At 33.3% G+C, this 51,760-nt stretch overlaps 4 protein-coding genes across 15 annotated transcripts; 3 read left to right on the top strand and 1 right to left on the bottom strand.

Moving 5' to 3' along the window:
- The first annotated feature begins 3,217 nt into the window (after window positions 1–3,217).
- LOC129320398 (putative inactive glutathione hydrolase 4) lies at window positions 3,218–7,409 on the top strand. Of its 3 annotated transcripts, none has more exons than XM_054965827.1 (7): window positions 3,218–3,526; window positions 3,604–4,064; window positions 4,664–5,179; window positions 5,268–5,503; window positions 5,874–6,138; window positions 6,328–6,465; window positions 6,674–7,409. In XM_054965827.1, the coding sequence occupies exons 1-7, from the start codon at window positions 3,514–3,516 to the stop codon at window positions 6,911–6,913; spliced, it is 1,869 nt and encodes a 622-aa protein (XP_054821802.1). In that variant the 5' UTR covers window positions 3,218–3,513; the 3' UTR covers window positions 6,914–7,409. The 3 variants fall into 3 exon arrangements, with proteins under 3 accessions (XP_054821802.1, XP_054821803.1, XP_054821804.1); XM_054965828.1 differs by having other exon boundaries at window positions 3,219–3,526; window positions 3,703–4,064; XM_054965829.1 differs by lacking the exons at window positions 3,218–3,526; window positions 3,604–4,064 and having other exon boundaries at window positions 5,020–5,159.
- A 4,757-nt stretch (window positions 7,410–12,166) lies between these two features.
- On the top strand, window positions 12,167–16,534 carry LOC129319895 (alanine--glyoxylate aminotransferase 2 homolog 1, mitochondrial). Its single transcript, XM_054964992.1, has 9 exons — window positions 12,167–12,526; window positions 13,577–13,807; window positions 14,106–14,276; window positions 14,655–14,798; window positions 14,893–15,072; window positions 15,325–15,550; window positions 15,789–15,902; window positions 16,024–16,110; window positions 16,207–16,534. Exons 1-9 carry the CDS (start codon window positions 12,269–12,271, stop codon window positions 16,248–16,250), a joined length of 1,455 nt encoding a protein of 484 aa, XP_054820967.1. The 5' UTR covers window positions 12,167–12,268; the 3' UTR covers window positions 16,251–16,534.
- A 655-nt stretch (window positions 16,535–17,189) lies between these two features.
- LOC129319896 (transcription factor TGA4) lies at window positions 17,190–22,734 on the bottom strand. 10 transcript variants are annotated; one of them, XM_054964994.1, is made up of 10 exons: window positions 22,602–22,620; window positions 22,353–22,476; window positions 20,756–20,976; window positions 20,588–20,662; window positions 20,158–20,217; window positions 19,994–20,071; window positions 19,828–19,906; window positions 19,311–19,582; window positions 18,092–18,319; window positions 17,190–17,698 (listed from the first exon to the last, which is right to left on the bottom strand). In XM_054964994.1, the coding sequence occupies exons 3-10, from the start codon at window positions 20,912–20,914 to the stop codon at window positions 17,543–17,545; spliced, it is 1,107 nt and encodes a 368-aa protein (XP_054820969.1). In that variant the 5' UTR covers window positions 20,915–20,976; window positions 22,353–22,476; window positions 22,602–22,620; the 3' UTR covers window positions 17,190–17,542. The 10 variants fall into 10 exon arrangements, with proteins under 10 accessions (XP_054820969.1, XP_054820972.1, XP_054820973.1 ...); XM_054964997.1 differs by having other exon boundaries at window positions 20,756–20,979; window positions 22,602–22,619; XM_054964998.1 differs by having other exon boundaries at window positions 20,756–20,924; window positions 22,353–22,727.
- A 24,340-nt stretch (window positions 22,735–47,074) lies between these two features.
- LOC129321087 (uncharacterized) lies at window positions 47,075–47,907 on the top strand. Its single transcript, XM_054966822.1, has one exon. It carries the CDS (start codon window positions 47,163–47,165, stop codon window positions 47,385–47,387), a length of 225 nt encoding a protein of 74 aa, XP_054822797.1. The 5' UTR covers window positions 47,075–47,162; the 3' UTR covers window positions 47,388–47,907.
- Window positions 47,908–51,760: the final 3,853 nt, after the last annotated feature.

The raw sequence follows: 51,760 nt of genomic DNA on the forward strand, positions 1-51,760 counted from the left end.
AAAAGACATTAATTATAAAAATATTCAACCAAATCTAACCACTCAAAAGTCTAACAATAATAAAATACTATATTTTTGGACTTAGCATGCTTTATCTCTAATTTTTTATTTTTTGACTTCAATTTCACTTTTTTTATTATCTTTTTTCTGAACTCAGAGCTCTGAAAAATTAAAAATAAAAAAAAATAAAAAACGACGTCATTTTGGGGTAAAAATCTGAAAAAATATTAACCCGGTTAACCCAGTCAAACCCACCGGGTTGAACCAGGGTTGACCGGGTTACACCGGTTTACTCCCTCACCAAGTTAAGAGCAAACCCAGACCGGACAGAGGACCGGTTCACCGATTTTCGGGTTGACTAGGCCGGTCCGGCCCGGTCTTCAATATCATGCTTTTAACCGTTCTCTTAGCTCTTCACTTTGCCACATTCACATGAAAGAAGAAGAGCCTATCCTCATCCGGAAGGCTAGATCGTTGAGTAATTATAAGCGTTGCTCTAATATTTGCTGACAATATAAAGCAAGAACATGACGTGAAATGAAATGTAAAATTAGGGCTGCAGAATTGTTATCATGAAATAAAAAAAATGACAGTTTGTCAAGGTCAGGATGGAAGGTTAGTGTGCCAAGTGCCAATTCCCTCCATCATAAAGGTTTCGAATGTTGGCGTGGACGTGCAGGTTACAAAATAGTTGGGGGTTGACAATTGCAGGCAGCCCTTTCATATCGAAGAAGAAAGTTACATTACATGGTTCGGTTCGTGAGGGAAATCTTTCAATGGCCCGTACAAGCATGAGACCTTCTTTTATAAGCCCGAAAGGCGAAACTGGGCTCGATTCCAATTGTTTTTTTAAGCATAGGTGATCTAGGTTTCTGGTCACTTCAATTTTTCATAGATTTTACCTTATTTTGAAGAGAAATTTTAGACTACAAAATTGCTTTTTGTTTAATTTCATTTGAATCTATATAAAATCTTTTTGGAACATTATATGAAGTTTTTTATATTCGTTATAACTTTTTTTACATTTAAAGCGTATTAAGTGTAAAATTGATAATATAGTATGACAATTATTGGATGTAGTATTATTAGAAAATCATAAGTATTCTTCTAGTTTTTAATTGAAGAACTTGAAAGTAAAATAATATAAAAATAATTATCATTTTATTTTAAAAAAATCATCGTTAAATTTAATCATTTTATTTTATCCTTTTCAATTTAAATATATACATTTTAAACCTCTCTGAAGCTTTGATTGAAACAAAAATGTCAAAATAAAACAAGAATGTAAGATATTCTGAAAAATGTATGATCATGTAACGTTGAAATATGAAAAATGTCCTTTCCCTATTTTCCTTATAAATGTTAAATGGCGTGGATTTAAAAATTAACCTATTTTGTTTATAATTTTTTTAATATCCATTGAAAAACTTTGAAAACGCACAGATCAGATTGCAGAGAGAGTCATGATCTCGATCTTAAATTTTGCTTACCTCAAGCTTCTTCTTCTTCTTCTTTTTAACCTACCCAAGTCAATCATTTACCTCGAGCCAATCAAGATACTCATCTTTCTTTCTTTCTTTGGCTTTTGGGAAAAGTTGGCGTTTTTCTTCGGGAAAATGATAAGTCACGGTTGCATATGCCCATTAATTATAATTAGAAATTATAAATTATTAAAATTTTAATAGTAAACTATAATCCTTACTTAAAATTAGTATATGAGTTTAAAATTAATAAAAAGCATTACTGAATTTATTATGGAGTGTCATTAATCTTGACTGGAAAAATATATATAGGGACCTAGAACATAAAAAAAAAATGTAGAGATCTATAACAAAATTCAAACAAAGTGCAATGATTTAAAATTATATTTTCTCATTTTAGTTGAAAAAATCAAAAACTACACTTGATAATGGGTTATTTTTTAATATGAAGCTAAAATTTATTTGTAAAACTTTTCAAATATACTAATGAATGCATGACAATTACTTGAAAATTTATCAAAATTACCTTTTGAACATAAAATCAATCACTTGTGAATTTTTATGTTTGTTAATATATAAGCAAATCACTTAAAAAATCAATAAAAGATAATATTAAAATTTATATTATAGGTTTGGGTTATTGTGAGTCTCAATTAAAAAACTCAATATTTCAAATATTACGGGTTGGAACTATTAAAACTAAGTTCCAATTCATAATAGTAATTTTAGTAATATTTTTTTAATTTTAAACTCATATGCTTTTAATTTTAAATAAAACTTATAATTTATTATTGATATTTCAATAATTTAAGATCTCTTATTTAATTAATAATTTTATGGGTTCCTTCCTCTTTTTCTTTTTATTTTGTTTTGTAATTTGCATGCTTTCAGGTTAATCTTAACTTGCCTTGCGTTTTCCGCTTGAGAAAAAAACCTTTCCCATTCATTCAGGCTCGAAGGGGAAAGTTGTCTCTTCCATGTTTCTTGATATGAGTTGTCTCTTTCATGTAGCTTTCGTGGTTTATGAAGCGTGTGTTTAGTTTTTAATTTATTAAAAATTTATTTATAAAAGTTTATGTGATAAAAACTAATTTAATAAAAATTAGCTACTTTAACAAAATTTATGTTTTGATACTTTTTTTAAAAATTAATTTAATAAATTAAAAATTATTTAAATTAATAATGATTCGTATTTTTGAAATGTATTTTTAAATATGTAATAATAAAAAAACATTAATTCACGATAATTGATAATTTGTGATATATAAATATAATATGCTAAAAATGTTTAAAAAATATAAAAGAATTTAAAATAATATAAAAGTTAATATGTTAAATAATAAAAATAAAAAATATATAATTTAATGTTATAAAAAATAAAAACATAATAAGGGCATCATAATTATTTATAAAAGTAGGTATAGCCAAACTTTCATTTATAATTTTAAATTCACCTAAAAATAGAGTTGGCAAATTCACATTTAATCTGATGCCAACTCACGTTTAAAAAGTTATTTTATTTACTTAAAAATTATGCCAACAAGATTTAAAATTTCAAAAATTGAAGAGTAAATTTCAAATATCCAATCTTGGATATCCAAGCGCACCCGAACACGACGGTGGCTATCACTTACCATTAGCCATTTAGAATCTTGGGGGGTAAAACGACGGTAGCTTTTTATGTTTATGCAGCAAAGCTAATTAGCTCGCCGCACCTGACTAATTGTCTAATCACTAATGCGTAGGTTTCCATAGTCCATAGTGTGAGTCTGGGTAAAGTACTGAAGTCGACAAGTTTGCAGTATACTTTTTTCTTCTCCATTTTCCGTCTCTCGTGCCTTTTTTGTCAAAAGAAGAGACAAATAGATTAAAAATTCTGTGTATAATAGGATAATAGATAGATTGCCGTCGAATAAGTTCTATCCACCTACTCACTGAGAAAGAAGAGCTATCGACTACCGAGGCAGAGAATAAGCTGAACATTACGGAGAAAACAATGTAGCATCGTGGCTCGGGTTCAGTTTTATACGGAATGGAAGGTCCAGGTATGTCTCCTCCTACGCGAAGTATATTTGCTCTAAATCGAGAAATCTTGTAACCTTCTACTATTTTATATTCGTAGGATGTTTAGTTCCAAAAGGAATAGAGAATTTAAGAGAAGACTGGGGAAGACTTGTTTGCCCCGATATTATCAGCATTAATTTTCGTTATCATGTATCAGTTGGATATGCAGTTGTATTGCTATGGGCTGCCATTGCCAGGGGATTCCTGCTTATTTCAAATTTGGCTTCTGCTTCGAGTCTGAATGCTACGACTGGGCAGAAAAAGCTGAGACAGGAGGTAATCGACGTGTATCATGGCGCTGTTGCGACGGACGATCGTCGATGTTCGAGAATCGGATCGGACGTTCTGCGTGAAGGAGGGCATGCCGTCGATGCTGCCGTCGCCGCTGCTCTTTGTTTGGGGGTTGTGAGTCCAGCGTCGAGTGGCCTTGGTGGTGGAGCCTTCCTGCTGCTCAGGTTAGTTAATGGCCAAGCAGAAGCCTTAGACATGCGAGAAACTGCTCCTTCTCTTGCTTCTCAGGTAAGCTCTCTCAATTTTTATTTTTATTTTTTGTTTTTCTGTGGTATAAAAAGCTCTCTCATCCTTCAAGTTTAGTTTCAAACCCCATCCTTTCTTGTAAAATGACCCAATATCAGTGTTTTCTTTTTTTAATTTTTTTAAAAAATCTTTCTGCTCTTAATATTTGCTTCCCTGATACCTATATAATGTCATTTTACTATCTTTTTTTTCTTTTCCTACATGTCATTTTACTATGTAGTATCTAAGAAGGACAAAATTAAAACAAAATCACACTTCCAATTTTACAATCGGGCCATCTTTTGAAAACCAGAAAGACCCTGCAAATTACATCATCGCATGTGTTCACAAGCTTCCAAGGTTTCAACTTTTCACCGGGAAAAGTGCCAATCAAAAGATCATAAAATTGAATTGATCCTTATCGTAGGATAATCAATTGAACCAAGAGTTCTTAAAATGCAATCCAACTGCAGCGTCACTGGACAGGTTTCGTTAAGTGAACCGCATAGAGCACTGTGTAAATCTTAGACTGATCTTGAAATCTCATAATTGGTATAGCAAATCCTTCAAAATGATTCTTCCGTAATCTTTCATTTTTTTAGAATATGTATGCTGGCAATACTACTCTGAAGGGGAGAGGTGCGCTCTCTGTGGCAGTTCCCGGACAACTTGCTGGCCTTTACAAAGTGTGGAAACGACATGGGAAGCTGCCATGGAAGAGGCTTGTGCAGCCAGCAGAGGCTCTTGCTCGTCGAGGGTTTAAGATATCACCGTACCTTCGCATGCAAATGGTTCGAACGGAATCATACATATTGGATGACCCAGGACTTCGTGCTATTTTTACATCTAAAGGAAAACTCTTGCGGATAGGTGACATATGCCATAATGAAAAACTAGCAGAAACATTAAGAACAATATCCGAATCTGGTCCGCGAGCCTTCTATAACGGAAGGATCGGCCTTAATTTAGTCAGAGATGTAAAGAAGGCTGGGGGCATTTTGACCATGAGAGACTTGAAAACATACAGTGTTAAACAGAAAGAACCTTTATCTGCGGACGTTCTTGGATTAAAGGTCCTTGGCATGCCTCCTCCCTCAGGTGGCCCTCCAACGATACTTGTATGTATATCTTCTTTGCATTGCTAGCGACCATCATGATTTTCATAACTTTGCTAATGATTTACTCATATCTCATGTACTGCAACAGATGCTGAACATTCTAGCTCAATATGAAGCCCCTTCTGGTTTTTTAGGCCCCCTAGGGATCCATCGAGAAATTGAAGCTATGAAACATGTATTTGCCGTGAGAATGAATCTTGGTGATCCGGATTTTGTAAATATAACTGCAGTTCTTTTAGACATGCTTTCTCCCAGGTTTGCTAAGGAGTTGAAGAAAGACATCGACGACAATAGAACTTTTGGTCCCGGTCATTATGGTGGAAGGTAAGCTGCGAGATTGACGAGAGATAACTTGCTACAAGATATGATGCTAAACTGTCTATGTTTCTCCACAATGCTTTAGATGCTATGGTTAATCATGAAAATTCTCGACATACTGTGTCTTTTGTTGCACATACTAATCTAAATGAGTAAATTATTCTCAACTTTTGGGGTAGATGCTTAGGAAACATGCTGCAAAACCATTTATCAATCAATCATGACCATGCAGAACAGTCAATATTTTTATTTCTGCGTTTTGGAGGGCCAATAGAAATACCACCAGCAGGGAATCTCAACTATGCCGTGCTTCTTCTTCTTCGTGTTTTTCCTCTTTTGTTGACAAAGCTGTGTTATTTTTCATTTCCTCCTAAAGGTGGAATCAGGTTAAAGATCATGGTACCAGTCATGTAAGCATCATAGATCAGGAGCGAAATGCTGTTTCTATGACTGTCACCATAAATGCTTATTTTGGAGCAGGAATGCTTTCACCAAGTACAGGAATAGTGTTGAACAATGAGATGGATGATTTCTCCATGCCTGCAAATGTTTCGAACAATGTTCCACCACCAGCTCCTGCCAATTTCATTGTGCCAGGAAAACGACCCTTATCGTCCATGTCTCCAACCATTGTCCTCAAGGTATCCTTTTTGCTAAAATTTTTCATCCTTCATTTGAGCTGTCATGTTCCATTTTGTAAAGAAACTGATTTTTCATGTCGAAGACAACCAACTAGTTGGCTTCACCAGGAGAGAATTGATGTAAAGTAAGGTAGCACGCAACGGTATTTGTATTATTCCTTCCAATCATACCTGTCTATGCCCATACAGGATGGGAAGCTGAAAGCTGTACTAGGTGCCAGTGGAGGAGGTATGATCATTGCTGGAACCGCAGAAGTTCTTTTGAATCATTTTGTAAGAGGACTGGATCCTTTTCATTCTGTAATTTCTCCAAGGGTATATCATCAGGTACTGTCAAAGCTCTTTTTTCCCCCATTCTAGCGCAGATTGATTAGAGTTGCTACATATAATGAATAGTAGTCGAATGATACTGTACAACAAAGCTCCTTCACCTTCGCAGATTGCTTATTTGTCTCGAATTTTACAGTTCTTTGTGATCACTGTTTCTGGCAACCAAGTTATTACTGGAGAAACTAATTTTGTGTCATCTGGGCAGTTGATACCTAACGTGGTTAATTATGAGAACTGGACAACAGTGAGCGGTGACCACATAGAACTTTCTGGTGACATAAGGGCAGCCCTCAAGAAGAGGGGCCATGTCCTACAAGACCTTCCAGGAGGGACTATTTGCCAGTTTATTGTTCAAGACACTGAAAGGTACAAAAAAGATGATGATATTGGGAAGTTAGTGGCAGTGAGCGACCCAAGAAAGGGTGGTTTTCCTGCAGGCTTTTAGAAAATTTCATTGAGATCGATCCCTGTTCAACTTTTGTATTCTCTGTTGGTGCAATTGTGAGCTAGCAATAAGAGTCCTCATTCCTTCTAGGAATCGAGAAAATGCCACGTTGCCCCTTGCATGAAAGATGGGGTAAAGGTACCCTTGTATTTCGAAAAAGCGATTCAGATTCAGTGCAAGTTTTGTGCGGACATGTGACTGTATGTTCACTCCTTCTGAGAATATTAATTTCCCAATCCCCACTTCATAGATGCGGATAGACCCCTGCATCTTTCTTTATGCTGACTCAACAATTACCCACGGATCGTCTGATCTGTAGATGTTAACCATGTGATTATGAGGACAATATTCACTTGGAATGTGGTTCTTTATGCCGTAGAGGTTCATTAGCATGTGTTTGATTCACTTTCTTAGTCACTTTGCTTCGTGGACTACAGTAGTGAAAGCTGTATCACTTGTGAGTATGATCTAATTAAAATGGCTTGTGACTTGTTCATTTGTGGGATTCATTGTCGCAAAATGGTAGAAATATAATTATAATCTAACTACACTGATACAATTATCAGACAGAAAAATTCTGATATTTCCTATCAAGAACTAGGTTTCTTCATCGCTGATCAACATGGAATCTAAGCAGAACACGCAAGGGCCAAAATCAGAAGGAACAGCTAAGGAAGAACGCAAGCAAACATTCCATCTATGTTGGTGGATGGAATGAGAAAAGAGAATGACATAAAGATACAGAATGAAAGAGAGAAAAACAATTATGCATGACAGTTCAATGAAGAGAGGCATAGTAATGGAAGAATATTGGTGGAATGCATGAAGGAAATAAGAGGTCAAGCTAAATCCAATCCATCCCGCTACGAGATGAGATCCACGATGTAAATCATTCATGATTCGTCAGAACATGGGCCCGAGTTGATCAGAAGGGTCCACCATGTATTGTCATCATGTCTCGTTATAATTCCAGTAAAAGAACAAAATTATTTAAAAAGTTATCTCGTAGAAACATCAAAAAGCTAAGGTAAAAACAATTACATGAGTGCTTGAGAAATTATTTTTTTAACATATCTATGACTAAATCATTAAATTTCATTTTCAAAGCATGACTTTAAAGGGACAAAAATAATTTCATGGTACTCATCCACATTTCTTTATTTTAAACTACTGGATGTTTTTAGGCAATGATTTTTTTAAGTATTTTTACTCTTTTGTATTTATAAATTTTTAATAGTAGATGGGATAGTTCCACCAACTGTAGAGATTATCTATCTCTAGATGCTAAGAGTAAATGATGGATATCTTTTAATTAAATTTCTACAAACATAAAGGTTGGGATATGAATTTTTAATGACTTACTTAAATAATAAGAACCTCTATGGCCCATTTGATAGCAAGGAATTGAGGGAAGGGAGTGGAAATGGAAGTAAAACCCATACATTATTGTGTTTGGTATGCATGAACTGAGTTCTCTGAGAAAGTAAGTTCTATTAAATGATTAAATTTGATGGAATTGAGTTCATCAGGAAGACCCATGAAACTGAGTTCCTACCTCATTTCCTCGGTCATTTTATCATCTTTACCCTCAACCTCTCTCTTGCCATGTTCCAGCTTTTGATGAATGACCCACTCCTCCCTCTTCTCCTGAGCAACGACGATGCCCACCTCTGCTGCTAGTTCGACACCCACAACACTTAAAACCTCCATCACCGAGCTCGATCTCTCCTATTTCAATACTGCCAGTCTGTTCTCCAATCCCATTCCCTACAGCCTCAAGCACTTACATCGCATCTGCGCAAATACAATATTAAATAAAATTAGTGGAGGCATGAATCTTGGTCGAAGAGGGACGCCATGGAGGAGGAGTGCATTTGTGCTATTTTCCTATAGATACTATTGTTGAAGATCTCATATATTTGTAAATCTAGTTATTGCTCTAAGGGTATATATATGGGTGTGTAAGATTTCAGGGTGAAGGGCCCAGAATGGTGAGGGTTTAACAAATGAAAAGGAAGTTGAAAGCTTTGCTGCCACTATTCTAGTACATAAAGCAAACATTATCAATGGTGGAAGCTTTGGTGTCCATGATGATGCTTGTTGTGGGAGACGGAGTGGCTCTGTTGAGAATGAGCGGTGGTGATGCTTGCTTTGCTTCGATCAATTTTTTATTTTCTTTCTTAGTATGTTGGTCATTTTAAAATATAAATATATTTATTGAATAAAATTTATATTTTACTTTTATGTGTACATCAAATATATTTTTTTATCTCACATTTACTTTTACTTCCATTTCCATCAAAAGCCCTTCCCTATCATCAAATGAGGCATTACTATTCACACGCACATATCTTATGAAAATAGTATATTGTTAACTTTTTTAAAAGATGTTTGAAAAATTATTTTTAAAGGAACAAAAATTTTCAGTTATAATGTACGGGATCACTTATTAAATTTTGAAGAGACAAAAATAAAAAACCATTAAATATTGTTATATATAACACTTTATAAATGGGATAAGAAAGTATCCTAAAAAAAGAAATATTAAGATTGGAGAGAGAGTAAATGATAGGACTGTGTAAAAGTTTTTCAGTCTAGTTCAGTTCGGTTTAACTCGAGACAAATTCAGTCCTGTCTAGTCCAGATAAAATTTGGTCTTTCAAGATCAAAAAGATCAAACTCTTTCTTCAGATTAAACTAGATAAGAGACCGAGTATCTGGACTATTTAGTTCGATCTTATAAACTTATTTAATATTATAATTAATTTGTTAATTATTATTATAGTAAGTTAATTTATAATAATAATTAGTAATTTTTTTGTGTTTTATACTTGTGAAGTCATAAATATTGAGCAAAATTTTAACATTGACCAATCTCAATTTTCTCCTTTTTGCTGATGAAATTTGATGTTGAATTGCATAATTGACTTTAGATGTGGTGAAGGTTGTTTAATATTGTTAAAAGTTATTTAATTTGAATCATTTGTGTTGTAACTGGAATACCTTTTCTTATTATTAAAGATTGTTGTGGATTTATAATTGTTGTTATTGTGATAAATTTTATATGACTACAAGTAATTCTATCATGTTAGTTGAGTTTATTATGTTAAAATAAATTACTACCTTTCATAGATGAAAAAGAAAAAAAATAAAGTGAGATATTGGATAAGGTTAAGACTAGTCTCCTAGTTCTATTGGACCAGTTCAGTTTCGTTTGGTTTCATGTTATACTAGAACTAGATTAGATCATAGATTGTTGAATTCAATCCTTTTCAGAAGAAGGACTGGATTTTAGGTTAGGCTGAACTTCTGTTAGGTCAATCCTTTGTGCAACCATAGTAAATGATAAGATGAAGAAAATACATACCAATAAATATTAGTAAAACTAAGAAAAGAAGAATATATCGGGAAAAAAGTAATGCAAGGGGAAGATACGAGAGGAAAATGGGATAGGTTCTGAGAGAAACTATCCAAAATAAACTAGAATTTCATAAAAATGATACAATGATAATTCTTCTTTTGGCTGGGAAATATAATGATGGTTCAAACAATTGATTTTACATTGTACCTCCTCAATAATTTGAGATAAGATCATAAGATTATGTATATCAGTACACCTCAACAACAACACATCACAAAAGTTATTTTTTCAAGATAAAAATCTAAATTTTTAAAAATACTTTTTGTTTAACATAATTTTAAATTCACAATTATTTTAATTATTTCTTCACTTAAAAGATAATATCAAAAAACATTATTAATGAAATATTAGTTTTGTCAAATTATTTATGTCTTGGAAAAGCAAAATACTTTAAAATTGTCTGACAATTTAAAATAGAGAGAATAGGATTTCACTTTTAAGTTTTGACATTTCAAAAGTTTTGATTTATTAATTAAAAGTTTTATTATAATAATTAATTTTTATTAAATTAACTTTTTTAATACAAATTAAATTGACTTTTAGTATATCTACTTTTGATGAATAGATTTTTTTTATTGCCTAAAATAGGTCTACAGTCAATAATTGAGATTAATTTTTCTAAATGCTATCTGAAGTCTTCTCCTTAGTAATGGACTCATGTAAACTACCAAGATAAACCCAAGCCCAAAAACTTACCAAAATGAACCAAATAAGAGCGGCTGGATGACAGAGTGCCTGTTTGGTTATGCTTCAAAATCGAGTTTTTAGGGTACAATCGATCATTACAAGGAAATTACCCAAACACCATAAAATGGAATAATCGATTAATGAAGTAATAATCGCTTTCACAATTAAGCTGAATTCATTAGCTTCTATCTGATGTACTTTACCGTTAAGAATAATAAATAATTGTCAGTGAATTGCACCTACCAAATGTTACCCTCAGTCGGTCAGTCCATTTACGTTTCTCTTTAAGCTGTCCCATATTAGCCTGTATCTCGGTCTGCCTCGCGAGCACAAACGAATCCTGGTATCCTCTCTCTGCCATCGTCCTCGCACCGCCGAGCTTCTCACCGTCTGCCGTCTCCAACTACAGCTAGTGGAAGCGAAAGCGGCTGAGGAAGAAGGAGCCATATCGGATCTGCAAGAAGGGGAGGAGGAGGAGGAGGAAGAGGGACGAATGGGGAGAGGGAAGGAGGAGGAAACAAGCCTACCTTGCTTCTCCTGAAGGCAAGAGGCACAGATCCCACCGTGGGGTTGTTTTTGTAAGATGGTTGCTGCATTACATTCCTATCGCCCATGTCGTCCTCGCCAGTGCCAACTCTCGCTCCACCTCCTTTGATTCCTTCCACGCGGATCATTCTTGTATGTGTTTGTTTCCACAGTTCTTCCCCCACAAGCACAGGCCACAGGTGCAGAGAAGAGAGATAGAGAGGGAAGGAGTGAAATGGCGTTGGAATTGGAAGAAGTGAGAGGCAGACCATGAGGAGGGGAGAGGCGAGGGAGGAGAGTGTATTAAAAAGAGTGAAAGAGACAAGGGATTTAAATATTAATATAATTTAAAATTTTTAATTAATTTGATATGTACTTTAAATAATAAATTTCACTACTTAAATAAAATTTAACAAATTCAATAATATTATATATAAATTTATTAATAATTTAATTTTAAAAAGTAATATTTTTTAATAATTTATACAGTTAAAATTAATTCTATAAAAAAAGTATTCAAATAATTATAATTAATTATATTTAACTGAGATTCATACGGAACAAAGTGGATTCAGTAAAACTTGCTTTTAAGCAACGCTCAAAAGTTAAACACAAAGTACAAACACCCACGTACAGGTTTGTGAGCAGCGAGCACTGTCGTCCAGCAATTTACTTCTGTCCTCTTACAGAACCTCTGATCCAAGAGTCTGATCGGTAGGGCCATGGCTCTGCAAGGGCTACTGAAAAAAGGCTCCGCAAAATACAAGTCCAGGTTTGACCTTTCTCTCTGCAGTGCTTTCTCTAGAGTTCCTTCTTCTCCTTTCACTACTTCCGCCACTGCTACCCATGATGCTCGCCTACCTCTGCTTCCACCATTTGATTATCAGCCTCAGCCATACAAAGGACCATTGGCCGATGAAGTTTTCGTTAAACGCAAGAAGTTCCTCGGTCCATCCTTATTCCACTACTACCAGAAACCTGTAAGTCTCCAAAACAAATCAAACCCTGTCCATTGTTTTTCTTCTTGTGCTGAAAATCCAATAATTTGCAATAAAAAGTATTCTTATTGTTCTGCTCTGCATTTGTGTGTGTATGCATTTCGTTGGGATCTTTTTCACTCATCATTTTCTCTCTCCTTTTTGGGTAGATTCACTCATCATTTTCTGATTCCTTTTGCTGATCTGCGTGCGTATCGATAGTCTAATCTTCGTTTCATCATGTACATCAGTTTTTCACTAACACGACTTTTGTTCTTGATTTAAACCACACGTCGTTTGTTTAGATATCTCTTCTCAAATTTATCTGCTCGAGTAGTTGTTCGAGTAACTGTACGTCTCGTATTGATGAAAGTTGATGCTTTGAATTTTCAAGTGAAATGCTAGTCTGATAACATGTAATTGATAACTTCTGGAACCGCAAATGAATCTGGACTTGTTCGGGAAGTTTTTAAAATTTGGGCGCAACCGTGCAGTGAATGGGCTAAGAGCAAAGTAGTTTAACTCATTCCAGCAAAACATTTACCTTATTCTCTTTTTCGTTAAGCGAGGGGTTTTGCTGTCTGTTTTCTTATATATATTACCATTGGGTTTATTAGCCTGGCTTCAGAGAGACAATCAAAACGAGGTGATATGTGGAGCAATGTCAATATCTGGTCTGATGTGCTTGCATACGCTTTGGCCGTACAACTTCTCAGTAACTTTTTGTTATTCAATGCATTTCTTTGAAAAACTTCCAGTGAATCCCGTTTCTGCAATGATCAATTCTGCTTCTACCACCCTGAATTCTTTATTGGTTTTGATGGGATCTAATCTACTGATCCAGAAATAGTTTCCTCCAATTTTGCTGTGTGTGGTTCGTTATGACCAGAACTGTTATTATATCTTGTCACTGCTATTAAGATATGTATGGTCCAGGTCCCTCTACATATCAAGTGTATATATAATGTGTGACCTTTCAGATTTAGTAATGCTTCTTTCCTTGTTTTTCCATAAGCTCTGTATATCTAATTCAACCTTTAATTGTACTAACAGCTCAACATAGTGGAGGGCAAAATGCAATATCTATTTGATGAGAGTGGCAGGCGTTATCTCGACGCTTTTGCTGGAATAGTTACTGTTTCTTGTGGGCATTGCCATCCTGAAGTTTTGAATGCTATTGTGAAGCAGAGCAAACTCCTGCAGCATGCTACAACTATATATCTACACCATGCGATAGCTGATTTTGCCGAGGCATTGGCATCAAAAATGCCTGGAAACCTTAAGGTCAACTTTGTCATCATTAGTTGTGTTGAATTACAGATTGTAACACCAGTATGATTTCAAAATGTCCAACCATTTTGAAATGTCTCTGATGCTTTCAAATAGCAACAATTTCTCCATATCATTATTTTGCTTTATTTTTCCATGGCATCTAGTTAGATTTTAATGGATGAAATGAAGGGATGAAGAGGAGTCTTTCTGCTAAGGCAGTGATTGCTGAAACGATTTTCAATATTTTTAGTTTTCTTGATTATATTGACATGTAGAATGTAAGTATCAAATAAAGAAATTTGAATTTCAGGTTGTTTATTTTGTAAATTCTGGTTCAGAAGCAAATGAATTAGCAATGTTGATGGCCCGTTTATACACTGGTAATCTTGGTATGATTTCTTTGAGGAATGCATATCATGGAGGCAGTTCTGGCACAATTGGGCTGACTGCTCTGAACACATGGAAATATCCAATACCAGAGGTATGTCTATATAATAGGTCAGATGATCTTTATTGGTTGATTAATCGTACATGACCCTGTCAACTTTCATTCTGAACTATCAGCTGCATGCAAATACCACTAAACATGGCAATATAACTTTAATTCTTTTTCCTGAGTTTACCCTGTCAAGTTCAAGAATCAAAGTTACAACTTGATTATCAAAATTATCAATCTTGAATTTCTATCTTCTTTTTGTTTATTTGGTTTCTATGAAAAAACAGACCAATAGTGGAAAGAAATTTACTAGGATGGCGTGCTAGTTTAGTTGAGAAATTTACCATTGTGAACGCAGTATTCATCTTTATATTAAAGAAGTGGTATGCCTGTTATTCTTATCAAGGTTTTTGACATTTTAAGGGTGAAATTCATCATGTCATGAACCCAGATCCATATCATGGAGTCTTTGGCTCGGATGCTAGTTGTTATGCCAAAGAAGTACAGGATCACATTGACTATGGAACTTCAGGAAAGATTGCTGGGTTTATAGCTGAAACAATACAGGTTCGAATAATTTACCACATCTAGTGCTCAAATTAATATTCAAGGATGTTCTTGGTCTGGTTTTTTCTATTTACATTTTCTCCACAACTTATAGGGAGTTGGAGGAGCAGTTGAACTGGTTCCTGGGTACTTGAAACTAGTATATGACATTATCCACAAGGCCGGTGGTGTCTGCATTGCTGATGAAGTGCAGACTGGATTTGGACGAACAGGGAGCCATTATTGGGGATTTGAGACTCAAGGTGTCATTCCTGATATTGTTACCATGGCAAAGGTCTAGACCATCATCTCGTTATTTACTAAATCATGGAAATCTAGCTCCACTTGAATTGCAACATCATTTGTCCGTCATGATATTAATATTTTTAATTAGCATTATTTAATGTTTTTCATTTTATTGTTCTGGCTATTTTGTTTTATGTTCTGTTTATGCTTTTTTTTTTTTCAATAAATTGATTTTGACAAACAAAGTACCTTACGTGCATCTTGCTCAGTCACTATTGTTTCTCTTGTTTACATGTATCAGGGTATCGGCAATGGTTTGCCATTAGGAGCCGTAGTTACTACTCCAGAAATTGCAAGTGTGATGGCCCAAAAGATTCAATTTAATACTTTTGGTGGCAACCCCGTATGTTCTGCTGGTGGGCTTGCAGTGCTTCAGGTTCTTGATAAGGAAAAGCGTCAATCCCATTGTGATGCTGTTGGTTCTCACTTGCTTGAGCGTTTGAGGTCTCTTATGCGTAGATATGAAAGTATGAAATCTTGAATTTAGCATCCCCGAAATATTTGTATTACTGTTTTGGACTCTACTTTTCTTTATGCTTGGTTGAATAGAGGCATTAGTTGCTGGAGCTTAGCTCATGATCTGCTCTCTGGGAGTCAGTTTGCATCTGCATTTTATGTGCTGGACACGTGACTATTTCTCATTTTACTGTAATTATACTGTTTCATATTCTTTCATATTCTCATAATTATTATATTTGGCGGCAGTCATTGGAGATGTGAGGGGAAGAGGTTTAATGGTGGGGATAGAACTTGTTACTGATCGAAAAGAGAAGACACCTGCAAAGGCCGAAACTGCAGTTTTATTTGAAAAACTCAGAGGTACCAAATTATAATGGCCTGCTCAAAATATTTGTTATATATACGTCTGTGTGAGTGTGTGTAAAGCGTTCCCGAAATGTTGTCTAAACATGCTAACCTGGTTGCTTCTGAAATTGTGAAGAGCTTGGTGTTTTAGTTGGCAAAGGAGGACTGCACGGAAATGTTTTTAGGATTAAGCCACCGATGTGTTTCACCAAAGATGACGCAGGTTTTGTTCCTTCTGTGCTATCTTAACTAGGCTCTTGGTTGAAGTCTTCTGAGTGAAGAATGTTGTTTCATTCACCGGTTTCTTTATGTTATGCAGATTTTGTTGTGGATGCCTTGGACTATGCTCTTTCAAAGCTGTGAGAATCTGCTAGGAGCTGAGATGACTAGGGATCCTATGAACTCGTGGATTACTGGGCCAGGTTGCTATGCTAGAAGAACAGTTGCCCAGTCCATGTGTTTAACTCATCCCTTTGAATAACAATGCAATGCCCAACCCCTTACAAAGTGGATTTCTTTCTCATATAATGTTGATTGTTGACTGGTGTCATGAATTGGATTTCATTTCGGGGTTATGGCGTTCAACTCGAAAATCATGTAGAGAGAGACAGATTTGCTTGTGTAGACTAAGTGGCTGTTTCTCCGAATTGGGACCTGGATCGTCTCCAGTCAACTATATGACTGCCCCAGGTGCAGTGATGCAGTTAGTTGATTTTAACCACATTTTTTTCACGAAAAAGGAAAAAAAGAAAATAAAAGAATAAACCAGCACTTAAAGGTCAAAACCATTAAAAACCATCTAATTAATAGTAATACTCTAACTGCCAGCAGGGGAGAAACAAGGATGGAGATTTTTTCTAAACTTGGACGGAGACTTGATATCAATGAATGGTGGACCAGCAAATTCTTGTGTTTAATATCTGCATTATATAGTTAATCTTTAATCGATTTTTTAAAATGAATTACTCATCCTTCCGTTTAATTATGATCAGATCAGAACAAAATAGGAGCCATTGATGAATTCCACATGAAGGACAAGTTAAAATCGACTAATTATTCCAGTTCTCATTCTTTTTGAATGGGGGGGATGTCACACGTACTCAAATTTTATTCAGAAAAATATTTTTCACCGAGTGAGCGAGCTCTGTATGTCTGTCTTTTGTAAGGTAAAATGCACAGTACATCAGTTAGCACTTGCCTGACGGCCTCTTCATGCTCATACATGAGCGCCTATCGGGGAAAGAAGAAACATGAAAGAGAAACATGTGCATTTTAAGATAGTTAATGTCAACGACCGTAAGATAGGATCATGGGAATCGGAATTTATAGATTTATTCTGAACGCAAATCACATCTTTATACACATTTACTTTTGCATTGCCAATTTTCCATGAAAACTCATCACATAATCTAGATGTTTCATCTAGACAGCATCACCTAGCTTCCAACTTAAATTTATTCACATACTCCTATTTATATAACGATCATATTTACAACTTCCCCAAAACGCTAGGGTAGCTAGAAAAATTGGGGGCGCCCTGCACCATGCCTGGCACATTCTTTCACGGTCTTGGAGAAGACACTTTTTTAGTTGTATGAGTCAATGGCCAACCTCGTCTGTGTTTCACATCACAAGTTTGTTCTGTGTTTGCGAGACTAAGCAGGTGGTTCGGAAGGACGATTAGCCCAGAGAGAGCTCAAAGCTCGCAAGCGTTGGAAGTATTCCCCTAAAGCAAGCAAGCATCGAGCTGCCTGACGAATTGTAAGGATTCGAAGAATTTGTTGCAAGGTTTCCTGCCGAAGATGATCAGCCTGTTCCATATAAGGCTTAGATTAATTTTGCTAAAAGCCTAGACACAGCTTTTCTAGAATCAAAATGCACTTAGAAGTAATTATGGTATTTGTCTGCGTGCGCTGTGCAATGGAATAAAAACACCAGTAAACTTGATCACCCAACTTCTATAGCTGCCTTCCTAGTTCCGAGATCGTTCTTCCTAAATGTAAAGTCATAAAATGACTGCTCTGTTTGAAGAAAAAATTCCACGTAAGTTTAAGCCGAGAGGCCTAAACTGAAGGGTGAGTAGATGTGAGACTACTTGGAAAAGGACAGTTTTCTTGGCAAAACACAGGCATGCAAATTACAAGTGTGCTTGGATCATAACATTCATTGAAAAGGATGGCTATTAGGAGAGTGAAGTTCGATACCTGGTTCACAAAGCTCACCAAAGCTTCCAACTTCTCCACTGCAGTAGCCATCTGAGGAATGTAAGTTCCGTCAACCAGTTGTCCGGCTGCAACAGTTTCAGCAAGAATTTGCTGAAGTCTGTCCCTACCTTGTGAAAGTGCATCTTCTGCTTGCTGGCATGATTGTCCAAGGTTATAAACATCCATTCGTTGCTGCTCTGTCAAGGGTTCAATCAAAGGGACAAGAACCTGCAGTTAAAAACAAATTCTTCAATATACATTATCTGTCAAAAAGTTACGCTGACAACAGAGATTATCACATCTGAATCAGGCAGGCCAGCGATATGTAATTCGTGACAAAGGAATGAAGTCAATACAAAATCTAAATGCCACCTGATTTGACTCCACTCTAGAACAACTACGGAACATCTGGTGAGATATATAGATATGTAAAAGGATTCTTATTCTAAGAAAAGAGACAATATCCAGAGGTGGCAAGGGTTTTACATCACTTGCTTCAAATAAGATTAGTAGTATTAATTGGATGCCAGTGGTTCAGATAGAAGTCCTATTGACCTCCAAAATCAATTACTATGAAGTAAGGGAACTTGCATAAAGATCTGGTATTTGAAAACAAAGCCATCCAAATAGAAAAAGCAAACTGTAGAATCATATATTCGAATAACATAGAAGGTACGTTTGGGAATTGGGAGGGGAGGGGAAGGAAGGTCAAATGATAATCACCCTTCCCATGGTTTGATAAAACTTTCTCCTCCAAAATTTCCCAAATTAAGAGAATTTAAAACTATAAAGAAGTGGAGGACTTCAAAGGATTTTGGATGGCTAGACGAAAATCTTCCATTTTTCTGCCCCTCTCATAATAAACGCCTGAAGAAAGGAGAGGTTTCAATGAAACCTTTAATTCTGTTCCCCTCCATTTTCTCTTTCCCAATTCCCAACAAGAAGCTTCTCTCTCTCTCTCTCTCTATATATATATACACACACACACACACACGCCAAGACATGGGAGCATTAAGATGTTAAAGGTCTCCAAATATACTTTTCATGTAGCCATTAGCCATTCGAAATGTCATAAATTTATCATTACTTGTTTATCTACAGAACCCTAAAAGAAGATGGGAACACATCCTACTTTTATTAGAATCAATTATGTTTAGACCCTACTGATTCTATGAATAAATCTCTCATCTTAGGTCTTTTGCTTGATATGAAGCATTACCTTCAGAAGCTCAGATGGGCGGAATCCTCCAATCCACAAGAAAAACCGTTCAGCTGTTGTTTTCCACATGCCAAACAAAACATAGAAAACATCCACTTTTGCGGCTGCTGATTTCATGCGGAAAAGGTCAGAATAGTGATTCATTATACCATCTACAAGTATTCTGAGCTCTACATCACTGATATGAGCATTTAAAGCAGTTCTCAGTTCACAGATTTGTCTATTTTGTTTTTCTACCCAGTGCCCATACTCCATCTCAAAGGTTGCAATACCTGCAGAGTTGTGTTTGACTCTTTAGAATGCAAGAATTAGTTGGGAAAATGAAGTGTATGATGCAAGAATTTTGGGAACACAGTAACAAAAACAAGAATTTAGATTATGGCTTTGCATGTAAGTGATTTTACTCATAGAACAAAAAGTCTTAAAAATACGAGTATTATCTCAGCAATCAAGATATGGATTAATGACAAGAAATGACAAAATTCAAGAACAATGATTTAGCAACAAAATAACAAACCTGAATTTACAGATCCAGCAAATACCAGATTATCAGAATCCAATCTACAACCTATAAAAGATCCCTGCAGTTTTGTTTCCTCAAAAATTAAAAGAGGAAAAAAAAAACAGATGTTGATCAATAGAAAGCAAGGTGCTGAAAAAGCTACGAGTGAAGTTCTCTGTACCTGCTGTCTTGCTCGGTCCAGCTCTTGCTCTAACTTGATCAGCTTCAAACGACTTGATTCTAATTGCTGAACATAAGCCTACAAGGAAATATCAGAAAGCATATCTAAAGTCATGCAAATTTCATAAAACCTTTTATATATATCACATATCTTCAATGCAAAACCTTTTTCCGTAGACGACTCTTACGAGCAGCCTCTCGATTTTGTGCAAGGCGTCTTTGTATCTGCATGTTTCATGATGTTATAGTCCCATCTCAGATGCAATCTAAGCATCAAACAGAAATATGGAAAGTATGAATGCAGGCCAGATATCCAAGATCTGGACGCACAGGACATAGTATTCTGCATCAGGCACAGGTTCCTTAAAGAACCCAAAATGAGTTGGGTCTAGCAGGCCTTCAATTTTCACCCTATGTTTGTGCATAAAGCTAAAAATGAAAATAAATAAAATAAAGGTGTGCCCTCCCTTGTGGTAAATCATCACTGGCGATTCTGTCTTAATTGAAATGGTTTGGGAAAAAAGACATCAGATTGAATAACATAGTACAAATGAACTAACACAGGCAAAAAGCCTTTTGCATAACATGCTTTTACCTTTTCAATAGACTTATTAGCTTCTTGGTCATAATTCCTTGGAATTCCGAGAATACCATGAGAAGAGTCCTCTGACTATTATCCAACAGAAATTAATTCTCATAGCAGAAAGAACAAGCATTATATTTGCCAAAAAAATATATAAGCATAAATTCTGTAAAGCAGCACCTGAGTATCTAACTTCACATCTGCCTCACCAATTAAAGACATAGATGCACTTAAACTACAATTGCTTTTGAAGTTTTCTTCCCACATGCTAATCTGGTGGATAGGATCATATACACCCATCCTCCTGGTGGAAACAAACTGTGTGGATGTTGAATTCATGCTCGCTGGACTGATTAGTGCAGAAATTCAATCAGCATTACACACAGGTGTTTTCCAAGAAACTGCTGTGAAGAATAAAGAAAATGGCAAAATGCATTGAAGTTAACAATCATTAAAAGTTAGTTTAACTTAAAAGAGTAATAATAGAAACATTGAAAAAGCAAAATCAAAACTAATAGAATCAACTTCCCATTTACATTAATGGACTGACATGGTTTGATGGTACAAAATTGTTAAACACGAAGGAAAATCATCTGATCTAAGCATGATGTAACAATGCACTAACAGAAATTTATGGAAATACAAATAACAATCATGGGATGACTCAAGATAAACAAAGAACAATTATCACAAGGACTGAAAGGAAAGACAATGCAAAACAGATCGGTTTGATTAGTAAGAATGCAGGAAAATTTCAAGTGTATGATGTATGGTTTATCCCTTATAGGTAAAACACAGAGAAAACACTGACGGTGCCTAAAATTTGCTGTCAATTTAACCCAGCATGCACATGCCCTACAAGCCCACCCTAACCAAAATGCTGTCCAGCACAAAAGATAGTGTCTAATTACGATCATCAGCTACCATTGAGATTAATTTTTTAATTAAAACAGATTTATGAGGAAAGAAGAAACCTTCCAGAACTGGAGTAAATGTAATGGATACAGTTTCTATAACAGAACTGCATAAAGTAAATATTTCAGTTTCTAAGACATATTTATCCCAGATCTTCAGCCCTGGCTACGATCGAGATTTGAAATGATAAGCAGGTAATGATAGAGTAGTCTAAGTTAGTCTTCTCAGATGTGCCAGCGTTAGAGGAGGATGAGGAGTGGAAAACATTAAGTTCTTGAAGCTTAGAATCAAGCAGTCTCGCTATATGGCATCATTCTTTCAATTTCAGTGGTGATTGAAATACAGTGAAAGGGGGGGGGGGGAGACAGAAGTACCTTTGGTTTTAGATAAATGCTAGGAGCATTATCTGGGACCGGTTAGCATTTAAAAGAAATGAAGCTTTCGTTTGAAGAAAAACCCTGATGCTAAATGAATAAAGATAGCAAATATAAATATACTCATGCTTTAGTTTCTCCCTTCATCTTAGCTTGTCTCAACAACAATAATAACACTTGACAGTTCTAGAAAACCGTTTTCAAAGCTTAGTTCACTTTCATTCAACAACCAAAATACCATTTTCGGCATTGGAAGCAACTTCAATCCCCGGTGATAGTTTAAAAGACGAAAGAAAAGTTACTGGACGAAAGTACCAAGGGTCATAGAAAACCAAAAACTGCATTAGCAATTACCTCAAGACAACACATCAATTTCATGAGGGGAGTCATTAGATTTTGATTCGTATGTAATTCCTTGTTTTCCTTGGAATTTAGTTCTCTACTACAATAGAAATAGAAATGGGAAGAGAAGGGGATAAAAACCGCACCTTTAATTAAAAGCTACTTTCAGAAGCTTTTCCCGCTCAAATCCTGTCAACTTGTCACTTGATGAACAACGAAACCGCAACGAAATTCCTTGGACCCCAAAGCAAGGGCTATCCTTTGCAAGACCTAAGCCCCCAACATGATTGACAGGGGAACAACGCAGCTTAAAAGAGAGCAAGGGACCCTTGAGCTTCTAATTTAATTTTCTTTTTCGTCATATTACACCAAATATATTATAATATCAGACTCACTGTTTCAATCGATTTTAGTATATAAAATGAAGATGCATGATTGAACTTGGAGACTTGATTTTGTTATTGTATTTATATTCTGCGTGTCATCGTGTGATTCTGATAGTCACAGAATTCACAATAAGCTAAGCGAGCAGTCATCGTCATATTTCCACTACCCATTATATTGCGCACCAGGTGGATATGGTGGGTGCATAGTTCGCACCCCTTTCAGCGATTGGATGACGTCACATACCGATAAGGCCAGTGGTCGGAGACTTGTGGGTCACCGGCGAGTGAAAGAGATAAGACAGGGACCCAGCCAGAAGTAATGGGGCGCTGGTGGGATACGCGCAAACGCGCAAAAGAATAGCGTTTGGAATTTGGATCACAGTGCCCGTGAATTTAGTTACTGTGATGCAAAGTTTTAAAAAGCCGCTGAGGTCAGGCCCAAAAAATAAAAATAAAAAAGGCCGCTGAGGCGCTGACCGGAAAAGTGAGCACTTCTCAATTTTTATGGCAGGCAGTGGAATTGGTTAAATAAAAATTAATATTAAATACATCTATAAAGTACATATATAAGGATTAAATATATAATATGTCTAATTATTAATAAAATAACATAACATAGTCATAAATTCACAATATGATAAGTTATAAATTTATAAATTATCAAATATAAATAAATTTTTAATAATTATATATTAGTAAACTCAAAAGTACTTACATTTATAATTATAATTGTTAGCATCTTCTTAAAAATTGATCTCAAATTAAATTTTATACATGTAAAAGGTTCAAAAAAATGAAATTAATTTTTAGCATGGGTCTAATTTTTTATATTATATTTATAACTATTCGATATTCAGAAAATCAATGGTTTCTAGTTTAACTCCGATCCTACCCTACTCAACCATAAAAATGATTTTTTTTGTTAAAATTAAGCCATTAACAGCTTCAATTGTCGGTCCAACTGGTCTAACAAAATGATGCTTTAATTAAGAAAATTATTATACCAACCTTTTATTTTTCCTTGATTTCAAATTAGATCCTTGTAATTGTTATCAAGTCTTTTATAATTTAGTCTATTAAACATGCTAGTCTCTTGGGATTAAAATTATTAATAAATAATTGACATTTTTAAAATAAAAATAATTTTAAAATTTATAAAAAATTGATTTAATATTTCTGGACAAATAAAAAAATTGATTTAAGTACAGAATATTTACATTTTTATTAATTTTTTAAAAAATATTATTTAAAAGATACAACCTAATTATTTAAATTTTGAGTTATAAAAATTATATAATTAATTCTAAAATTATATAATATTTTATTAAAAATGTAAAAGATTAATTTTAATCATATTATATATTAATAATATAATGTAATTAATACCTATATAATGCTTTTTCAGAAAAATTAGAAGGACCTACAAATTAATTTGTCTTTTAAAATTTTAAACAAAACTTTTTAGGGAGAACACGAATAAGATCCCAAAAAATTATTAATTATAATTAAGGACTACAAATTGTTGAAATTTCAATAACAAAGCATAATTTTTACTGTAAATTAAAAACATTTATGAGTTTACAAATTTTCCCTCACTTGGAAAATTTAAAAAAGTACCGTTGAAATTAATATGATTGATTGAAACTATTATTAATCTTAATTAAAAAAATTAGGATTCATGCTCAAAAATCCGCCAAAATTATTTCTGAATATAAAGTCAATCACCTGTGAATTTTTATACTTGTTAATGTATAGGTAAATCTCTTAAAAAATTAAAAGAAAACATAATTGACGTCACTATCATGAGTTGGGACTATTATCAATCTCAATTGAAAAAATCAAGATCTCAATTGCTATAAGTCGTGATTATTAAAATTATTATTATAAATTGAAAATATTGTTAATCTCACTCTCAAATGTGGATTCTAGTTTTTTCAATTTAAATTAACAATAATCCCACTTCGTGAAATAAATTTGTAAGCTCATATATGTTTTGAATTGCAGATAATTAATGATCATGATTTATTATTGAATTTTCAATAATTTGGACTCCCTGATTATAATCAATGATCTTATGAGTCTTTAATTGTCATGTTTGCTGACTTTTTTTCTGAGGTGTGAATAGGGACTTGGATTAATTCTCATAAGGATGCATGAATCAATATTAAAATAATAGAATAAAAAAATTACAGCAGTTCGCATTATCTACCAACCATTAAGAATTGAGAATGTTTTTTAAAACTCTGTATAATATATGAAAACACGGTCTGACTTCCAATAGTGATAGTTGCTGGCAAATGGATATTGAAAAGTGAAGTTTTACATTAAATAACTTTATAAAAAGAAAATGCATATACATGCAAGAAAACCATAGACGGATTTGACTAATATGTGACATGAAGTTCAATTGTACCATGTACTCCTCTAGCCTTGCTTATAGGATAAATAAAAAAAGATTAATTGTGACTCTATTCATAAAATAATTTACTATTTTTATGTTCATTTTTATTTTTTTCTCTCTTATTAAGTGATAAAAAATACTAAAATTAATTAATTTTTTTTATCATAGGCAAGTGAAAAGTTATTGAATTTTAAGATAATATTAATGAGAATTAAATTTTTTTTTAATTTTAATAAAATATATTAATTAAAAATAATTTATAAATAAGATCAAAATACTATGAAAATATACTCATCAGGCCCATTTTTTCCCCTGTTAGATAACAATGGATAGTTGGGTTAAACCTCAAATGGTCTCCTCATCCTAATTCCATTGCACAAATTTAAATGGTCCGGATCCCAAGCGAATAAAAAAATAAGGAGAGGGCACGGAATAAAAGGAAGAAACTGGCCTTTCAGGTAACGTCGGGACGAGACACATTTTGGGTCCTCAACGTCCCCTAGGGGCCCTGTTGCATCATAGTTTTTAATTTCAACTATTGTCGTATCATCTTCGTATTTATTTTCTATTATACATCCGCATTGAGAAATATTATCCTCAATTCCACATGAGAATAGACATGACATCATCCCTTGGCATTTATGAGGTAGACGACGACCTTGCTCATTGGCCCAAAAACGAACCACAAAACAAAAAAGAGAAGTGGAATCTGCTTGGCACTGTAGTGCTGGTTCAAGTCTTTAACCATCTTTGGATAGACCCAACGGTACTGGTGACGGGTGAGACAGGCTCATCATTTTCCTTCTTGAAAATTCGCTTTGCTCTTCGTTCCGCCTTCTCTTTCACTGTTTATATGCCTGCTAGTGCCTGCCTTTTGCCAGTATTTTATTCTTTTAAAAAAAAATACAAGACAATAATTATTCCCAGGATGTCCATCTATTGATAAACTTGAATAGAGGTAAGAAGTTTCACAATTTAAATCTTGAGATTTTAAATTAAAATAAAATGTGATGTACTCCTATTGCTTTTTGTCCATTTATTCTCTTCGCCAATTTTAAAGGAGCTAATTAGTACATAAGCTTACTTCCTTGAATGCATGGATGTAAGTGACTAGCCGGGTTTGCATCAAGATTTGTCTTATTTTTGCTGAGAACATTATAGCAGCTTGCTAATTCGTTAATTTAATTTGTTATTGCAAAAGAAGAAAGACCGAATATTGGTTATTCCCATCGTTTCCAAAATTATGTGATCACGTAATCATTTCAAGTTTCGCAATAAATAATTTCCACAATCACATGGACATTTCACTCTGATGTGTATTTGAATGATACACAATTTTAACTCGCAAGAGCCCAGATACATACATGATGTTATTGCCTCGTTCTCATTGATTTTTTAATAATAAAATATTCTCATCCTATTGATGGTTAATTATATTTATTTTATCATTAGTCTAATTATGAAAATGACCAAGCTGACATGAAGTTTCAACAGACGATAGTTTTATTTAAAGCATAATATTTATAACTTTACTTTTAAAAGAACAATTATTGATACCATGCCGGTAAAAATACAGTAGAATGATTCAAACCTTGGGAATGTAAAAAAAAACAAAAAACAAAAACACTAAAATGGTTGTCTTTAAATGAAATTAACAATATCTAAATTTGAATTAATCAGCAATCCTTGTTTTGTGGGTATGGTTGTATACAAATAGAACTAAGAGGTAAATTTATCTATGAACTATGAGTTCAAGAGCATAAGCAATATTATACCATTTTGAAAATGTTAAAAAAAATACTATAAAAAAACAAATTTGACGTTGCACACATTCATAAAACTATAATTTAAGAACAAATTTGTCTTCTGAACCTAAAAATAATTGAGTTGAAATAATATCAGCAAGGTATAAATTTTATTTATATCGAAGTACCATTAATAAAATATAAACAAGTCATGGACGCTCTACATGATTATATTATTGAATCCAAATCAAATCCGCATCCTCGTCCTCATCCTCATCCTCATCCTCAATATTTACAAAAGTAATTGCATATAATGTATGAGGATATGGGGGTGTGATGTAACAAAGTGAGAGGACAGAGAAGCAGTACTCAAGCATGTGAGATGAGATGACAAACGTACTTGGGATCAACAAACAGCCCCGAGCCGATTGCGTCACCAATAACGCAAATCCTATTTAAAAATATTGATGTTCAAGCGCGTAGCGTGGGTGTGGCATCTTATAATATATTTAATAAGAAACGATAAGTACAAATAATTATAATTTTATAGAATTATTAGAAAATAGATGTTGGCGTCGATGGTGTGTATAAAAGCAACAAGACGATTGTGATGTGGGCATCATTGACATTTTCAATTGAATACCAAGCCAAACGAGACGTCACGCAACGCAAGTGACCCCCAATTATTTTTGTTCCTATTTGCAGTTCTATTCCCCAGTGCGATCTAGTGATGGTTGTCACTAAGAATGGCTATTAAGGTTTCATTGGTTATAGGGGCAGAGTGATGATTTTATTTTAAGTTTTTAAGCATTCGAAATTTAAAAGCATGTAATATGTATCAATATAAAACGGGTGTGACTTCTACTGCCAGTCCCTCCTTCCTAGCTCTGCCATTGGCTGTTTATAATTTTAGATTCTACAATAGGAGGAGAGATCAGCACTTTGACCAATATGCAGATTATGAATATTCGTGGGTTTACATAGTCGATGTTTTACACGAACTTAAAAAATGTCGAACGAGATCAAACTCATCTACACTCAAAATTCATGGCTGCTTCATATGATGTCTTTCTCTTTGCGTCAGGGAATCTTCGTATTCTCAGTCACATCAAGCTTCCTTGTTTTTTCCCAGACAATCGAGCCAGCGGCGATTTCTAGAAAAGCTTTTCTTTATGTCTTGCGTTTACGTGTTTTAAATTTATTTTTACCACTGATTCATCTGTGGTTCCGAATATATTCTATAAATATGTGGACTTAATTATAAATGCGGTTACATTCACAACAAAAAAAAAAAAGCACTATTCTTCGCATCAAAAGACATTCATGTTAATTTGACAAATAAGTGGTGAGTTCTATTCACGCTTAACGTATGATTGTCAGTGAGGTTCTTCCTATTCCCACTAAAAATTTTATATCCAAATTAGTGGGATGCCTGGTAGCCAGAGATCGTGAAATTGCCACACCCTTTCTAATTTTCTAATCGAATAAAACAACCACGATTGTTGTCACCGGGGGGAAAAAAAGTTAAAAGTGTGGGTAATAACAATAGTCTACCAAAAGTCAAATATCTTATTAGAAGTAAAAAAAATAAATGAGTAAATTATTTTTTAAATTTTAAATTTAAAAAATATTATAAATTTTAAACTTATTTATTATATAAATTATTTCTGTAATTTTTGAATTCGTAACACTCCAACCTTTTATGGTAAGTAAAAGAACATTGACAATTAGTCCTCAAGAGAGAGAAGGCTGTTTGACTGAATGCCACACGTTTGAAATAGTAAACTCCACCACTATAAAGTAACGGCCATTGCTAAAACGTTCTTAACTTATGCTCTGTATTTGTCACATATAGATACATTTTATCATAACATATTAAGGATTTTAAACCCTTACTATAATAAAAAAAAATACCTACCATAGTAATTAGAAAAAATATATTTTTAAAATATTACCAAATAAATAAAAGACTTACTATAGTAAAAAAAACACAAGTTATCATTTCAAAATCTTATTATAATAGAAAAAAGTCTACCATAATAAATAAGAAATCAAAACATTTAATTAAAACTTACCATGGCAGAAAACAATTTTTCATACAATACAAATATATCCTAAGATCATCAACGATAGTAAAAAAAGTTCTACCACAATAACAAAAGAGTTCAATTTCTAAAAAATTAGCCTATCATGGTAATGTAGAAGAAAAATATAATAGAATACTTAATGTCAAAAGGAGGATCCCAAAACTATTAAAATACTAAAATCATAATATTGATTTAAGACACTCAAATTTAAGGAAGCATAATTTTCAAAGTCATAATTGTTCAAATACAAGTTAAAAGAGGGTAAAAAGGAAAAAAAAAGGGGGCTTTTCTAGAAATATTTAAAAGCACAAGGGTAAAATTGAAAAAAAAAAGGCTATACACCGTAACACACATTGGCCATGTTACAACGGATGGCACAAATGCATCAATCTCACATCTATATAGTTTATTTTGGCGAATAAGACACTCACTATGGTGGGAAGCATAGCGACAACACCAAAATTGCTACAAAGACAATTTTCATTAAAAAAATTAGGTATTCATCTGCAAACTCACTTCTTTCAACCTTTAAAACACAATTAAGGTGTCCAGTTTCATCCCCAAATGTCAAAAGCTCACAATTATCATTTGATCACACTTAATAGACTAAAAGACATATGTACAATACACCACAACAACACGATAACACATATCACATATCACATTTTCAACTTTCAATCCCTTGATCATAAAAATATAAAAGGGAGGAATCATCATAATATCCACTTTAATCATGCAATTATACAAATCACTTATTTTGTACTAATATTTTGGCTTTGTTTAAATATCACAATCAATCATACTTACAACTCAGGGCCTAAAATATAACTTCCAATAACAACAATAATAGTGCAAGTAAATCATAAAACAATACAGTCTCCCAATTGGCATCATCAATTGCAAATACACCAAATAACAAAAAAGAGGCCTGCTATTAATAATCAAATACCCCATGCCTTAAATGCTTTTTTCCTATCCTGGCTCGACCTAGTTCCTATGAATATTAAAGAGAAATAAGTGAGTACAATCACTCAATAATTAAGATTAATCCAGTCTATACAAATACATGTTAATCAATTATAATGATGCAAGTAGCATTACATATGCTCACATGCTTAAAAACAATCCATATAGTTATAAAAATAGAAACACATTACATCAACATTATACTATATGAGAGTCACAATGCTAACAATCATGTGCCCTTAATACAACATACAAGGTAACAATAATAACAATCATGTAGCCATAATATGATTTGCATGATCAATGTCATCCTTATACCCTCCTGATATCTCTGACAGAAAATCACTGGATGTTTAGTAAGATTTGTTTATGTGATTAGACCATCTAAGCCTTTCATTTGTGAGAAGGTGCTCGACCAAGGCTGCTATACTTATTTGTGGACCACGATTTCTTTTAATACTAACAATTATAGGGTGTCGTGCCTCTAAGCTAGTCTCTTTATGGACAAGTGAAGATTAGTTAGGCTCTAATCCCTCGTTGAATAAGTGAAACAATACCTTGAAAAACAAGTGGGATGATATAAATGAATAGACAAACTATCAAGCTCTGAATGATAACCATGCCATATGGATTTAGAAATCTCTACTCCTCTCTCTAAGTGAACTCTCATCTCAATAATCATGTAATGCACATATGCTTAGCTTATAATATGCATATACTCATACCCTAACCCTTGGCATACAAATTCTCAAGTAATAAATTCATTGCATTAATATTCAATCATTAAGTCTACTCGTGTAAATTTATATCCTTAGCATTATTCACTTTTCACAATCTCAACATTTTTTTCATAATCTCATTCGCATCACTTTATCATCACATCATATTTCTCTATGCTTGTTCTCTTGTTTATGCTCAGACAAGTCATTTATCAACACTTTACATACAAGATCATATTACTAAGACTTAAATCAATAATTTATGCTACATTTGCATTTAATCATGTTCAAAGCATACTCTTCTTATCCAAAATAAGTTATAGTTGTTTATAACTCAATAACAAACAAATGTACAAATTAATTTTTTTTAATTACCTCAAATCTTTGAGAAGTTAAAGGCTTTGCTTTCAAAACAATTACTTTTAAAGCTCTCATCAAGCTTAAAGCCAATAAATGATTACTCTATAATTAATCATATTAAATTATCATTAATATCACTACTAATAAGATTTCAACACTTTCAAAGCTCCCAAAACTATGATTCCTTACATTCAAACCTACCTATAGATTTCATTAGCTTCCTTCGACTTACATTAGTTTCAATGAATTACCAAACCATCATTAATGGCTATCAAACACTTCCAACAACTACAATAAGTGCAATTTTTGGGTATTAATTACCATCCAACCACTTAAACCTATAAAGCTATAGTTACAAGGTTTAAATAATCTAAACAATTCTCATTAACTTTATTTAAGTCAATGAGTTCAAACTCATAACCTCTAGAGTCTAAAAATTAACTCTCCTCTTTAAAACCCTAACTCTGAAAATTTTAAAAGAGGAAAAGAAAAGAAGATTAATGATCAAAAAATTTACATATAGTGTTTAGAAGCTTTAAAATACTCCAAATGTCTCAAAACTTAGCAGAAAGAATATCGTGTCTCTTCATTTTATTCCTTTTCCTCTTCTATTTTGCAACTAATCCTGACTCTTATTATCACCTTAATTCAACCACGCGCTATGACACTCGCCACATGTGTCACAGTATATGATACAAGGAGATGAGTTTCCTGTTTTTGTGACCCATGTGCTGTGGCATCTCGTGCACATGCTACGGCATGTGGCGCAAAGCCACTCATCCTTATTTCTCTTTCTTTTTGAGGTTTAGGTGTCTTAACTCCACTCCAAACTCAATCCTGAGGTTAAAATTACAACTCAAAACATTCATTAATTTTCTGTAACCATACACCACAATTATTTATTTAATTAACCTCAATTAACTTATACAATTGGGGCTAATTTTTCAAGATATTATAACATGTCTTCCCATGAGTTCTTCTCATGGGATACCATCTTTGTTTTTACGATGAGGTCTTCATGGAAATGTCATAATGATCATATCTTTGACAACATTGTTTCCAATCCTGTTGATTTGGTTAAACGAATTACTAGCTATGGAAGATTAGTTTATAATTGCTTAACAAAGAATGTCTCTACTTGTCTTTTATTGTCTTGAGTGGAGGCTAAGTAGGAATGGCCATGTCATGGATGGATGAAGCTAAACGTGAATGGGTCGGTACAAGGTCGACTTGAACGTGCAGGATGTGGGGGGCTATTTTGCAATGAGGAAGGAATGTTGATTGCTAGTTTTATGTGCAACTTGGGCTGTTGTTCTCCCCTAAAAGCCAAACTTTAGAGCATCTATCATGGTCTTAGAATTGCAAAAGATTTGAATTTTAAGAAATTGATTGTGAAGAGTGACTTGACAACCATCCACCAACAACTTCAAGCCCTCCTCGACATGTGACAATATGATTACTAGCAGATCAAACATGGAGTTAATGCCTTGGAGAGTGATGCTGAAATTGTGGTTGAGCATGTGTTTTGTGAAGGCAACAAATGTATTGATTGGCTTCTTAAGAAGAGTGTGGACAATGTTGAGAATCATAGTATTATTGAGACAACTTTTAGGGAGATTGTCTGGTTACTGTATTGAGATGTTGAAGGCGTTTCGGATCCTCGTTTTTTATGTTAGTGTTTCATTTTGAGTGGGCTTAGCCCCATTTGCTTAAAAGAAAGGAAGAAAGAAAGGAAGAAAGAAATTGCCAAGTTGGGCTAGCCATTGTGAATGCACTATCCCGTGATGAAGATAATCACATGAAATATACTTATCATGGCATGCATGAAAAATGACACCGGAAAGGAAGAACCTGAATACTCAACAGGTGCCAGCTGCGCCACCACCAGAGAAACTTCACTGTTGTGTCCCTTGAACAGCGTCACACAACTACCAAAGGGGTAATACTACCCATAATATAAACTAATCTACCGAACCTATAAAATATGTTACAATAGATCGAGACATCCAATCAACAGGCTGCTCTTGTCCCCCCTACTCTCAACGTGTTTTTTTTTTTTTTTTTGTTTGGGTGTTGGGGGGGGGGGGAGCGTTTGTTTGCATTATTGTTGGGCTTCTGTTGCACTTTAAATGGACCTTTGAAGAGCCCAATAGGAGACAAACCTATGCCCATGTCCTGACATTACAAAACGACGGGAAATTGGATACACGCGTAATGTATCAGACACGCGTACTTTATGAATGCATGTATTCTTTTTTCTTTTTTTTTTTTAATGAAAAAAGATGAAACCTAGGTTAGCTAGCCTATGCACTCAGACAAATAGAGTAAATTCTTCGCTGGCACATCATGCATATTTCCGGGGTGCCGGTGAAGACACTGAGTCCAGGCATAATATCAAATCCAAGGTTTGCCAGAGCGGCTGCATGCATACTTTCTTTCTTTGATTTTTTTAATAAAAAAATTAATCAATTAATCTCAATAATTTTAACTCAATTATAATTTAATTTTTAAATTTTAATTTATTATAATTTACTTTTTAAAGTATTAATTCAGTTATAACTTAATTTTTAAATTTTAACTCAATACAACTTAATTCTTATATTTCTAATCACTTAAAATATAAGTCTCTGTATTTTAACAATAAAATAAAATATATTAAATCTTTATAATATTTTTGAAATTAAAATTTTTAATAATTTAAAATTAATCCTAAATGTCAACATAATTTTAATTTTCAGAATTTTATCTTCAAGATGTAAAGATTAATTATTAAATAGTTAAAATTTTAAATATTGAGTTGTAATAAGTTAAAATTTAAAAATTAAATTACAGTCGAATTAAAATTATAAAAATTAAATTTTAATAAATTAAAATTTAGTGATCGAGAAGAATTAAATAATTAATTTTTTTTAATCTTGGGTGGAGAATACATGCATACTTTATGGCAGAAGAAACGAGAATAGGAATACAGCGCTATAGTGGGTAATATTAATTGGGCAAGGTTGCTTACTATAGTACAGATTTAAATATTCTGAAATTGAGATTAATGAATTCAGGTGAAGTTTTTTTTTTAATATTTTCACTCATTTTGTTATTTTTTACAAAATGTAATTTTCTCTCTCTTTTTTAAAAAAGAATTCACAAAAATTCACCATTCATAACGTCAAAAAATTTGAATCCCGGTAAGACTGCAGACGGTGCTCCTATTTGCATATCTTCTACCTACAAAAATATAATACATGCATGTCCGTACATAGGCATGACGAGATCGGTCTCTTGACATTTTCTTTAAAAGCAACTGATTATGCATAAACTCTTATTCATTTAGCCAGCATTTTAAGAATCGAACCATACCGCTCACTTCAACTAATTGAATCGAGAATCAATTCTTGGTCCAATCCGATAAATGACTGGATCCAGACAAGCATCAAGCCAGTCAAAGACCAGACAAAAACCAGTTAAACCAACAAGGGCTCGTTTGGTTTTTCTGTGTTTCATATTTAAAAAATAAAATTTTATTTTTAGAATATTAAAATTTATTTAGATAAAATATTTTACAGGAAAGCATATTTTAAAAACACATTTAAATAATGGCTGAAAATGAATTTAACAAACGTAATTATTTAAAACTTTTAAAAAATGGATTTGAAAAATAGGATGTCATTTGACCATACTATTTCAAGTTTAATATCTTATTTTTTTATTTAAAAAATAATTAATTTATTAAAAATATAATTATTATTACAATAATAATAATTAGGTATCAAGTTTTTAGCATTATAAATTGAATAATTAATCATGTTAATTTTTAGCATTAATGTATAACAAAATTACAAATCTTTATTACATTTTCTAAAATTACAAATTTAAAAGGTACAAATAACTAGAGATCAAGTTTTTAGCATCATAGATCAAATTTTATGTTATTTAAAATATTTATCATATTTTTTAAATATTTTAAATATATTATATTTGTATAATAAAAATTATAAATCATTATAAATCAATATCTTTTTTGGTAATTGTGCATTCAAAAGTACATTTTACTATCATAATCCAAACAACTTTCAATGCATCAAACTAATTTTTAAAAAATTATATCCAAATATAAATTTTATTACAACGATTGATTTTTATTAAATTAACTTTTATTAAATGAACTTTTAACAAACTGAAAACTAAATACACACCGTAAATGAACAAGTTCTATGCCTAAATCAAACTAGATGCAAAATTTAAAAAGAAAAAGCTAAAAAAGACCAGACAAAAATTACAACTCAATCACTGCAAGGCAAGAGTTGTTATTTAAATAAATCACAGCTCAGCCCTTGTTGTGCTACAAACTAACAAAGTGAATGATGCTCCCCATATACTTTTATCTGAAAGCTTTACCTATCAACTCCTCCCGCTTACATGGGACCTTGCAAATGCACCTCTTACTTATCTAGATTTTTTCTCTTTTTTTTGTCATGTTTTTTATTGAAAGAATTTCAGTTAAAGATCATAAAAAAATATATTTACTAGTGGATATAAAAGAAATCTCTACAAATTTTTTGGACTGAATTGGAATAAATAGGTAATTGAAAAGGCCAAAATGCCTTTCTACAAAAAGAAAAAAAATTATTGACAACTAATATTGATAAGTTAACAAAAAAAACTTAAATAATTAAAAGTCCTGTAATTTGCAATTGATATTAATAAATTAACAAGCAAAATAAAAAAATTAATAACTAATGTAGTGTTTTTTGGTCAACTTGAGTGAGCAAATCTTGTAACGTATTCACAAGTCAAGTAGTTAATAAATTATATTAATAAATTAACAAGTAAAGTTATAAAATTAATAAGTAATGTTTTTAAGATTATAGAGTTACAAAATTAGCTAGTTCACTATTTAACAAAGTATTGTTAAGGAATGAACAAGTATAAGTAAATAGTTAACAAATAAAGTTAGACAGTAATCAAATATTTATTAATTTTACATAATGGTATTTCGATCTTTTTAGCTACCCATTTTGTTTTAGTTTAGTCCAAAAATCCTTCAGATAATTCTCCAATTTTTTTGAAACCAACTGAAAAATATTTTTCTTTCGATCCCTAATCCTGAGTTTAAATTTTTTGTTTTTGTTTTCTATTTGATGATTTGTTTTTTTTTTTAAATCTTAACCTCCTTTGTTAATGCAAGCATAAATACACTCTCTTTTATGCTTCGAAATCTTTATCTATATTTTTGTTTTAAACTTTATTTTTTTAATTTAGTTTTGATTGTTCTTCTAAAAATAATTAATAAGGTGTCACTTTTTTTTATAAATGAATATGTGTTCTTGAATATTAAACAAATTTAGAGTCATTTTGAAGGCATGGTTAATTTCATCTTCTAAATTTAATCTTGTGAAATAACATTTTATAAAATGCACTTTTAATGTAATATTTAACATATAAAATTTAAAAATATAGTAAATTAATCACATCTAGTTCAACCATAATCCAATTATTGACCTTTAAACCAGCACTTTGGGCAATTCAATGACTAGTTTGATTTTTAAAATCTTGCTTTTAATTCTGTTTATAATCCACTCCCAATATATTTCACTAGAATTAAGGAGAATTAAGAAAAGCTTTGAGTATCATTAACATTGTCTAAAAATTTAATAAGCCCTTAACTCTATTCTTATTAAATTTACATACTTTAACAATATGTTTTTCCTCTCTAGCATTCAGTAGATGATAAAAAGAAAGCCCTGTGATCAAAATTTAATAATGTGACTTCTACATATGACCAACAAAATTTTGCTCTCTAACTTATAAATAGGATCAAGAGAGATAGATTTTATCCTAAAAAGAGCCAATATTACTAAAATATCCTATCCTATCATTCAATTCCAGACTTCTTGCTTGAACAAATATTTGAAAATCAATGAATGAACTACCTGAGTTTAAAGAAAAATATAATCATCTAGCAGTGAATTTTGTTAATTTTAATTATTAATTACTCGTGTAAATTAAATTGCAAATGTATATATTAGTTCTTTACTTTTATGGGACCACGGAAAAACTTCTCAACCTAAGAAAAACGTGTGTTTATTATTACTAACTTCAAATAACAGTGAGAAATTTGAATTAATGAGATGGAAAATTTTATAGTGGCTATTACATTTTGCCAATGGGAATTTGGGCCAACCACACAATGGAGTAGTTGAGATGGAAGTTCCTAATAATTTATTGCTTGTTGACTATGGGGATCCAAAGGAGTCAATTGCATGCACTTATCCTGATTTGCTTGGAAATTTATCTAACAGTAAATATTTTAATGACAAAGCAATTTGTGCTTCTGTAACTAAAGTTGTCAAACAAGTTAATGATTATATGTGTTAATTACTTCTCGTTAAATTTGTTGAATTTTTGAATTACGATTCTATTTACAAATTAATAGAAGATAATAATTTATTTGATGATTTGTATAATACCATGTTTCTTAACACAATTAGTTGCCTCATGTTACCTCCTCATGAGCCACACTTGATAGTTGTGACCCCTATAATGGTGCTTCATAACATAGACCAAGTCTCAAGTTTGAGCAACGGTATAAGGTTTTGTACTTGTCATGTTGAAAGAAATGTCATAGAACCTATAACTTTGAGTAGTTTAAAGCAAAATAAAAAGTATTAATTCATCAAATTAATTACTATTTCAAAAAGTACATGACCATTTTGTATGCAAAAAAAAAAATCAATTACTATTTCACTTGTAATGACAATCAATAAAAGTCAAGCCTGATCATTGCACAACGTTATATTTTATTTACCAAAGATAGTTTTCATACACGACTAGTTACATATGGTACTATCAAGAATTAAGAGCATGGAAGGCTCGAATATTCTTTTGCCTCATGGCACATGCATTACAGCGAATGTAGTTTATATAGAGACATTTAAAAATTTGATGTAATATGTGTTATTTTTTAAATTTGTTGAGATATTTTTCTGCTCTATGTGTAATGTGGTGCGGACACAATCCTTTTCGCATATGCTTAATGGATCTACAATTTCCATACACCTTGAAGTAATTGGTTTCATGATTAGTGTCAATGTGATGAAGCCTAATTTAGACGACACGTTTTGGCTGAATGAGATTGACTTATATAATTAAAGTGTAAAGGCTAGTTGAACCCCAGAAAAAAAAAATTACAACAGTCCTCAGACATAAGAAACCTGCACGTGGACTTGTAAAAATGTAAAATGAATTAATATCAAGTTTCCTTTGTTTGTTTTATTTTGTACGGTCTTGGACCACGAATTATAGGTTGTTTATTAGTTTGACGATAGAGAGCAAAACTGCTCATTCTATTGTTCATAGATCCGGAGCAGTTGAAGGTAGACGACCAGGGCGGTGTAACCATGGTTAGAAAACTAGATCTAACAAAAAAGCACGTGAGAGCTGAGGCCTTTTCTTAAAGGCCCGAACAACCCGAAATTAAACAAGCGAAGCGACATTGCATTTAATTAAAGGTTGAGATAGTTTTTTAAAATTTAAAAACTGACTTTCGCTTGAAGACCGGATAAATGTAATTACTAATTAGTCCTTGTTGACAACAGGAACGAAACGATATTAAGTAATCACCCACAATTGTCCTTAACAACTCTTCGGGCAGCTCCCGACGCGTTCTGTTTGCGCGGCACCCCTCTGCCCAACCTGCCCGATACCTGTCTGAGAAATTACGGGCAATCGCTCTCCAGTATCTCTCTCCTGCTCCCTCTCAGCTCAAGTGACCCCTGATATTTCTATACTTCGGTGCTCGGGGCTTCCACGATCAGGATCGGACGGTCCAGAATGAACGGGGCTTGTACTGCTTGTTTTGCGAGGTTTTAGAGCTCGGAACACTCAGATCCCTCTTATCAGTCCTTAGATCTTCTTCCTTGGTATGCCGTTTCCACCTTCTCTATCTAAAGTTCTCTCTAATCTAAGTTTTTGCTCCGTTCTTCTCTTTCTTTACTGTGGTTTGAGCCATGTGGTTCACTTCTTTTCCGATCTCTTGGTTTCCGCTTTCAAATTGGTGTTTCTTGAGGCTTTCAGTTCTCATACAGATTTTGTTTAAGCTTCGTTACTCCTGGCGATAGTCTCAATTTACGTTTCACTACTAAAAGCTTTCCTTTTCACATTCCTTTCTTGTTTTTATTTTTTGGGAAATTTTATTTTCGATTTCTCAGTCTTGCCGGTGATGTTAAAAAACGAGTTTTGTTTTTTTTTTTAAATAAAAGTTTATTGTCTTTTGCTTTTAATTATAAATAAAAACGAAAATAAGATTAGTAAAATAGCCAAGATCAGTGGCTGTCCTTGGTTTCAGGAAGGGTCTGGCGGTGGTCAGCCCATTTTGTGTTATATATTTATATTTATTATTTACACGGTAATATTTTCTAGATTTGGCAGGTAACAGTTGGTGGCAGAGAATGGAAGCTAATCAGGGTTCTGTGACGGTTACGGTTAATTACGGCGCGCTATCATGCGCCGCGGAAGCAGTGGTGGCCTTGCTAGTTTCAGCTCTCGTCAAAATCCAAATTTTGGCCCCGGTACGTTGTTTGATTTCTCTCGATCCGATCTGAGAAAAAGTGTAAATAAAAACAGGTGGGGTTTAAAAGTAACTTAAGAGCGTTAAAACCAAAGCAGAAATCTCAGTGACTGGCACCCTAGCCTGATTTACTGCTATTTTAAGCTTTTATAATTTTCTTGTTATTCGAATTTCAGCCTTTTTTTCATGGTTCTTTCGATTGAATTTCCCATTTGATTTAGAGGTATCCTCATTGCTTGCAGTCTTGGAATGTGCTTTGATATTTTGTCTCTTGCTAATGTACTCCTGACTAACCAACTATGACTATTTGGATTCTGAATATTTAAAATTCAGATCAAACGGTTTAAATGAATTCATTTATTTATTAATTTTAAATAAAATATATTATTAATTTGTATTTTAATGATTCAAAAAATACAAACATTCAATAATTATATTAAACATAGTTATCAAGTCTAAATCACCAATTATGAGCCTTTTTTGGGGGATGGGATCCTCTATGCCAAATGTGACAGTAAATGTACACCATCGGTTTCGGCATTTTTTTAAAAATCTCAATCAGTTTGTTAGTTTTAGTTTTCGAAGAAAAAATCAGGATGTTTATTGTGCCAAAATTCAAAGCTTGTTCCAATTTTAATTGTATTTTTAAAAATAACAGCTAAATTCTTAAAATTTAATAATGATGACAATAGAGTCAATACTAAATCTATTGGACCGTCCAGATCTACAAGTATCTGAATTGGGTGCTCCCTTGCACCGTTGCGCAGTTGAGTTAGGTTTGCTAAGGTGCGCACCTTGGGCGTAGAAAACTAGAATTGAGGACGACACCTGCAGTTTTGTCGTTGAGAATTTAAAAAGTTCTCCAATATCATCATCATCATTTATGCCTTGTTTTGTGGGGTCGGTTCAGGACAGAAAATTAGAAATATCTTTTTGTCGTGTCTGTGTGGAAAAGTCAAAAGTCATGGAAAGGAATGGGACTATGGGAGAGGAATTGGATTCGGTGGTGGATTATTCCCTCGGAAGTGCGGAATAGCGTATAGCACGGACGCTTAAACCTGTCATTTTTGTGTTCCTCCTGCTTTGAGTATCTTTATATATATATATATATATGTGTGTGTGTGTGTGTGTGTGTGTGTGTATTTTAATTATCCCAAATCTCTCTATCTGGGCGTGGGTGGAGGGATGAGGAGGGCCGAATCTGATCCCGTCGGATTGTGGAGAGCATCGCTGGCAAATGAAATTTAAAGCCATTCGTGCTCAAGTTGCTTCCAAAAGAGAAGCTATTCTCTACTAGCTAGTTAGAACCCGGACTTTTTTTTTTTTTTTGGGTTAGTTGTTCCAATATTCAGGGATAAATATAGAACTGATTTTCTACAGTTTTATGTTGCTTCCCTTCAGATATTTCTACCAATTCACTGCAGTTTTCTATAGGACTTGATCCAGGGCCAAGCAACATATGGCATATCGAATCAATCTCTTATTATAATAAGCGTTGCGACTTGCAACTGCTTAAAAGTCAAACTAATGCTAGTTGATTGCTTTATTCTTGCAAAAATGCAAGGCGTCTTTTCATGCATTAATTATAGTTCTTCAACGTGAATTGAAGGGCATGTGGTTTCGATTTCATTTTGAGTTCTCTGGCCGTATTTCACATATATTCATTAATTTTTGCATATCATTTTATCATAGTATAAAGGAAATATATATTTACGTTATTTTGAATTCAAATTTAGAAGGTGTGTATAATTTTTATCTCCACTAACCGCCTGAGATAAATTTAATACGTTATATATGTTGATGAAATGGGTTTAGGATCTTCTCCAGCTGCTAATGACAGACAAGGCGGGGATCAGTGGAGAGTGTAACGTCCAGAGCCAAGAGAAGCAAGTTGATGCGGAGGAAGAGGGTGGCAACGAAGATGGAGTTGACGATGATGATGGAGATGGTGGATTTGGAGAAGGCGAAGAGGACTTGTCATCTGAAGATGGAGCTGGACATGACAACAATTCTAACAATAAGAGCAACCCAAAGAAGGTTCCTGAAAGTGGTGCAGGCGATGGGGCAGAAGAGAACGGGGAGGATGAAGATGAGGAAGGGGATGGTGACGAACAAGATGAAGATGAAGATGAGGAGGATGACGACGACGATGACGAAGAGGATGAGGGTGGTGAAGAAGATGAAGAGGAGGTAGTTGAAGAAGAGGAGAATGAGGATGAGGATGAAGATGAGGAGGAGGAAGCATTGCAGCCCCCGAAGAAGAGGAAGAAGTAAACTAGCACGTACGATTCTGTGCGAATTGGGGTGCTGACTTCAAGCAAGTTTTTATTCACTTTATAAGAAGACCTATTTAGGACATGCTTTATTAGAATCTGTGATTTCCACTGCATAATTAGATTACCACGTGTTTAACGTTATCATGCGGGTAGTGTTGATTTCAAAGTAAATCACAAATTTATGGTCGTAGTTTTTTGCCTTCGTTTTCTTTTCACGGCTTTCCAGCTTTAAAATAATCCTTCCTTTGGAGTTTATATGACTAGTTCACTTTCCATTTGGTCCTCGACGAAGTGGCGTTCTACATTTTTTTTTTTTTATATAAAGCATGACTTCTAATAAAATGGTAAACTTTTGTTGTTTTTCGGATGAAAGGAATAAACTAAGGTTTAGAAATTTTAGTTTACCTTTCAACCTTAATTTGATTGTTTTGAAACTTTTGTTTTATAACTGATCAAGTATTTTCCAAATCTCAGATTTTCCAACAACACTCAAAATTAAACTAAGGCCATGTTTGGTGGGAAGCATTGGGAGGTTGGGATTAATATTGGTATTGAAAAAACTTATAAATACAATGTTTGGAATGATGAATTCTTTAATTCTTGGGCCTAATAAAACCTATGTAGGTGAGATTAGTGAAACTCATAGAAGAAGATGGTATTGAAAATTTAAACTTGGGATTGAATTTTTTAAAACCAAGATACCCTCCATTTTTAGTATATATCCTCTTGGTCTTCCACCTTCATCTTCAATGTCGTCTTCTTCTTCTTCTTCTTTGATCTTGCAGCCACTAGCCAACACCAATGCCTTCTCCTTCTCTGATCTCACAACCACTGACCTCTAAATCTTGTAAATGCCATTGTCTTCTCCTTCTTCGATCTAGCAACCATCATCGTTTAGATCTCACAAACACTACCGAATGGATCTCACAACCACTTTCATCTCCTTCTCTCACAAGTCTAAACTCGATCTCCTTATCTCAAAAGACAAATAGTGGCAAAGGGGTGCTAGAGCATGAAGTGTGGAGCATGGTCAAAGAAGATGAACCTCTGTGCTGCTTATAACATCCCAAGAAATTTAACCTAAGGTTAATGGATTAATTAAGGATAAATTAGATAATTAAGAGTTAATTTTGATTAAAAGATAATGTATGGATAGCTAACGGGTTTATCAAACCCTAATTAAGACTTAGAATTGGACTCTAGGTGGTATTGAGCCAAATTTGAGCCCAATTAGATGAATAGTGTTTATAATCTAAAATTTAATCTTTGACCAAAGCCAAAGGTTTATTGGCTTTTGTTAAAGCTCAATTTTTAAACCTCCAAATTTGCACTTTAGCTCAAAATTAGAGAGTTGAGTGAGAGTTTAAAAGTGAATGAATTGGTCTCTGCTAGGGTTTGTTGTGGGCATCCAATTGAGTCTATTTAGAGTTTTTAATCACTTGGATAAGTACTTATAACCTCTTTTCTTCCTCTCTTGTTCATTTTCATCACTGTTTTTGAGTAATTCTTTAGCAATCCAAAAATGAGTTGTGACTTTGCCTAGGACTTTAACTTCAATGGGATTAATAAGTGTTTATGTGAATGTTTAACCTCTGGGTTATAATGCTATTGATGTTTTAAAATTTTAAAGTGGGGTTTGGAGTAAACCCTATATCTAATTAGTTAAGCTAAAGAGGTTATGATTTATTAATGGTGTTGATTAGAGTAATGAGAGTCCAAGTAAACTAATGAAACTTAAAAATGGATTATGTTCTGGGCAGACAACCATAATAAGATTTTTGGATTTAGGCTTTGATTAGAGTTAATTAAAGATAATTAGTCATTGATGACTATTGATGTGTTTGATTGTAGACTGACCATTATTGGTGCTATCGAGCTTATTGGACGTTCTGTTTGACATTTACGGGTGCTTTTTGTTAGTAAACCAAGAGTCAAGGTAATTAAAAATTTTATTATAGTATATCATTGTGTCTACATTTATATTTTAAGCACTCTTATGGATGGCTTGAAATAAGCAAAATGAGCTTATGGATGAATATGCTAATTTTAAATTATTACCCAAATATAAAACATGACTCATTGCGATGAAGTATTTGATGACTACATTTATATAGATGCTATGTGGTATTTGAAATATGAATTGTGAACCTATATTGGCTATGATTTGATTATATGATGAGTTATTATAAAATATAATGTGGTGTGAACTATGATAAGCATGCAAGTTTTAAAAATTATGAGGATGATGAATTATTATGATATGCCTGAGCTTAGATTCACATATGTTGATTGAACTTGTTTGATCATGATGAGTGAGAGTTCATCCTAGTATAGTAGAGTAACTGTGATAGAAAATTCATGTGGTATAGCCTCCATTAAATTTGTGTACAATGGTTGGCATATTTCATTATTATATATGCTTAATATTGCCAACAAACTATGGGTGCAACACGAGTTGAGCACGATGCTTAGTATCACTGATCCTAAATTGGACGGTGTGGATCTGTAACAGTCACACCCCCCCGAGCCCACTGCTGCGAGTGGTGGACTGGGCCGTGCCACCTCACGGCAACCAAGCCGGCTTTCCCCATGGTAGTTCATGGGTTATTCCCCGCACCCACTGCGCTAAGGGAGCCTTCCCAAATTCGATCCTCCAACCTCTCCTACATAGCGAAGTTAAGGCTGAACCTGGTACCATTGAGTCACTGAAAATTTAGCATGCACATTTAAATTGTTAAATCTTGTATTGTGAATTGCCAAACCTTTTGTTGTTCTGGACTCTCATTACAATTTTTTCTTTTTATTTTTTTTTTTTGGTCCAAGGATCTGAATGCGGTTTTTCCTACTTTTTAACTGAAGTGTAAATAAGCGTCTCACAAAAGAAATCAAACATGCCCTCCAAAGTAATCATTGCAGCATCTACGATCGGATCTAATTGATGAATCCACATTTTTTTTATTTGATACATGAAATTATTGAAAAATTTGTATGACTACGATCGTTTCTTAATATCATTATTATATTTTGATGAAACAAATCCACAATGATATTTTGTGAGATCATTTCAAATTTTCAATAGATTTTCTTCAATTATAATGACCTGAGAAATTGTTCTAAGTTCATTGATGATCTTGTAACAAAGTCATACCGAGTTCGATCTACGTAATTTTGAGCTGTCAATTCGAAGCTTTATGCTTAAAAAAAATTACTCAATATCTTACCAACGAAGATGTTTCATGCCTATTTTTATGTAAGTATTTGGTTAAAAAAAATTGTTTTATTTTGTAAACAAGTTAACGTTGGATGCAATGCAAACTAACAGAAAATAATGTAAATCCATGCATCATTAGCATCATAATTACACGGAGTACATGAACGAAATCGCGAAGAATATGTAAATCCATGCCTCATTAGCATGATAATTAATACTTGAAAATATATCAGGGTAAAAGTGCATTTTTGCCATTAAGGCATTAACCAACCCCAGGCGAGAGACTGAGAAACCCATGTACCATTCAGTCATTAAACATCCCCCGGACAGATTGATAACTGTAGTTATGGTGGCGAACGTGACTTGAACCAGTGGACTGTGGCCTCTGCACATCCTTTATTAGTCAGGATTTCGATTTGTCTTCTAAAGGGTTTATGATCATTAAAGCATCACACTTCCGTTAGTTTCTTTGGCTTCTCAACAGGGCAGAATCGGAGAATGTGTTTGCTCTGTGAGAGTATCATTTTCAGCGGGGGAACGAGGAAGAGTGGACAAAGAGGGTGAAAGACAATTGAGGGTGACGCAGCGAGCTTTGGATAGCCTGTTATGACCAAACTAATAACAAGAACTGCAACATCCATAATCCTTATCCTTAGACCTTAATAATACAAAAAGATGATAGGATGGGATGTACGAAGGCTGGGAAGTGGAAACTAATTTTAAGATCATGTCAGCATGTCTGCACTTTCACCACGGGCACGACAAATTCTTGGAGTGCGCGCGACAAAAGTGCCTGAAACATTAAATGGAAGGCATTGTGAAGGATTTGACGAAGCAGGCTGGCAGAGAGATGATGAGAGATTAAGAAAGACAAAAGAATCAACCACCGACTAGGAATGGCAGATTAACCCATCTGTAAAATGCTGCACTATTAAAATAAGCAGGCCTAATGGATGACTTTGAAACAACCGAAGGCCTTCTGTGAAGACGGCAAACAACATGAAGAGCATAAGACCACATCCACGTGACCGCGTTTACGAGTTTGAAACGGACGTAGAAAAGCGGAGGCCATGTGCGGTGCTGTGATGAGGAGGGAGTCACAGCCAGTGCCTCTAGCCCTCTGGTTTCAGTTTCGTCATTCTGCGGGCAAACCCAGCAACTCAATACCTAAACTTAGATATACTTTCTGATTACATTTTAAAACTTTTAGGATAAATAATTAAACAGTTGTAGTTACTCAGTTCAAATTAGTTGCATCTAAACATATTTGGATAGAGTGCTTAACTGCCATTAAATGTTTAAGTACTACGTCATGGAGGATCTCAGAAATTTTTATCAAGTCCAGTCAAATTAGGTTGAATTGATGCGCCTATGGTATAATACTACGCATGTATAAACTATAGTGCTTGGCTTTGGTGTTCATCAAGCGTCAAATTTGGATAGTTCAAGTTTTAAAGTTTTATGTTTATATTTTTATTTTATATTTATTATAAAAAATTATACATTTTTAATAAATAAATCTTATCATTAACCTAGATAATATAGATTTAATCTAAATGATCTAATTTATTACTAAATTTCAAGCTGGATTTAATATTAAACTTTTTTAAAATTTTTATATATTTTTATTTTAATAAATATAATATTAAAAAATAAAAATGAAGATTATATTCAAACTGACATTTTAAAAAAACTAAAAAAAATTATAATTTAAAAATTTAAAATTTAAATTATGTAAAGTATATCTGAGTAGTCAATTTATAAAAATTATAAAAATATTTAATATTAAATTAAATTATTTAGGTTATATTTGGGTTGTTTAAATTAATAATAAAATAAATTTATTAAAATTTATAATTTTTATTTTAATGAATATGAAAATAAAATTTTTAAATTTGTACAATTCAAATTGCTATTTATGCGATGAGCACATCATGATCACCGAAACCGGGCTCGAAAGGGTACACAGGATTATGACTTGTGAGGAAGACCGCGCAGAGGCGCAGACCAACCCCACATGGGCGTGGCAGCAACTTTTATGAAAAAGCAAATACAAAAAGATGGGGAAAAAAAAAGGGAGAGCCTTATCCAAAATGGCTGACTAGGCAGCTGGGGACGTTCTGTCGTTCCATTCTATAAATGCCTTCATCAGATCGGCAATTCATTGCGCAAGGTTGAAAGGCAACGTCCACAAAAACAAACTAGAACAGCAAAATTTTAATCTGGTTTTGTTGAATCAAGGATGTCTGATATTGCGATGCTGGTGGCAGAGGAGTATGAGAGGAGGGTCAGCATTTTAAGGAAGGCAAGCGCTGATGCCTATGGCGTTTCACAGGAGAGGATCGATGAAGGCGCTTCGGTTTTGGCTCAGAGGCTGATGAAGCAGAAGAGAGAGCTCCTCAAGTGGGCCTGGGAGCCCAAATCCCAAGTGGGCGTTGCTGCTTCTACCAGCTTCTTCTCTGCTTGACCCTCATGCTTCCCCACCCAAAGTTCCTTCACTTCTTTCCTCTCTTTGATTCTCCTTCTCCTTCTGTACACTCATCGTTCTATATCCATTCACTAAAAGGAACTCTGTGTTCTCGGCTCATGAACAGTTCTCCACCAATTATTTGCTTCCCTTTCTCTCTTCTTAAGAGACATCAATTTCACGCTCACAACATTAGTAATTGGAACTGAGTTTTTCCGTAAACCCTGAATTATTTAATAATATTTAAGAGCACCAACGTCGGAAGATCTTCGGAGTCACCAGCTGTTTGATGTCCCCGGGGTCGTCTTCCCACCAAGAACAGCCTTTAAGTTCTTCAGCACATGAGAAGCTCGCAATTTCATTTTGGAAGAGCAGCACTCAACCCCCCCAGCGCATTGCAATTAAAAACGCAGAAGACGGAAAGTTTCGATCAGTGAAGAGAGAACTAAAGTCAGCCGGGATGAGAGCTTAACAAATTTGTAGAATATGGAATGTGCGAATTTTATTATTATTTTTTCAATAGCTTTGGGCTTCTCATTTTTGAAGAGTGGAAGGAAGATATGAACTGAGATCCGCGGAAATGAGATGCCTGAATGAAACAATTACTTTCTGAAGCGATTTCTCAGGAACGTGAGGAAAATAACAAAAAATATCGAGGTGATCAATTAATATTTTTAAAAATTAAGGACCACATCGAATAAATTTAATGTATAAAATGGAAAATGACTGGATGGAAATCACAATGAGACTTCATAAAATGTGATAATTACTCTTAAGCTTTTTGACACATAATAATGTACTTATAATATGACTATGACACCATTAATTTAAAATACAAAAGGAAAATAGGCAAAGCGAAATTTGTTATTTCTTATTTTATTCTACTTATTATATGAAAAAATAATCATTATTTAAATTAAAATAATTATTAATATTTATAATATTTAAATTTCAGTAAATAAAAATTTTATATGAGAGGCTAATAAAAAAACCATAAAAAATTATAATTATTCATCTTGTGTTAACCATTTTCAAGAGAAAATTATTCATTATTTAAATTAAAATAATAATTGATATTTATAATATTGATACTTAGTGATAAAAAATTTTACAAAGTAAAACTTATTATTTGCTATCTCATTTTAATTATTGTAAAAAAATTATTATTTAAATTAAAATAATCAATGTGCTTTTTTATTATTTTAAATTATAATTTTTATAGTTATTTCACAAATAATGTTAACGTCAAAAAAGTTTCAATAACTTAAGCTTCAATAACTTGAGAAGAATTATTATATTTCACAAGATTTTATTATTATTTACATATTTTAGGAAGATGTTTTTTGTATCATTTATTTTTTCTATATAAAATATGGGTGGCATTATATTTTAATTCATTTCATCGTTACCTATAATTAAGATGAAATAGAAGGAGATCAGAATATTTTACTCAAAATAAAAATAAAAAGAATGAAGGAAAGAAGAACGAGAAAAAGTGACGCGTTGCCCAAAAATACTGAGAAAGTTTTGCAGCGTTGGTCCCCTGCTGGGCGAAGATTGTTTTGCACTTTTTCAATGAAAGTGGCCCACTGCTGGGCCTACCGTTTGGTGAAGGAATTAATGGAGAAAAAAATAAATAAAAAAAGCATCCTTATGAGGATGAGATAACATTTTAGAGCCAATCAAATAATTCATATTTTTTAAAAAATAAAAAAGAAAAGTATATTATCAATTTTATTCTCACATGTGCCCTTATCCATTCCCAGTGGATATAAGGAATTTTCGCGAAGATGGTTTTTATATGTGTAGCCTTATATTATATTGTTTTTGATTTATTTGTTTGTCAATTTTTCTTGACCTCATTTGTCAATTTTTTTTAAGACACTACATTTGCAGCACTGAGTCTAATTAAAACAGAAACTTCAGATCATAGCTATCGCGGTGCATGGACTTTTTTTTTTTTTTTGGGGTAAGACTATCGTTCCATTCCAATTGATCCATTCCCGACAGAAGAGTTTCGTTGTGAGGATCAAAACCTATTGGATCAAGAAGAGGCCATTTTTTGGCCCACATCTTAATTTTTCGTCGCATGACAAACGAACGATAGGACCACATGGGATCATAATTTGGCATTTCCTTGACTAGCGGAGTGACAACTAAAATCCTCTTGAAGAGATTAATAGCAAGATATTTTTTTAATAATTTTCAATGTTGATTTATAAAAGAAAGAATGCTGAATTTGGGAATCCAAATCGTGAGAAAATCTTAATTTAACATCAATTTTTTTATAAAATTTTTAATTGTCATATTTCATGTATTTTATTGCACAGAAGTACGGCTCACTTGAAACAATATTATCTGTTATTTATGTTTTTTTGTCAACATGCCAATACTTATTGGCACCTTGGCACCGGATGATTAGACTTAGACCGCGTTTGACATGTGTAATATAGTTTATTATAATTGTCAATAAAAAAAAATTAAATTGTCAATAACTCTGCCAGAAACGACCTAAATGACATTCTCTTAACTCGTTCCCTCCATAGTTAAGTGATTAAAACTCAAAGGAGTTTAGTAATGAATTGTAATCACTGCCTCATGTATTCAAAGTCATTATTTGACATGGACTATACGTAAACAAAATATGCAAAAGAGAAAAGGGGGTGATATAAGTATGAGATAATTGTCCGGATTTGGATTTTCCAAATTCGGTGAAAACTACGAAAGGGTAGGCAGTAGGGATTAGGCGGCATTCATTGGCCGTTTTGTTTGCTTCAACTTGTGAGAACGACATTTTACAGCTGTCTCATTCCCACAGGAGAGGGTTAGCAGAATCCTAATCTTTTTTTTTTTTTTTTAAAGGCAATAGACATATCACGTTCACTTCAAGAGTGACCAGAAACAACTGCATCCATATCTCTATGACATTCATTAATTTTGCGTTCAGATATTAGCCTAGCGATGGAATCGTAGAACATGTCGGTCAAAAAATAAATAAAAGCTACAGTTTAAAATTGGATTAATGAGTATTTTAAATATTAAACTATTACACAAATACTATCATATACTCTTAACTTCTAAAATGAACAAAAATGCTCATCAACCTAACCATTATCTAGTGTAGCTGGTATGTCACATGTAGAGTTGAAAATAAGGGTTGAAGCTTGAAAGGTAGAGTTTGAAGGCCTTATTTAAATAAAGATTTGGGTTTTAAAAATAAATTTTTTTAAAGTGATTGGGCTTAAAGACTTAGCCCTGATAAGCCTTGTAAAAAAGAACTTGGGCCCGAGCGGCCCTTCAAACTTTATTATATTATTATTATTTTCTTAGTAGAACATATATTTGAAGCCAATGATTTGCTCACTTGATCCTACACGTATTATATTATTATTAATTTTAATTTATTTTAAAATTAATTTAATATAATTTAAAAAATATTAATATATAATATAAAATTTTTGATATTTTTTATTTTTCTATAATTATTATGCTTGTGCATTTATAAAAGATGAACTGTTTTTAACCAATATTTAAATTTTATTACTAGACTTCTAAATATATGTTGTTTAATTTTTTAAAAATTACAAAAATTTTAATTTTTTTAATTTCAAAATATTTTAATTAATTTATAATGTTTAATTTTATTTTTTTTTTTTATTTTTTTAAAAAAGGCTTGTAGGCCCGTTTTGAACTCTTCACATAAGGATTGAGATTGAAAAATAGGGCTAAAAATAGGTAATCAGGTTTTAGGATTCAGGCCCTTAAGAAAAGGGTCGGGTCCGCTTGTATTCCCAACTATAGCCACATGTCAAGAAGGAATCAATACAACATCAACCTTTGACTGGACCCTACAAAATAAAAAGTAACAACCATTGTGGAGGTAATTTACTCAAAATTTATAAGTTTATAAAAGCTTTTACTCATTTTAAAAGTTTATAATTCAGAATGTTATTTCAAAAAATAATTTAAAATTTAGAATGTTCATTCATCCTTTAAAATTCAAAATCACATACATTAATCTGTTTTGAAAAAATTGGAATTTTTTAAAACATTCAAAAAAAAAATATCATACATAACCCAAACTGTAATTCCATTTGTATTTGCAGGAGAGAGAGAAAGGACAGAAGACTAAATGATTACGTGTTTCGTGCTTTAATATTGAATTTGGTCATCCCCCCCCCCCCCCCGGGCGGGGCGGGGCTTTCAAAAATGCCAACGTTTTGCCAAAGCGACACTGCCCTATGGATGACCATGACCTGTCTCATCTCGTTTCAGGTCTTCAAAGCACATTGCATTTATGTCAATGGAATACTCGTCGTTTACTTCGCACAAAAGTGATTCCAAGGAGCTAATTGATAAGCCATTACTGTGAT

This window comes from Prosopis cineraria, unplaced genomic scaffold (assembly GCF_029017545.1).
Source record: "Prosopis cineraria cultivar Desert tree isolate PC_DT_omini unplaced genomic scaffold, ASM2901754v1 PC9, whole genome shotgun sequence".
Classification (NCBI taxonomy): Eukaryota; Viridiplantae; Streptophyta; class Magnoliopsida; order Fabales; family Fabaceae; genus Prosopis; species Prosopis cineraria.

What these genes read in the sequence shown, in the direction of transcription:
- LOC129319895 (XM_054964992.1), top strand. Translation starts at nt 12,269, where the DNA reads ATGGCTCTGCAAGGGCTACTGAAAAAAGGCTCCGCAAAATACAAGTCC. An exon ending in TCCACTACTACCAGAAACCT is followed by an intron (nt 12,527 to 13,576) that starts GTAAGTCTCCAA and finishes TTGTACTAACAG; the next exon opens with CTCAACATAGTGGAGGGCAA. An exon ending in TCTTATGCGTAGATATGAAA is followed by an intron (nt 15,551 to 15,788) that starts GTATGAAATCTT and finishes ATTTGGCGGCAG; the next exon opens with TCATTGGAGATGTGAGGGGA.
- LOC129321087 (XM_054966822.1), top strand. Translation starts at nt 47,163, where the DNA reads ATGTCTGATATTGCGATGCTGGTGGCAGAGGAGTATGAGAGGAGGGTC.
- LOC129320398 (XM_054965827.1), top strand. An exon ending in CTCCTTCTCTTGCTTCTCAG is followed by an intron (nt 4,065 to 4,663) that starts GTAAGCTCTCTC and finishes TCATTTTTTTAG; the next exon opens with AATATGTATGCTGGCAATAC. An exon ending in CTCCAACCATTGTCCTCAAG is followed by an intron (nt 6,139 to 6,327) that starts GTATCCTTTTTG and finishes ATGCCCATACAG; the next exon opens with GATGGGAAGCTGAAAGCTGT.
- LOC129319896 (XM_054964998.1), bottom strand. Translation starts at nt 20,914, where the DNA reads ATGAATTCAACATCCACACAGTTTGTTTCCACCAGGAGGATGGGTGTA. An exon ending in GCCCATCTGAGCTTCTGAAG is followed by an intron (nt 18,320 to 19,310) that starts GTAATGCTTCAT and finishes TTTTAACTGCAG; the next exon opens with GTTCTTGTCCCTTTGATTGA. An exon ending in TGGTGAGCTTTGTGAACCAG is followed by an intron (nt 17,699 to 18,091) that starts GTATCGAACTTC and finishes TATATGGAACAG; the next exon opens with GCTGATCATCTTCGGCAGGA.